Here is a 72,089-nt window from a genome sequence, read left to right on the forward strand (position 1 = left end):
ATGATAAAGTACGTTGGTCAACAAGGTGGCCGCTGCCAGCTTCCCCTGCGGGTTAGAACAGACTGCATGAAGCTCTTTGTATAAGTACTCTGCCCAGTCAACCGTTTGTCCTTGGTGCACCCGAGCTAGGGTAGTCATGCTGCACCTACTGAATCTTTCAGTCCAGCGTGTGGTGAGAAGAAACTGTAAGGCTTCGGCTGGAATAATCAAGTTTTCTTGGGTAATGTTCGCCTAGTCCACCCCATCTTTATTTGTGTTGCCCCTATATGTACCCCTGGTCAGCTTGGGGGAATTGGTGAGCCTAACATAGGGCTGGTCTAGGTTGGGGAGCTGTGTAAGGCATCTTGAATAAGTTCCACGCTGAGCTGTACCCTATGCGAATGGCCTTCATTGTCCAAGACTTCCTTGGTGTGCATGTTGGGATCATAAGTTTCAGTAAAATACAAACTGTTGTATAAGTTTGGCCCCAGTGGCTCCAAAGTGGGCAAGCCTCCCAGGCCTAGCTGCTCTAGCTTAGATACGACTGCAGGGTTGAATACGACTGCCCTGTAGCATGACCTTATGAAGTAGAGGAGCTTGTGCTCCCACCTTGTGGTTGTTCTTCATCAGAGAGTGTATGGTGTGGCCATTCACCTGTTTCATCAGGGCCTCCCCCAGATGTGACAACTGTGTGGGGTGGCAGGCATACTCCTCAAATCTGCCCCCTGCTAGGTGCTTTCTCTTGATGGCAATGTGGTACTGGACCTCCAAGGAGGAGTCCGATGTGTTAGCCATTGCAGAGAGAGTGTGTGAGAACATAGGAACTTGTGAGAAAAGATTGCAATAGTTTAGCTACACTAGAAGGTGAAAGTGAGGAAATGAGGGGGTGGGGCCTATATTTATACATTTCCAAAAGGACACGGTCGTGGCAGTTCCAGCAAATGGGTGTGGCATCTTGAGCAAACGGCCATGGCATCTCCGATTTAGAGTTGGTATGGGGGTGGCAGTTCTAGCGAATGGGCATGCCAGCTTGGTTGAGAAGGAAACGAGCGTGGAAAATGGAGAATTCTAATGGTACGAGCATGGTGGCAGATTTGGTTCGATGATGGAACGGTTGTGGAAAATTTAGAATAGCTGTGGCATGTCACTTTTTAGGTTGGTACAGCCGTGGGAAAATTCAAAACGGTTGGGGCAAATCTGAAATCCTTTAGGTTGGTACAACCGTGGAACCATTGTTCCGAATTTTCCACGGATGTACCATTCGAACCATTGTTTGCACCTTATCTTCTCAATGATCATGTTGTATACTACTAAAAGGTGTGTTTCATTAAGCTTTTTAAACTCAAAAAGGCAATAGCCTAAGACATTTTCGGTGAGCTTCTCTCGTACAACGATGCGTAAGCTGGGGACCAAGAACTCCATTGGCATGACCACTTCAGTACCATAGGTTAATAAACTGAAGGGGGTGGCTCCCTTGTAGGAGGTTCTATAAGCCCAAAGTGCGACTGGCAACTTTTGTTCCTAATTGTTGTTGTGGTTGGCCTCCACAGTTTTGGTCAGAGTGGCATACAAGATTTTGTTCATGCTTTTCGCTGGTCATTCACTGGTGGGTAATAGGGGGAGGACTTTTTGTGAGTGACAAGGAACTCTTGCAAGAGGAATTGGATTACCTCATTAATGAAATGTATCCCATTGTTGCTGATGAACCGAAGTGTGTGATGAGTGATTCATAAATGAGTTTGCCAGTTGATCGATCCCCCCTCCGAGGTTCGAACGACGGAAGCAGCGTGGGCCTCCCGCGCGGGGCGGGGATCCACACTCGGGGCCTTGCTTGCCGTGGATGTCTGGATGAGAGGCTAGCTCGACGGTTCCTCTGAAACCGAGCTCGGAAAAACTCCCCTCGCTCAAAAGGCACGGGCGATTCCACCATGGGAAAATCTTCTAACGGGGGAATTACTCTAACGAGTCAAAGTCTTAACTAGTTAAACTGATCTGACCACCAAACCTGAAGTCACATGGTCAGATCAAGAAGAGACTTGCACTTGGTCCATGGAATCACTGCTTTTTTCCTCCTTTAACAAGGCACAGTCGCTGTTGATCCCCTCCCACAGAACAAGGTCTTCTCAGGACTTAATCTAACTAACGTAACTAATCGCATCTTAATTGTTTTGCAGGAATCCTCCATCCAGCCCAACCGGCCCATGGGTTAGTCAACTTAATCTAACTAATCGCATCTTAATTGTTTTGCAGGAATCCTCCATCCAGCCCAACCGGCCCATGGGTTAGTCAACCACCTGGTGACCACTATATTGGTGGGATTTCTTTATAAAGATTTGGTTGTGTTTTTGCCCGGGTACCGATGAAAAGAGCTCCTAGGTCCCCTAGCCGATGATTCATGCAAAAATTAAGGTAGGCATACCACGTACACACCCAATATGAAATTGCCATTTATAACAGATTCGGCTGGCTTTAAAACAATCCTTCAATAGAAATCATAATATTACTGATCATCATCCTCCAAAATTCTGAGTCCTTTGTATTACAAAATGTGTGCTCTAGACTCTCCGTTGAAGACCAGCTGGCCAACCAATGAGATCCAGTATCGAAATTTGATTCACAAAGATCTTTCCTTTTAGTCCATCCAAATCTTCCTCGACGCACGCATGGGTGTCCTGGCAACCGCGAGCCTATGCACCACCTCCAAAACCCTCTAGGATCCTCCTTAGGTGTCCTAGCACTTCACTTAGGGACCGCTTCGTCGGTCCTCGCCCATCGTACTGGAAGCGCACCATTTTAACCGTATCGAGGTTGGTCAAGACCTCGACAGGCTTTGCTCAACGAGCGATGTCCCTTGACGACTCCCCGCCAGCTGTTGCACACGAACCTCCTCTTAGTAAAACATATGCCAAATGCTTCCTCCAGCATTCTGGCGTAAAACAGTACTTTAAATAAAAAACAAAGGTTCCAATACAAGTAAAATTCCCAGTTTGAGATTGGTTCCACAAAACCCCTTTTTTCCATAATTCCCAGTTTCATAATGAGGATCCTTGATCTCTCATCAGGGTAATCTACCCATAATTTGAGTGATTGTCCAACTAGATTCTTGGTGAGTTTGGTCAAAGGAAAACTAGTTTAGTTCAACGGTAGTCTATTATTTGTATTTAGGAACTGGAATAGGTCACGAAGTTTTGCTTGATTCAGATCGAGAGATGGACAAGTAGGTTTACTGTCCGTCCTTCTCGTAGTCTAACCAAATTCATTCGGTTTAGTTCTAACAAGGATTCCCTTCAGATAAACATTTAGTTTTATGTAAATACCAATTTAGTGATTTAACCAATTAAAATATCTAAAGATATTCTTTCTGCCACTTAATTTCACGACCTTAATTCTCTAGGTAGAATTATGGTGGAAATTCATCTTTTGACACTAAAGATTAATTCGAATCCTTCTTTTCTTAAATATCATAAAAATTCTTCTTTTAACTAAATACCAATATCTATTTTTTTTGAATAAACTTAAAATTTCCCTTTTTCTCATTTAATGAGTGCAATCCAAATATCATGGGAATTCCTATTTTACCAAATTAAATCTATCTAAAACTCCTCTTTAAATTAAATAAAAATATTCAATATTCCAATTATACCAAGAATTCTCTTTTTCCATTTAAATGTTTGAATTCCAAATATGTTGGGAATTCCTCTTTTATCCTTAAAATTTTTCCTATGCATAAAAATAAATTTAACTAAAATTTCTCTTAAAATTGAATAAAAATGTCCATTAATCCAAATATGACAAAAATTCTACTTTTTTCATTTAAATGATTGAATTCCAAATATGGTGGGAATTTCTCTTTCATCATTTAAATTTATTCATGCATAAAATAAATTTAACTAAATTTTATCTTAAAAATTAAATAGAAATATCCATTAATTCCATTATACTAGAAATTTCACTTTTCTCATTTAAATGATTTAATTCCAAATATGGTGGAAATTACTCTTTTATCATTTAAATTTATTTATGCATAAAAATAAATTTAACTAAAATTCTTCTTTAATTTTAAATAAAACATCCATTATTTTAGTATTCCAAATTTTTCTCTTTCTCCATTGGAATACATGGATTTCCATCATCGTGGGAATTTCTCTTTAATCATAAAAATGAAATTACTAAAAATTTCTCTTTTTTTTTAATTAACTATTTATACATAAACATTAAAAATCAAAATTTTCATGGTTATGATGAGAATTATTCAATTAACCTAGGATGACTAATCCTAGAATATGGTAGGAAGTTCTCTTTTCATATTATGCATGAAAATGATTTATGTGTTAATTTTCTAAATTTTTTTTTGCCATAGCTCCGCTACTATTACTGATAATTTTCAATAAATTTGAAAAGCATAAGGTTTAGTAATACAATATGATAGAATAAATATCATTTGGACCAATATCCAATTTATGTATTTAATCCCTAAGTTTATCATAATTTAAGTAACATAAAAACATTTAAAAGCCACTTCATTGGCCTCTAATTTGACTAGCATAGAGTTTACTTTTAGAATTAAGAATTGCTCCATGAGAAGCATCATTTGAATATAGAATTGGTCATAGGAATGACCATTCTTTGGGGGAAAGAGAGATATGCTTAAAAAATATTCTAAATTAAGCATAAATGTAAACTTTATGTGATTAATCATTAAAATTCATTAGAGAGCTTCATTTACATTGAAGAACCATTCAATTGAATACTTCTCAAGCTTGAGAGGGGTTGAGAAGTGAAAAACATTTAGAAGAAGAAGAAAAATCATAAAGTCACACTTTACCTCTTGTTTTGCTTGATTCTCTAGTCTTAGTAGAGGCCCCCAATCAATCAATTGGTTAGTATGTTGAGGAAAGCTCCAAAGAAGGTTGAAGAGAGAGAGAAGCTCCAATCTCTCCAATTTGTAGAGGATTTTTAGAGGATAATAGAAAATATGCTTAGTTTAGAGTAATACTGGCATGGTCTAGTTCACAGATGAGAATACAAAAGAATGAGGGTCTATTTATAGGTGAGGGAGGCCACTAACTGAGTCCAACTAATTTCTAGAATTTTTCAGCTTCAGTTTGGCTGATTTCTAAAATTTTCCAGCTTCAGTTTGGCTGAATTTGGACAAGATTTGGACCAGTTTGGCTCCCTTTTTGATTTGGTTTGATCCAGGAGAGAGGAGAGATAAAAATATCTTAATATTTTTGAGTTTAAAACTCCTTCATATGTGTGAAATAGGCACCTCCTTGAAGACTCTCCCTTTCCTTACCAAGGTGTTAAGATGGTATGATTACTCCAAAATATCTCATTTTTTTAAGTAATATTTCATAATTTTTAACTAATAAATCTTGTACTCAGTCAACTCTTCATCTTATGTGGACATTTACTCATTTTTGGGTATTTTCTTTTATTCATTGGATTTATCTCATTCCAACACTTGGATTAATCTTATTGGTCCATAGGAACCTTAATTGGACCATAATCCAAAAATTTCAGAAATGCTTGACCCTTAGGCTAAGGTCTTTTAAATCATTTTTAATTAATTCCAATTGCACCTTGAAAAATTTATTTTGATTTTTATTTCAGGGAAACATGTTTTTGATAGTTGTAGAATTTATATATCCAAAAATATCTCAATATTGAATTACCACTCTTTAGAAATTTTCATCTCACTAGGCAAAAACAAGGAAAAATATTATTTTCTTGTATTCAGAAACAGGGAATGATTACAGGGGATTGAGGTAAAGGCTTATTCATTATTCAGGCTAAGGAGGAATCTTACATCCTCTCCCACTTGAAAAACGCGAGATGTCCTTATCTCGCAAAGTGGGGTAATCTTTCGCTAACTCTTCTTCTTTCTCCCAGGTGGCATCTTCTAGAGGGAAGAACTTCCACTTTACTAGGACTCTGCTCTTGAGAATCTTCTTCCGAACATCAAGGATTTCCTCAGGTTGGAGTACCATCTGGCCTTGAGTCGGAGAGATCAATTGTTCATCATCAAGCATGTGACTCGGGCTGGGTACATATTTCTTAAGTAAACTGACATGGAATACATTATGTACCTTGAGATGGGGAGGCAGAAGAAGTTTGTAGGCTAGATCGCCCACTTTCTTTATAACAACATATGGCCCACATTATTTGGAAGAGAGCTTCTTGTACTTCCCTAAGGATAAGGAACTTCTTTTTGGTCGTACTCGAATGAAGACCATATTTGAATCTTCAAACTCTCTCTCTGATCTCTTTTTATATGCATATTGCTCTTGCGTATGTTGGACTGCCTTTATATCTTTAACGGATTGATTGCATTTGGTGGTCCATGTTGTCAAGCATTTGTCTGGACATTTCGACTCTGATCAATGGGTCAGACCAAGTCAAAGCTGTAAGGTAATCTTGTCCATACAAAGCTTTGAAAGGACTCATCCCAATGCTTCGATGATAAGAAGCATTGTAAGTAAATTCGACCAGATGCAAATGGGTTAACCACTTTTTGGGTTCCCTGTTGTCGTCAGCATGACCAAAGCATATCTTCTATTACTTGATTCTCTCTTTCAGTCTGGCCATCTGTTTTGGGGTGATAGGCTGTGCTCAGATCCAAGAAAGTTTCTACTGCTTCGAAGAATGTAGTCCAGAATTTCGATGTGAATTTGGGATCTCTATCACTTACTATCCTCCTGGGTAAGCCATGTAATCTGAAGATTTCTTTAAGAAAAACTGTGGCAACATCCACTGCAATGTATGTTTCTTTCACTGGAATCAGATGGGCAACTTTGGTTAGCCTGTCAACTACCACAAAAATGGAGTTGTAACCTGATTGCACTGAAGGTAATCCAGTGACAAAGTCCATACTAATACATTCCCACTTCATCTGAGGAATGTCTAGAGGCTGTAGTTTCCCTCGTATCTTGACTCTCTCTGCCTTGACTCTCAGACACATTAAGCATTTTCGCACATGATCAAGTACATCCTTTTTGAGTCCTGGCCCAGAAGAAGCTTTTCTTAACAGACATACAGGTTTTATAAACCCTGGATGTCCAGCTATCAGGCTATCATGGGCTTCTCTCAGAATTCTTCTCTTTATTTCCTCATCATTGGGGATACATAGCCGATTATTATAATACATGCATCCTTCATCCAGCTTGTACCCAAGAACTTGACTCATTTCCTGAGGAGTCTTGCTTTCCTGCATTAGAAGGGTAGCAATAGGAGCAAAGAATTTGTCTTGCATGATTTTCTCCTTTGCTTCACTGATCAATGGATTTGACACCATTGTAATTGCAAGCAAGGAGGCTTTTCTGCTGAGCGCATCTGCAACCACATTTTCTTTCCTCGGCCGATACTTAATTTCAAAATCAAATTTCTGCAAGGTCTGCATCCATCTCCTTTGACGCATGTTGAGATCCTTTTGGGTGAACATCCACTTCAGACTTTGATGATGTGTCATCAAGGTGAACCTTTGTCCCAAAAGATAATGTCTCCACAACTTCAAAGCATACACTATTGAGAGTAACTCCAAGTCATGGACGACATAATTTCTCTCATGTGTTTTGAGTTTTCTGGATTCATAGGCCACTGCACGACCTTCTTGCATAAGAGCATTGCCTAAGGCAAACTCACTGGCATCGGTAAACTGCCTCAAAGGGTTTGGTAAAATCTGGCAATTTAAGGACAGGGTTGGTTACTAAGGCTGTCTTCAATTTATCATCAAAGGCACTCTTACACATTGCAGTCCACTGAAAAAGTGTACTCTTCTTGAGAAGGTTAGTTAAAGGGGATGCTATTTGAGATCCTATACCATCCGGTTAGTCCTAGGAATCCTCTGACTTCTTTTACTGTCTTGGGTTCTGACCATTCTACGACTGCTTGGATCTTTGAGGGGTCAGGAGAAATCCCATCCTTTGACACTATGAATCCCAAGTATTCCACCTGGTCGACAGAGAAAGAACACTTGCTCTTCTTTGCAAAGAGTTGGTATTTCCTTAGGATTTCCAAGACCTTGCGTACATGATCTTCATGATCTGCAACATTCTTTGAGTATACCAAGATATTATCAAAGAAAACAAGAACAAAATCATCCAAGCATTCTCTGAGAATATCCTGCATAAGACGATTAAATGTCGCCAGGGCATTAGTCAATCCAAACGGCATGATTGTGAACTCATAATGCCCATAGTGAGTATTGAATGCTCACTTTGGGATGTTCTGCTCCTTGATTCTGATCTGGGAGTACCCGGATTTGAGATCTATCTTTATGAACATTTGGGTCCCACTTAACTGATCCAAAAGTTCATCAATCCTAGGAATAGGATACTTCTTTTTAATTGTGAATTGATTCAATCCTCTGTAGTCAATATAGAGTCTTAACGTTCCATCTTTTTTCTTTTGAAAGAGAATGGGTGCACCCCTGTGCGCTTTTGCCGCACAGGTCATAGCTGGGGACTTGCCGGACACCGTATGCGAGCCACGAATGGCTGCAAGCATACAACCAGGAAGGCAAGCTCAAAACAGAATGCAAAAGGTGTGTCACTCACCGCTTAACTGCCGCCTTGAAGGATTCCCGCGTCGCAGCCGTGAAGGAGGAGCCGCCGTCGCCGCTCTACCGCCTCTCCGCCGCCGCCGTGGCGCTACACAGTGCTCGATCGCTCTCTCACTCACTCTCTCTCTCTCTCACAAACGCAGGAGAAGGAAACCAAAGAGATAAGGCAAGAGCACTCTTGTATTCACAACACATGAGAATGAGGATTTTAGGGTTACATTTGACTCATATAGGTGACTTGGCCGTTCACACTTGGGCGCCCATACATGGCCGGCCGACCCTAACCCTTATCCTACTGATATCCAAGGTGCGCCTCTCATCGGCGATCACCCAATCCCTTCATCCTTAACATATGGTGCCGACAAGCCCGGCCCATGACTCAGAATATTTAAATTAATGACGTAAAATATAGTATGTCGCAATGTCCGCCATGGGTTAACATGCCCCCCTTCCTGATGTAGATTCCGTCCTCGGAAGCTATGGTATGGTAAGCTCGAGAGGGTTGTTGTGGTAGACCGTCTGCAAAACAGGGAAGTAGAGTGAAGGTATGCTGGAATTCAAAAGATATAAAGTGTATAAATTCAAGCGTGTGAGACCACAATGGATGTTGCTATTAGAACTTAGTTTAAGGGTACATGAGTGAGCTAGTGTAGCAAATTAATAGGAGTTTAAAATTATTGAAAGGAATTCAAGAGTTAGCAAGGTGTCAAAGGTTAATCAAGGTTTATAACTGGCCTAAGTCAAGGAAAATAACCAAGCTTAATAAATAAACAGATGACCATACTGTGTCTACTCTAAGAACAAGTAGTTACCACGAGCCTAGGGACACAAGAAACATCAGAGTTACAGGAGCCTTTTGCCTTTTTTTTTTTTTTTTGCACATGACAATTTTTATACACAATGGCGACCTTCCTAAGGCAAAACTAACATCGATCCTGGTACCATGTTTAACACAAGGCATTATCCAGGAATCTATTAGCTCACTTTAGGCAAGGCTACCCCCTACCAACCAAGGCATCGATCTGGAGTAGAATACTCCTCGCCTACCAAGTATCAATAAGGCGATAGGCCAACATTAAAGCACATCATAGACTTGTATTGCCATTTATTGTAGGCTTTTTTTTTTTAAAAAGTTTGTTTTGATCTTCGCTCCTGAACTAAAATGTGTTCTTACATCTTTTCGACAAGGGGTAAAATCTATGTCCTAGAGGTCAACACACACACAGCCAGGTGTTCAAACATTAAGATGGTTTGACCCTAGACCTAAGACAATCGTATTCCAAGGTTAACTAAAGACGTCATGCTGCCTAGGAATATTTCCAATAAAGTTAAGCTCATTAATGATTTACACTAGCATGCAAGCAACTTCAAAAACTAAGTAGTACATTGATAATTTCCATGTGGTCATGCATTATAGTTTATGCAATTGATTGAACAGTAAAAACGAAAGAGAGTGGGTATGGAAGAATTACACCTGTAATTGGAGATCTCCTTGATTTGACGAGACAGCTTGCAATTTGATGTAGATATATTTTGATGAACGTTGCGGTAGTCTCTGGACTTGGAAGCGAACCCACCTCAAACTTTTTAACCTGTACAATCAACTAACAAGCACTATACCTCGAGAGGCACATGAGTGTGAAAATTCAAGACTCGTTTAAAGAATCTAAACTAGAAAAAACTTGAAAACACTAACCTACCTACCAGTCACCACACTACTACTGAGGATACGGTAAGAGGATGTTGTAGAGTCCTGGCTCTAGCCCTAAGGCTAAGCCTCTATCCGCATCATCCAAATAAATAAAATCAACCTCAGTAGTGCCATGAGTTTCATTCGTCCATTCATCATTGTCAGATATTTCCTTTTCATTTTCCCATCCACATAGACTCATCAAGAATGTAACGATGCGAGGATAGTCATCTTGTGGAAAAGGAAAGCATTGGGGTATCGGGGATATGTCCTCTACGGAGTAGGGGTCAGTCATGGTTAATAGGCGAATTAGCCATTCTAATTCCTCAACATTTTCCTCTCTGGCTAATACATCTATATGATCCCATTCAGTTTCAATTACAGGATAGCACATGTGAAATATCTGAGAAAGGTACAGATGATACCTCTCATCAAAGGCGGGAGTGGATGAAGTGTATGATGATCGTGCATCTGCCATATCTGCAAACACAGATATAGCATCAGTAGGTTTGTGAGACAGGTCAATCTAGTTCTTGATTGTATACGGATATTTATCCTCTTTTTGTGCTCTTGCTCTTTTTACTATTTTTTGTTTTTCTTTTCTTTGTTTTGTTTTTTTTTTTGTTTTGTATAATGTATGAAGCTATATATATACATCCCCTTGAATTTGGCAATTACATGGTCAGGGGAGAAGGTTAAGGAGGAAGCATTAGAATGTCGAGCGTGAGTACATGCTCCCCCTTTCCTTGGGTAGATCATATTATTTGCAATGATGTTGCAGCCTCTTGGAACCAATTTGTCCAGCGGGTCATAGGTTGTGATGTGGGCAGATAGCTTTTTATGACCCTTGTGGCCACATCCAATTGCAGAGATGGTAGTGTACGCTCCCATTGACGAATGGAGGAAATGGTTTCCATCGATACTATTACAAGGGGAGATGTAGGCTCATCGGTTTTTTGTTGGGTGTTGACAAGAGTAGGTGTAGAGCATGTAGAAACTTCTATATGAGTTTGTGCCTGGCATGAGGAGCTAGAAGCTTCATGTGGCTCCCCCCTTCCTGAGCTAGGTGGTAATGATCGATATCGTTTGGGAATCCAAACTAACTCTGGAAGTGGTGCGGAGCACTCTGTTACCTTTCCCTTACCACGGTCTTGAATTGTCATTGGGGTGGCAACAATTGGTTTGCAAGGTTTTACAGGTGATGTAGAGGGATTCACCTTATGTTTAGGGACCCAAATCTGGTCATTCCCCTCGTAGTACCCTTGGGCTACTAATAATTTTTTAGGGATCCATCGCGATGTTACATTGCCCTTTCTCGGGTAGGTAGCTGCTTTCCTCTTACGAGGCTTCTTGGTGGCTGAACGAGATTGAGCAGGGGAAGTAGCTGTTAACGAAGCTTTGGGGACCCATTTGTATGTACTCTTTGGCATAGTAAGTAAAGCTTTAGGGACCACCTTGCCTGTTTCCACTCTTGGCATTGAAGCGTTAGAGGGGTGGCCAACAATCGAAGATGGTTTTGCCACTGGACTTTGTGATTTTTCGTTATCTAATATTTGAGTGGATGACTTAGGTGCGGGATTTTGAGCGGTCAGACCTAGTGTTGGTTCTTGCGTTGTGACTTGTCTGGTTGCCCAATCGATATTGCACTTGGTGGCCATCATCCATTTGCGTCCTAAGATTACAGTCCCTCCCATGGTACCAGTAGGCATAACCAAAAAGCTTTGAATTATGGTTCCCTTGTCATAGGCAACCGGAGTGTGCAGAATTCCTGATACAGGGGTTTTCTTCTTGTTGATTCCTTGAACTTGGATAGAACTCTTGGTTAAAGGTGGTTTTCCCAGTTGACACCACACGCCATATGATAGCAAATTATGTTGAGCTCCTGTATCCAATAATGCATTATACAGCACCTCCCCGTAAGGACTCTGTAACTCAATTGGGTATCTTAGAGGTGGGTCAGATTCTAGTGCATCCTCCTCTGCTTCCTCGAAAAATACTTGCGTAATTCCCAAGTTGGCTTCTCGTTGTCGCCTAGCACGCTGTTGACGTTCTTTGGCTTCGACTCTCGCTTGTATCTTTTTAAGCTCAGCTTGTTCTTTAGCTGCCTTCTTTTGATGGATTGCATGTAACTCCTCCTGGCTTAGGGGGTCATAGTATCTTTTGAATTTACTCCCATTAAGGAATCCAATGGTTTCAACTCCGTCGAGAGTCTCCACTCTGATGGTACCTTGCGGGGTAATTTCACATACTCTATATGGTCCCTTACCAGCATATTTGAGCTTCTTCTTTTCGTTTCGCACTCCATACATCAGGACTTTATCCCCAACCTTGATGTCCTTGTCCTTTAGATGGCGATCAAACCATTTTTTCCTCCTATCCTTCTCCACAAGGGCATTGTATACAGCCAATTGTCTTTCTTCATTTAGCCGCTCAAGGATATACAGACGTTCTGCTAAGGGATTACCATCCCAACCCTCTTGAGTAGCAACACGAAGACTTGGAATGACAAATTTCCACGGCATGACTGCTTCTTGGCCATATACCATTTTGAATGGTGTACAATTAATAGCCACTTTGTACGCAGTACAATAGGCCCATAAAGCTGTCGTAAGCTTTAGATCCCAATCCGTGCGATGAGCTTCAACTGTCTTTGTCAAAACAGAGATTAAAGTCTTGTTGGTACTCTCGGCTTGGCCATTCGCTTGCGGATAGTAAGGAGTAGATTTATGATGGGATATCATGAAATTTGTTGTGAGCTCCTTAATCACTTCATTTATAAAATGCGTACCATTGTCGCTCACAAGTTCAAAAGGACAACCGAATCGTGTGATTATATTTTCAAAGAGGAACTTGGCTGTTGTCCTTGCATCTGCCTTACGTGTCGCTTTCGCTTCAGCCCATTTGGTCATATAGTCAGTGGCCACAATAATATAGCGAGATTGTGTGTTTCGGGCCGCTGGACTAATTGGACCTACAAAGTCTAAACCCCACTTTTCAAATGGTTGGTTTACTTTGATCGGATGTAGGGGCATCTGATCTTTCCTCTGCGGTTTCTTGTATCGTTGGCATTCATCGCAACCCTTCACAAAGAGTGATGCATCTTGGAACATAGTGGGCCACCAATACCCTGATTGTAAGATCTTTCGCGCAGTTAAGTCTCCTGAGAAGTGACCACCGGCTACGCCCATATGTGCCTCTTGCAAAATGTATAGATACTCATCCTCTCGGGCACAACGCCTAAGAACGTCATCCTTTCCTCTTTTATAAAGAGTCCCGGCTATCAGGCAATAGGGTTCGCATTCTTTGGTCAGCTTCTGAGCTAGATCTTTACGAAGCTCCTTGGGTGGAAAGCCATTAACCAAAAAGTTAACAATCTTCTCACTCCATTCAGGCATTGTCTCCACCATGAACAGGGAAGTGTCAGGTAAGTCATCATCAACCCCTGTAGGAGCCTCACCATTGGGTATGCGAGACAAATGATCAGCCATAACATGTTTCTTGCCAGGTCTCACAACAACCGTGAAATCAAACTCAAGAAGAATCAATAGCCATCGTGTGATTCTTCTTGTGGAGCATGGTTTGTTTACCAGATACAACAATGCTTGATGATCCACATAGAAAACAAACTTGGTGGCAAGGAGGTAATAACGAAATTTCCTTACTGCATATATCATTGCCAACCCTTCTCGCTCCGTAGTGGTGTAGTTCATCTCAGCATCGTTCAACTGGCGACTGGCAAAGCTAATGGGGTAGTCTAGCTTGTGTTCTCCAGGTTGAGTTAACACACACCCAATAGCAAAGTTTGATGCATCAATATGCACATGGAAGAGTAAATCCCAGTTAGGCATTCTCAAGATTGGAGCACTCGCCAAGGCCTTCTTTAATAGCTCATAGGCACGGTCACATTCTTCGGTCCAAATAAACTCGATGAGAAGCTTATACAATGGTCGAGCTATCTCGGCGAAGAAGAGAATAAACCTTCGATAATAACCAACGTGGCCCATAAAGCGTTGGACTCCCTTGTAGTTGGTGGGTGGGGGTAATTCCAGAATGACCTTGATTTTACTCTCATCAGTGGAAATCCCATTTTTGGACACTATATGCCCTAAGATAACTCCGTGTTTAACCCAGAATTGGCATTTGAAAGGATTCAAGGAGATGCGATATAATCTACACCTTTCAAATATTTTTCGTAAACACATCAAGTGCTCATCCCAAGAGGAATGAACACAAAGATCATCTAAGAAAGCTTCACAGAAGTCCCTTAGATATTCCTTAAAGGCCGTGTTTATCAATCGTTGGAATGTTGCAGGTGCATTGGTCAGGCCAAAAGCCATGACGCGAAAGGCAAACACTCCAAACTCCGTGATAAATGCTGTTTTAGCTTGGTCCTCGTCTGCAATTGTGATCTGATTGTAACCCGAGTACCCATCTAAAAAGCTATATGCCTCCTTGCCTGCCACTCTTTCAAGCACATGTTCAGAATATGGCAAGGGGTAATGATCCCTTCTGGTGGCTGCATTAACCTTTTTGAGATCAACGCACACTCTGAGTTTCCCATTCTTCTTTGGCACGATGACTATCGGAGAAACCCATTCTGAGTGCTCAATTGGGTATATGAATCCACATTTTACCAGCTTTTCAATTTCCTCTTGTACAATCTTTGCGTACTTAGGATTCATTGGGTAGGGACGTTGCTGGACTGGTTTAGCAGTGCTAATCATTGGAATCGTGTGTTGCACCACCGAGGGTGGAACACCCTTCATATCATGATATGTCCAAGCAAATATGTCCTTGAATTCTTTAAGAAGCTTCGTAAGTGCAGCTTCTTCCGCCTTGGTGAGGTCTTGAGCAATATAAACTGGTTTAGACTCCTCACCCGGATCTGCTAGGTCTATCTCCTTAACTACCGCAGGGCCATCGTAGACACCGCTACTCCCATTGGTAGGCGTTCGTTGGGCTTTTGTGTAGACTACTTTACGTTCCCCTGTGGTGAATGATTTGAAATGCCCGGGTGCGGGGTGTAAGTCTACTGGTTCTTGTTGTGCCAGACTTTTTTCTTTCAATTCCGCTTCCTTTTGTTGTTGAGCCAACTCTTGGTTTTGTCGCCTTCTTGCAGTACGACTTAGTTTCGGCTTCTCTTCGATTTCTAATTGGGCGACGTCATGAGGTTGCGGAATACACCACATGACACTTTGGAGGTATTGTCCCCAATTATCCGCTATCTTCCGATGAGCATCAATGGCTCCTACATAACTAAGCCATTCTGCAGTGGATCTTTCCTTGTTTATTGCAGTTCGTACATTAGCTCGATAGCGTTGGCGCTTATGTCTCGTTTTCTTCTTACCAAGTTTTTGATTTTTGTTTCTATCCGATTCGGACTCACTTGGTCAATCTTCACTTTCGGATGAACTGCAGGAGGCCACTGTCCTAGGCCTTGAGCACCTTGCTTCCACATTTGGGTGAATATTTGATTCATTTTCTCCATCAGGCTCAGGGTCAGTTTCTTCTTGAGATTCATACTCAGAGTTGCATTGGTCAGAGTCTTCGCTACTTTCAGTGTCGGTGGAGTTTGCCACGTTCTCGCCATCAGGAGTCATGTGCATAACACCTATCATGTTTATTGGCACTAACGGTGGCATATCTTGCCCCTCAGGTGTTACCCAACTTGTGCCTCTATTTCCCCATGTGTCTATGGTTGCCGCTAGGTGTACCCAATCCACGTTATCCGACTCAGTCATACCCGGTAGGACATCCATGTAAGGAGAATCTTTTCCATCATCAGTCTCTTTTTTGCATGTATAGCAATACCTTAATGGGGCGGAGTGAATAGTGGTATCCGATCGATTATCAATGATAACCTTGCTTCCTAAAGGATGTGCACGACCATTCTCAAGATCAACTCGAATGACAGAGTCTTGGAATTGTAGGTAGACATGGTTTTTCGACCAGTCATGTACCATTTGTGCTTCCCTCATGAAAGGACGTCCTAAGATTATTTGATATGACATAGGATGCTTGGAGAAATCCATTACAATGAAGGTATGTTTTACCTTGTATCCCAGGACCTTGATCTTGAGGTCCCTTAACATTCCAATAGGTTTAGCTATGGTTCCGTTTGCCATCTTAACCACTATGTTTGTGACTTCGAGGTGAGGTCTTCCCATGGATTCCCAACAGTTTTTAGTCACAATGCTCACTCCAGCACCACCATCAAGGATTCCCTTTAGAGTTAATCCCTTGGTAGTAATGGGGAGGGTGGCATTAGATTCGTCCCCTTCAAAGTACTGTCCCAACTTGTTAACAGGTATTTCAACGACCGAATCTTCATCTAAGTTGGGTTGTAGATCCCAATGTTCCCCTTCATCTTGAAGCGTGTCGGGTCTATCCATATTTGCAAATTGTGGTAGCCCCGCCTTAAGTTCTCCATTGAGAAATGCCCAAAGAGCTAAGAATAGCTCAGGATCTCCGTATAATTTGGATATGATCGTGGTTCTGATCTCGGAGGACATAAAATCCATTAGCTTGGACACATTCAATGGTACTTTTCGAGATATCGCCCCTTGACTAGGGGCTGGTGAAGATGGAATCACTTCCTCTTCGACGGGGTCAGGCATTCCCTCACTAAACATTCTTTCCAGCAAGAAGGATGTTTGCCCACTTCCGGATGTTCTATCCTCACTTTCTTCTCGAATGATACTCGGTATAGCTAACGGTTTATGGTTCCTGTGAGGCTGAACTTGCGTAGGAAACACTGTGTCTGGAATTTTGATTTTTCTCGGGTTTGGCTCCAGTTCTCTTTGTGTTTCTTCCACCAAACCCCTTAAGTGTTGCACTTGTTCAATCTCCTCAACTGGGTTTGGGTAAGTTCCAATCTTTTTCTTGAGGGTTTTTGGCCCACGTGGCTTGTCTTGGGGAGTCTCAGTCAGTTTGGGTGGTCGAGAGGGCATTAACTGACTTGGTTGTGGGGCCGAGGAAGTTTCCTTCTGTTTCCCCTTATTTTTGTACTCGCTTGATCCTCCTTCATTGAGCTCCCGAGTGGGTTCCTCCCTTAAGGTAGTGGCTTTGGTCCCCATGGTTTCTATTGAATCGGAATCATCTTCACGATCATTCATATACACGGGGTCATCTCCTGTGCCTATGTTAGTCTTTGAACTAGGCTTGGAGCTCGTGGCATTAAGCGATCTCTTCCGCCGTGTTTTCTTTTTCTTTGCCTGAGTGATTGATGCAGTATCCCTTTCTTCAAGAATGTAGTTTTGATTTTGAAGCATTGACCGTGTAACTACATTCGCGGGTACAACGGGTGTGGTTCTTCGTGCTTGGTTGGTGACCTCAACCAAATTCAATGGCGTAATCTTGGGTGCATTAGGATTATGTGGACATTGAGCGATCAAATGATCTATGCCACAACGATTACATGTAAGTACCGGCATTCCCGATGTGCTCCCTTGATTTGGTTGCATCTGAGTAGCGATCTTTTGTAACCTATTAGGGCACTCCGCTACACGATGCGGTCCACCACACTCGTAACATTGAAGAGGTGGTCTCCTCGCCATGGTATTAAGGTTTTGCCCTCTTGTGGCAAGAGCAGCCGCTTGATATACAGGCTTGACTTGCCCGAAATGATCCTCCATGTAGTACTGGGGAATCATTTCAAACGTATCAATCCCGTATGGAGCAGTGGGGTCTATCTCCTCTTCATAATCCCCACATGCACTATGTGACTCACAACCCATCTGGTTTACAGGGGTAATCCTTGGATGTGGAGGTTGTGGTCCTAGCACTGGCAGTGGTAACGGCACAGACTGGACTACATTCGGATTCCTTGGAACTATGTGCTGTGACGGTTGCTCGATAGGTTGTGCAGGCATTAGCGCGGGTACTTGAGGTGTGTTTGACCAAGCTAGTGGTGCCTGGTTTGCCAACATTCGCTTAAGTGTTAGGCAATCTTTAGATTGATGGCCATACTTACCACATGCATTGCAATTCCCATTGAATTTGACTCTGAATGTGGGACATTCACTCGTGCTATGTGGTCCTAAGCACACCGAACACCATTGTTGCTCTCTTCTTGGGTACATATGGCTATTCTGAGGAGCTCGATTACCCCTAAAGTATTCTTGGAGAGCCTTAGTAAGGTCGGTCACAGACATTTCAGATATCTTGGGCTCCTTGGCAATAGGTTTCACCGTCATTGGCTCGTGCCCAGATACTTGCGAACTAACGGATTTTGTTTCTGAAGACACCTTTTTACCTGCAATCATCAAGTTGTCTTCTAACTGGATTGCATTGGCCGTGACTGCTTCCCACGTTGTAAGACCTCTAATGACTAGGCCATTGTAAATGTCCTCGTGGCGCAATCCTCGGATGAATCTATCGAGGAGTTGGTTGTTATTGAACCGTTCATCGGGAGTGCAGCGAGAATTTAGATGCTTCAATCGACTTATAAAGTCTCTCACTGACTCCCCTTCCTCGCGTTCAGCTTTTTGGAGTTGAGATGCTACTCCCCAAAGCACACCCTCACGTATGTATTCTTTCAAGAACAATCTCTTGAGAGTGGGGTAGTGAGTGCACTCTTCAACCCTTAAGGTTCGATACCAATCTCCGGCCTTCCCACTCAAGGTTAAGCCTAAGGCTTTACACTTGTGCAGCTCATTGTGCTCTTCCAAGGAATCACACACGTGTTCAAAGACTTCAATGTGCTTCCTAACATCCTCGTTACCACTGAAGTTTTGAGTGAGCTTAGCCACTTGTACTGCCTTGCTTCTAGGTTCTCTCTCAGGCATAACCCGCATGTTTTCTGCAATGGATCGTCCGATCGTCTGAGCAAATGCTGCGAGATCACCTAAGTGAGTAGGCATAGTTGGTGGAGGCACTTCTGGGATAGACTGGCTGATAGGAGTTGGCGTTGGTCTGAGTAAGTTGGCAAATGACGTAGGATATGATATGTGGCTAGGCCTAGCTCCCCTTGGATAATGGTTATGATAAGGCAGTCTTGGAGCATACGCCATCGGCATACTAGGAGGCGTAGGAGCTACCTGAGCATGAGTAGCGATAGGTACATAGGGTCGATAGGTACTGGCACGCACTGTTGTAGGTACTGTTCCACTAGGTAGCGGTGTCGTACTAACTACAGCGGTAACAGGTGCACTTTCAGCTATGCTCATCATTGGGGTAGGCATTGCGGATTCCTTAATGGAAAGTTGAGCCAAGGTTGGAAAACTAAAGTTACTGCTCGTGGGCTCAACCTGCATTGAGACTCCAGGCGAAACAACATACGAAGGGTCTATGGGACTCACCGAGGGAGTCTCCAATTGTGATAGGGTTGGTTGTTTGGCCTTGCCCGTATCCAAAAACCTCATAGGGCCAGTGGAAACTAGGTCTACTCCCCTATTTTGCCTCTCAATTTGGATAATTCTATGAATCACCTCACATATCATGTGTTGTTGCTCCTCTAGACTAGTGGCGCTAGATGTAGATCGTAGGACTTCTAACCAACCTACATGGTATGTGTAACCCGTGTATAGGTCCGTTAGAGTCTCTGTGTGTAGATCATATTCCCAATTTTCATTGAGAAATATCCCATCTAGACTTGGTGTGCCAAACGGTTCTCTTGAAGTGGACGCAATGTCACTTCTTATGGATTGGCTTCTAGGGACCTCTATTTTAGGAAGAGCATCGGAATGTGGTAGCTCAGTAGGGCCCTCATTAAACGAAGTGGGTAGAATATCCACATGGACACTCTTTGGGAGGGTAGGGTCCACATAAGATGTGAATGGCGAATCTACTACCCCTCCTTCCTCATTTACTTCGCTTGTCGCATGCTCAGAGCGTGTAGCTCTACTAAAGGTCTCTATTAAACGACTAAACATGCTAGATCCGGGCTGTGGGGCCCACACTGGCATGTTTTGGCTTGTCTCCTCAGGGTTCTTGGTAGGGTGCCCTTCCATGGCTTCTGAGTCGGAGGATGAGTCACTATCCACTATTCGTGGATCTTGGGTTGCACTCCCTTGGGTTCCAGCCGAAGGCCAAGATGCCAACGTGGAGGGATGGTGTGAGCCTGCGTAGACTGAAACGCTTTCTAGTGGCTCAGACTCCAGCACCCGACCAGAGCGTAGATGCATGTGACGTGGGTACCCTACGTGCGTTGGTAACTACCCTTGAAACTCACACAAGTGGTTTCTTAGGTGTTTCGCACCCCGTTTTTACTTGTTTTTGTGTTGTTTTTAACCCGTTTTTGACCCCCTTACCTACGGTCGAACTTGGACTAGGGTGTGTGATAGCTCGAAACGAGCGTATCGTTTAAAGGGTCCTAGTGTGCTTTACAGCACCGTGTTCGCCTATCTAGAGCTCCTGTAGTCCTCAAAACAGTCCGTTTCCTTTGGGGGAAAAGGGCAAAAGCCTATTTGCTTGTGGAGGAAAGGGTGAGGGCTTTATCCCACGTGCTCACTTTACTCCTTGGGGAGTGGGCTACATATAGGGCACAACTTCCCATAAGCTCTCACTTGAGAGAAAGCTATGGAGGCTCACTCTCCTATATATATATATCAAAAGATCGAGGCCGAGGCCGGGGTCGGGGATCGGGGGTCAATTGGGGTTCTTTCTTTTCAAAATTTTTTTCTCCAATTAGAAAATCTTTCCTCTCCACATGTTCGGTTCTTTCTTTGAAAATAAAATTTAATTTTTTGTTTTTTATTTTTTATAATTTTTTTATTTTTTATTTTCTGTTTTTTTTTGTGAGATAAGTTTTCTAGGGTTTCCTTAGGGTTCAGCCTTGGCCGCGGTGCAGTTCGCACACACAGCACAGATCTGGGGATTCAGAAATCCCTCTCACACGTGGAAACCAGATAACAGAATGCACGCCCACACGCGGAGCGGAAAAATAACAAAAAGAAACAGAAATGCAGAAGACAACTTGCAGAAACAGAGATTGAAAACCACAGAAACACCACAACAGCAACACAGACGCCTTTCCTACAGTAGTGTAAATGCCTTTCTCGCAGAACTTTTAGCTTGGGAGAATCAAGACTCAAAAGCTCACTCTGCACTTGTACGAGCCATCTCACCAGAGGTCTCCCCTGCCGTGCAAACATTGGATTGTGCTGCCTCTGTTTTGGAGAAAGCTAACAGATCTATATGCACGGGACTCTATAATGCGGTTTGTCAACCTATAGGGTTAGCTCTTTTCCCTGGAGTTTACAATAGGGACTTCTATGCAGTCATTTGTGATGAAGGTTAAGGTAATTCATGACCAATTAGTGGCAATGGGTACTGCCCTGACCTCTTCTCAGTTAGCTGCTCTCCTCCTCATCAGGCTTCCTGCAGATTATGACATGGTTTCCCGAGCTTTGCGGGTACAGATCACAACACGTTCCCTCGAGTTTGATGATCTGTGTACTCTCCTCTTGGAAGAGGAATCCATCCTAGTTTCACAAGGGAAATTGAAAGTTTCATCGTCTATTGGACCTAATCAGGCACTCTCGGCGACGGTGCATAAGAAAGTTCAGAGGAGTCGGTGTTACAAGTGTGGGAAGAAAGGCCACCTATCAAAGGATTGTCAGTCCAAGGACAAAGGCAACGCCAGGGACAAGGGCAAGTCTTCAAAGAAGGGCAAAGGCAAGTCACATGACACTGACACAGACTCGTCTAGTGATAACCCCAGCTCTCCCAAGGCCTTACAGTCTGGAGAGAACCTGATTCGTGTCGTGCTCTGATCCTAAGGGCATCCCCCGCGTGCTGTCTTCCAGAAACGGCTTGTGGGTGGGTGAGGGAGCTTTCAAAAGCTCTCTTATATTAAATCTCGAGCATGGGACCCATGTGTTGGAGTTCCAAGTATAAAGACAGGTAAGTTCACTTGATGGTCCGGATGAGTTCTAGGATCAACCAAGTTTCCTTCATGGTTCAGATCAGTTCTAGAACTATTGGTTAGCAGAGACTATGGACAGGATGTGTTCCATGTTCATTTGTTTGAGGTTATTCGATGTGATGTTCACAGTTCTACTTTGAGTTTGGAGCCAAGCAGATTTTCTTTTGCTCTTTATAGTGGCATTAGGTTTTCTGAAGACAACAAGCTGACATGTGCATTTTCCGAGGTATACTCAGTAGTACTGGCCATGCTGAGGTGTCCATGGTCGCACCTTCATCATCACTGTTAAAATTACAGCGATGTGATGAGCTATGGTGGATCAAATGCTAGAATCAACATCATTAACGAAGAGATTAGATGATAATTAAGATGTGATTATGTCATGTGCATCATAGATGCCATGGACATTCTCAGGGCTAGATCCAGAAAAGGCAACCAGATAAAGAGTATGAACCAGTAGAAGATAGGTAGAACCAGAATGTAGGAGCTTCAGGTATAGCATCTGAGGTGGACATGGAGCAGGACTTGGAGCAAGGCATGGAAGAAGCAGTCGGTTGGTTCCAGAAAGGACTGTTGGCTGACATCAGCAGGGCAAGAGATGTGTCGGCTGCTGCTTGCAGGAAAGGTGGTGTCGGCTGCCCATAGCCATGGTCGGCTAAACCAGCACATAGGGGCAGCAGGCGCATCAAGAACATGGATCAGATCCAGTCGAGCTGCATTAAAAGGACTTTAATGAACTTGTAACTGGCTGAGTCGGCCAGTTTCCCATGTATTCCAAGAGGCTATAAATAGCCCCCCTTGCTCAATGTTTTATTCATTCTCTCCCACTAGGGGATTGGATCATTAGAGGTCCCATAGGGGATAGATTTAGGTGTCATCACCTTTTATGTAAGGCAGCCCATGCCTGCAGATACAGATACCTTTTTGTATCATAGAAATATACTGAATTTCCAGCACTTCTCTCTCTCTCTACTCTCTCTCTCTATATCTGCGTTTTTGCATCAGATGGTGCGTTTTTGCATCAGATGGTTTTCCAAGAGTGTTTAGGGCTGAAAGAAGACTCCCAGAGCTTCCGTGTGTTACATTGGTATCAGAGCATCAAGCTCAGCAAAGCTAAACATTGATTCAGTCCCAGATGATGGTGTACAGGTCCAAGGTATAGGAAAGTACATGGCTTCGAAGCCCAAGGCGGGAACACAGATCGGGAAGAACTCCCAGGAGGTTCGTTGGTGGTGTTCCACAGTGCCAGATGGGGATGGCAGTGTCGTGAGCCAGATAGGTTCTTAGGCAATGGTCCCAAGGGAGGTTGATCCTCCAAGGGTGATGTGAGAGTGCCAGACTCAGTTCCAGGAAAGAAGACCAAGACGGTGTTTAGAGTCAAGGCAGGAATGGATTGTGGACTAGAGGAAGACCAGATGCATAGATCTTCATCAGAGAGACAGAGTGGGTTGGAGAATAGACCGGATTTTCAGAGAAAAAGGGCTGCCAGGAATGGATGATGACAGAGGGACTTCGGGACAGGAATGGGATGATGACAGTCATCCAAGAGCAGGTTGGATTCCCGTCATCAAGTTTAGCAGAGGGGGATGTCATGTGCATCATAGATGCCATGGGCATTCTTAGGGCTAGATCCATAAAAGGCAACCAGATAAAGAGTATAAACCAGTAGAAGATAGGTAGAACCAGAATGTAGGAGCTTGAGGTATAGCATCTGAGGTGGACATGGAGCAGGACTTGGAGCAAGGCATGGAAGAAGCAGTCGGCTGGTTCCAGAAAGGACTGTCGGCTGACATCAGCAGGGCAAGAGATGTGTCGGCTCTGCAGGAAAGGTGGTGTCGGCTGCCCATAGCCATGGTCGGCTGAACCAGCACATAGGGGCAGAGCAAGATCAAGAACATGGATCAGATCCAGTCGGGCTGCATTAAAAGGACTTTAATGAACTTGTAACTGGCCGACTAGCAGTCGGCCAGTTCCCCATGTATTCCAAGAGGCTATAAATAGCCCCCCTTGCTCAATGTTTTATTCATTCTCTCCCACTAGGGGATTGGATCATTAGAGGTCCCATAGGGGATAGATTTAGTCGTCATCACCTTTTATGTAAGGCAGTCCATGGCTGTAGATACAGATACCTTTTTGTATCATAGAAATATACTGAATTTCTAGCACTTCTCTAGAGGTCCCATAGGGGACAGATTTAGGTGTCATCACCTTTTATGTAAGGCAGTCCATGGCTGTAGATACAGATACCTTTTTGTATCATGGAAATATACTGAATTTCCAGCACTTCTCTCTCTCTCTCTCTCTCTCTCTCTCTCTACTCTCTCTCTATATTTGCGTTTTTGCATCAGATGGTGCGTTTTTGCATTAGATGGTTTTCCAAGAGTGTTTAGGGCTGAAAGAAGACTCCTAGAGCTTCCGTGTGTTATAGATTAGTAAGCAATTAACTGATAGCTTAATGTAGGCATGGATAATCAAAACCAACAAATTCTCATTAGGCCAATGCCTCAATTTATAGAGTTTACATCCAAGCATCTAATCCCATTGATTTCTCCTTGATTCACTCCACCTCTTTTGCTTGATTCTCTCCACCTCTCCCAGAATATCTCCACACTTCCTAAATCTTCTCATGCTACCCTTTATTCTCTCCCAATAGATTCTTCTCACCTTTTCATAGGTTCTCTCAAATTTACAGATTCTCTTTTACAGCCTCTTGCCAAGGGCTTGTTCCCGCACACAACCTATTCACTTGTATATTTCAACACCTCTTCTCAAGTGAATACTTCTAGCACACTTGGACCCTATACCAAGTTTACCTCTTACTTGATAGTCCGCGAGACCAGTGCCTAGCACACCTCCCCTCAAGTGAACAATCTTAGCACACCTGGACCCTATACCAAGTTTCTCTCTTACTTGATAGTCCGTGACCAGTGCCTCAAGTCCCTAAACTCATAGTCCTTGACACACTCTCTCTATGTGTCCAAGGCTACTACAAGTGCCCGTGACCTTGACTAAAGTGCTCACACATACATCTACCACATGGCCTACATCATCGGTGGCTCAGAGGTGGTTTTACTCTGTTGGGGCAGGTTACATTGGGTTGTGGGGTCTCTCTCTCTCTCTCTCTCTCTCTCTCTCTCTCTCTCTCTCTCTCTCTCTCTCAGAAAAGATGATCCGACTCCACTTCCTTAGGAGCCTCTATGAAGTTTGCCGATGTCGTTTCTTCTCCACTGGGTTTGCTGTAGCAGTCTCTTGCCATGTGTCCTGGCTTTCCATAGTGGTGGCAAGTGAAGGTCCTTCCTCCTACTTTGCCTCTTCCTCGTCCTCGTCCTCGAGAGAATCCTCCTCGGGTGAAGAATGCTTTTTCTTCTCCTGTTGTTGAGTCGAGCCATTTCTTCTCTTTTCCTCTGCTCTCCTGCTCTAGTAGAGCTCCTTCTATCTCGTGTAGCTTCAATTCAGGTACATTCTTTAGTGTTGCTACAATATTTTCATATTCACCTTTGTCCACACTCTTCAAAAGCATTGCTAGTGCCTCATCATCTTCTACTTTTTGCCAATAGCTGCCAGTTGTTGCTTAATGCTTTTATATCTCTTCAAGTGTGTGATTAAAGGTTCACTTTCCTTCATATCCAATTTGTAGAATTGCATTAACAGATTTATCTTTGAATTTTTAGCTTGTGTGCCAAATAATTTATTGAGTTCATCCCATGCATCTTTTGCCCATTGTATCCGTGTGATGTGATGAATGATTTCATCATTTAAACTGAGTGCAATAAGTCCCAATGCTTTTTCATTCCTGCTCTTCCACTTATTTTTCCCTCTCACCTCTGGGCATTCATCTCTTCCTCAACTAGCCCCCACAGATTTTTCCTCATGAGCAGATACATGGTTTTTGTCTACCATGTGTAAAACTGCTCCCCATTAAATTTGGCTATTTCTATGCTGTACTCATGATAATGTGAAGGGGGTCTTACCTCTTGATCCAATTTCAAGATTCAAGGGCAGTGGCTACCCTTTTACAACTCAATATGGTGTTTAGGAGGTGATTATTACAATAGATTTATCAGCATAAAATCACTAGAAATTGGGATTTGTTAGGTCAACCAACACTTACGACTCATCCTTGAAAGAATTTCATTTACACAAGACTTGAACATGCCATGTCCGGGGTACTTTGAACATACAATGTATATTGAAACTAATCCCCTTGCAAGTTTTTTGTGGTTGAGTATGTGTTGGAAGAAGATGTGATCTTGGGGCATAAATGGACTATTGTTGCCCAAACACCACTGTGCTTTGCTAGCGATAGGGTCATCATGATGGTCAACGACACAAATTTGACAATACAATAATGCACGGAAGAGGATCCAACCCTAATGGACTTCTATGATGCTGAACGCAAAAGGTTACAAGCCTCTTTCACAGAATCCCCTCTACACAATGACCTGCCATCTGCCTCAATAATCGACTCTGACGACAAAGCATCTACCCCTTCCACTCCATCCTCACCAACAAAGTCTAATGCCAAAACCATGCAATCAACTGCTATTCCTGAAGAAGTTCCCCAAGTGCAACCATCTAAGAAGGAACTCGAGGGAAAAGCCCCGAAGCAAATGCCTCTTCATCAACCAACCTCGCCAAAAGATGGGGCTGCATGCTCAAAAGCCTTCACATCAGTAACCACTACTCTGCAAGACACTCAAATCTCATCGTCAACAACACCCATGAGTCGTTCTCAAACCTGCAGCCTCAGTGCCAACCAATGTGAAGGAGGGCCTAAAACCTTCCACTTCCACCAAAAAGAAAAATCCACCAAGACAACACAAATCAAGGTATCTTAATGGTATCGAAAGGTGGGTGGAGAAGAAGCTACTTGTACCCTAAGGCTACTACGAAGGCACCAACCCAATTTGGGTGCCTCGATCATCAAAGCCTCTTCCTCAACGCAGCACTCAGAGAGGCCAAGGAAAAATAAAAGTACTCCACAACACCGTCCACAAAAGCCTATGCGAGTTCCTCAAGGAACTCCACCAAGTCAAGAAGTGTGGGAACCAAAGCATTACTGCAAGCACAAGGGTACTACCAAAGCTTGGCGCATCAAAAAGTCCCCTAAGCCTATTCAAAGAAACAAACCTCAGCACCAAAGGCATCAGCCACCCACCAATTTGTAATGTTCATCAAAGATGGGTGCCTATGCACGTGCTTCAACAAAAAAGGATACTATGATGGTAATCCCATCATATGGTTGCCAAAATCAAACAAAGTGAAGACAGCCTCACTATCAACTTTAACCCCAATAGCTTTACCTAAAGTTCGATAAGAATGGAGGTCCAAGCAACACCAAGCAAGTCACTCAACCACTCTCGTGCATTCCAGCATTTACAAAAGAGCTTGTGTGTTCATGCAACCCCAATGGTAACCAGTAGTCTTACCTACCACCTCGACAACATTTGAGCCAAAAATTCAAGAATCAATTCCCGCATCTGCACACGGAGACTTATGAGCGCATCGAAGACAAACTCACAATCTCTTTTCACCCCTCTGGATGTGAAGTGTAAGTGCAAAAGCTACGCGACAGACATAAGAACCTATTCTCTCAAAAAGGAGAGTAGCCACAAGAACTTGTTGCTCGCAAGGTGGGAACTCTAAAAAAAAAACAAACAAACACAAAGGAGTCACACATATGGCCTACCTATAAGTGGTAGAATATCACAAACAACTCCTAAGGATCTTAAATAGCCATTCCATTTTCGTTAAGCTTATAGCTTACTATTATTTTGGCTAAGTTAATGTAGCAAGCTGATCCATGAGTACATATTCATACTCATGCGTTGGAGGACATTTGCACCAAAGGCTCACCATCGATAACTTCCAGGTACATCTCTGGATGGGGGGCCATGGTGGGCGAAAGCCTGGTCAATGGTACAACCCATTGCTTGGAACTTTCCTTCAAATACAAACCTCTCCAAACGATGCTACCATCTTCACAAATCAATGATCTCTGATTCTTAGTGAAGATATCTATATTAGCCTTGCAAGTCGACGTAATTCTTTCAATCCTTGCCAACAAGTGGCTACTTCAACACAAAGCAACAGCTGAATAAGAGTCTATTTGACTCAATTCTTATACTTCATATATAGCTGCTTCATTAGAGCACTTAAATATACATAAAAGCATAGCACATGGAAAGAAGTATGCAGGAACATGTCCTACTCAACAGCATTTGACAAGAATCCTGCCATACAGAAGGCCAATATATTCAAATGATGAATGTCGCTTCAATAAATCAAATGAGGAACTGAGAAACACACTATCGTTCTGATGATTATGTCTACGTTCCTCTGTATCCTTCCTCTCTTCTCTCCCATTCTTAACATATCTTAGCTTTCCCACTAACACAAATCACATGTAACCTAGCTTATGATTGCCAAAAACAAAGTGAGCAAAAAAAAATCATACTCATAAAAATATAAAAATGCAATCATTCGCAAAACCCCACCCCTCAAACCCGTTAGGACTTCCCAATAAACCATTAACCTTTTCATTTCCGGACTAGCCCTTCTTATTCCTTTCGGAGGTACAAAAGACCATTGAACGTCAATCAACATCAAAGCCATCTACAAGCATGTAAATTCTCCCCACAAAGGTCTTCAACGCGATCATGAGGACGCGATCACCATCAGAAAGGGGGGAATGTTAACCCATTCCTAGGGTTAACAAGAGTTACTACCATTATCTTATATTAAGGAGTCAAGGTAGATACACCAAAAGGTCATACATTCAAGATATGAAGCAATGGCGTTCGAATCTACAACTTGGACGGGCGCCTATAATGGTTTGATGGAATACTTATGGCGATTTTCGCTTCAAGAACGCGTGGTGGCAAGTTAGGATGAAGTCCCAAGTGATGCACTTCATGGATATATTATGAGAGTAGTAGTCATTGTAATAGCATTAGGCCTCTTATGAGCCTAAAGTGCCCGGTCGACCACAATTTAAGTGAGTGTGAACACTTATGACCATGTATATAAGTGAATATCTCTCATAATACAATATACTCTCCCATTGTGCAATAGATTCTTGCTCTTGCTAATCTCTCTCTCTCTAATGCATGCTAGTGAGTGTGTGTGAGTGATGTGAGGTGAGAGGAGGGACGAGTACACGTAGTGCAATGCGACGGTGTGACAACGCCCGCGCGGGAGGTGCGGTGGAATTGCTTCTCAAAGAGTTGTAGAACTTGGAGACCTCATGGGTTACGAGCTCGGCCATTGGAAAGATTCTCACGACAGTTGCAGTTCACTAGGTAATCTGTTGTTGTTGGATGTGTTTCAAGGGGGATTAGGGTGAGCCATAACATTGAGGAAAATAAATCATGATGAGAAGTAATGGTGCTTGCTAGCACCATTATCAAAGTACCATACACGTTGATCTGTCATTGATAAGCGTACCATCATAGATAAAAGAATCATAACTACAGTGCACAATGAATGCCCCAATCATCCTATGCATGACTCTTTCTCCTTCTCCTTCTCCTTCTCTAGACTTTTTCTATATTCATTGATGTAATGGCCTGGATTCTAATAGTAGTTGCATTTTTCTTAGTTTTGTCACCCCCCTTTTCAGCATCCTTTCTAGAAGACTAGGCTAATTCTGGCTTTGGCTTATAGTTGCTCTATGAGAAAAGGCTGTCTTTATCTTTTTGACTGGCAGCAAATGTCTGATCTCCCACATGCACACTAGATCAGTTTTTCCAAGAGCAAGAGCACTGCAACCAACTCATCAAAGGAAGGGAATTGGGGTTACCTTTCATCACGAGCTGAAGTGTAGATGCAAAACCCTAGTAGGAATCTGGTAAAGCTATGAGAATAGTAGACACCAAAGAACTCTTCGAATTGTCCTTATTAATATACGCCAGTTGCTCCCTGAGATATTTAATCCTTGCGAGGAACTCATTCATTGAATCTCCCTCATTCATATGCTTGGACCCTAATTGCTTCTTGTGCAAAAGTAGGCCACTCGTGCCTTACCACGCACCTGTTAAGGTGCAACAAGTGCATCCCAAGCATGCTTAATAGTTTTACATGAGTGAATATGAGGAATAATGCTCCTTTTCAGTAAAATTGCTACTAATGTATGTGTTTGTGCATCACTACCATCCCACCACCTGGTTTGTTCTATTGTGGGAGGTGCGGAGGCGGATGTCATAGTTATATCAAAACTTGTATCACCATCCAAAGTACCTGTACTATGTTGTTGTATTGGTGAGACAGGGCATGCCTCAATGCCTATAAAAAAATTATAATGCCCTTTGATGACCAATATAGGACCACGATAAGTAGTTGGTCTTGTCAAGCTTATCCTTAGCAGAAAGCACATACCAAATACATCATTGCTTGCCATTCTACCTACAAATAACTAATCTCTGACATAGAATACAAATATCCCAACTACCTATAGGTATTGTCAATGCTCACTGAATGCAATTGAAATGGCTGCCAATAGATCACTGGAAACTTGCAAAGTGTATGAAAAGTTACAGTGTAAAACTGTGGAAATGATACTTAGCAAGATAATGTTGACTATTAAAGCTATTTGAAGATGAGCTCAAAGGTGTGATGTCGAAGATGACGACAACCCTATCTACACATTAAATCCTACAATAAAGAATCCAAAAATAAATAAAATAATAATTTCAATTGACACTTCCGTGAGATGCCTACGAAAACCATAAAGCATACAAACGAGCCTCGAAATATGCGTGAAATGCTTTGAAACGCGTAAAAAAATTGTTAACATAGTTAACATAGTTAACAACACACTATAGCGTATGTTAACATAGTTAACAATACACTATAGGGTATACCTTGTCTACGTAAGAGGATAGCGAGATAATCAAAGAAGCAACTCTAGGAGAAGATAACAAGGGGGTGACAGCCAAGAGAACCTTCTCTAATACCAATTGTTGGAGTGGAGATCACAGTAGCAACACACACATAGATGCAACAAGTAAGGAGAGATAGATGGAAGCACAACACTGAGAATGAGTGAAGTTCAAGTGAAATGACATGATAAGGTCACTTACACACCTTACACACACTCATAACAGTGCGTACATATGCTCGAGGAAAAAAACCTCCTATAATAAAGAGGGAAAAAGTGCCCCATCCTATTATTAGCCTACAACCACACATCATTACCATATAAATGGTTACATCTCCATCAAGTTTCGACTAAGGGGGAGACAAAGGCAAATTTACAAATGCATCCCAACATGAAGAAAAGATGCATGAGAAAGGCATTAGAAACTATGTCTGAAGAAGTAGGGACCAATCCGAGGAGACAATGAGCGAAGGAGCATAGTCAAAGTCGTGGCACTTCGGTACGAGCGAAGGAGCATAGCCAAAGCTGGGGCACTTCGAAGAAGAGGTATTTTAGGACCTAAAAGGATCAATAAAATGAACTTGGAAGGGGGTGGCCGCCGCCGACATAAGTGTGCTTCCAATGGGTCAATCACAAGTTGGATAAGGATCAAACTCCATAGATTTTAACCATCAAAACCATAAATATTGATAATTACTCCTTTGATCATAACTCAACTACATCAATATTGGTGTTAACTACAATAGTGAGATGATTATATGGCTTCATTGGATAGGGATAATCATGTTTATGGTCTATGGTTAAGGAAGGCCACTTGGTAAACAGCTTTTGCGATTATTCAAGTATGCAACTATATAGATATTGGCCAACCATAATAGTGGGGCGAATAGCTGTTGCAATTATTCAAGCATACATGTAGTGCAACTATATAGATATTGGCCAAGCAATAAGGGCCTACAATGAGTGAATAATATGTAAATCATTGATTACTATGAGTAGGTTGTTCTTTCTGGAGAACAATCAACACTAATTTATCAACTAAGCACCATAATCTCATGTGAGTTGTGAGTGTGTCTTGCGTTTTTTTTTTTTTCACAACTTCTCCTTTACGTAAACACACACAGTGAAAGAGAGAGACGATCTCATGAAATATAGGGAACTACATACACCTTTACCACAATTAAGATGATATGAGCTTAATTAAGATTGCCTTAAGTACTTACGCGTTAAATATTTAAATGGGGCCTTTTTGGGGCTTAAGGTGTATCGAGGAAGAAGCGCATGCAATTTTTTTAAATCTGGAGGTGTAGCAAACTAATGAAACCATTGCTGAGGTGGCAAATGCTCATGGCGGACCTTGCTGGCGTGCCAGGTCGAATTTCTTTACCGCCTTCTTCCACACGTGCGAGAGAGAGGCACGCAGGCCCTCGTTGGCGTCCCAATCCTGGAAGAAGCTGGCCTTGCGCCGAAGGCTTGCCACCTCACCTGTGGGCGGCCCTTCCCCTTCCCCGCCCCTACGCCCGCTGCTGCTGCTTCTTGCTGGTGAATCCCCGCTGCCAGACGACGACGCTGTCCGACTGCCGCTTCCTGTGCCTCTCGTGCTGGCGCTCTTCATTAGCATGTTGGCTTTCCTGGCCGCCCCACCGCTTCCGACTGTCGCTCCGCCCGCAAGTCCTGCTGTCTGCAGCCGTGACAGCTGCTGGCGGATCTGGTTTTGCTTGAGCTGTAAAGAAGATTGCCTCTGCTGCTTTAGAAGCTCTTCCGTCGACGGCGGCTGCGCCCTCCGGAACTGAGGTGGCGGGGTTTTGACCGGGAACTCTCCCGTCGACGGAAGAAATGGCATTTGACGGGACTGCGCCGGCGGAGTCGACGAGCTGCGCTCGGGTTGCCGTTGTTGCGGGGGAGTCGGGCGGCGTTGGGAAGTCGTTTCACGGTGGTTGTGTTGGAGCTCCGATTTCTTGACAACTGGCAACAACGACGGAGAGATTTGGCCCCGAGTCGGCGTCGCCGCCTTCGATTGACGGTGCTGTCCGTCGATCTTGGCTTTCGTGGGCGACGGAGATAGCAGAGATGCCGACGGAGATCCGTTGGAAGAATCGCCCATCAAATCCTGCAGTTGAGGCGGCACTCCGGCACTCTGCTGCCGTTTGCGGCGCTTCTCCCGCTCTCTTGCGGCTCTCATCTTTTCAACGAACTCCGCCTCACAGGCGATTTGAAGCGCCACTTCCGCCGAATTATTTGGCCCATCTGCCGGAACAGTTCGTCCGTTCGCCCCCAAATTTAGATGGGTGAAGCTTTCAATTACCTCCGCCTTCAAATCGTTATCGTTACAAGGCCCTTTAGATTTCCGTCGCCAGGGGGCACCAGAGCTGCCGGCGCCGTTAGCACTAGCGGCGCGTTTGAACGACGGGCTACCCGCGCGGCGCCAAGGGCTGAAGTGCCGCCCATTTTCATTATCTTTCACCTCTTTTACCATCTCCCTTTTCTTGGGCAGCGCCAAAGTTGGCTCCTCTACGGCTAAATCTATCGTCTCCGCCTGTTTGAAGTTCAGTTTCTCCAGAAAACCGCCAATCCTGCCACCTCTGGCCGCCGCCTCCGCCTCAGGATCGCCATTTTTTCCATGTGGGCGATTGCCGAGAAGCTCTTGAGCCTCCGGAACATGATTGTCATTCTGCAATGGGATTTCTGGGGTGGTTTTTTGTCCTTTGTCGCCACTATCACAAGGGTTATTAAGCAAAAGCATTTGCAACCATTTGTCCAGATTGAATTTGCCCACGCGCTTGACTCTGTCCTCTTCATCTTCTTCGTCTTCAATGGCATCTGCCATGGCGGCATTGACCTTCCCCTGCATCTCCAACACCTCCTGCAACAGCTCATCCATCTGCTCATCATCTCTGACCTTCCCAGCAACAACACTGCATTTTCTCCCCTGTTCCAGCAGCAGCTTTGGCTTCTCATCCTCCCTGTTCAGCCCATCGTCATCATCACAGGCCAATTCACTGTTGTGGGTTGCATTGTCTCGCACTGATTCTTCCTTTTCACCCTTGCCATCATCGTCTGGCTCCCCATACTCATACCCAAGCAGAACCACATCCATGTCACTCTCATCCAATGCTTTTCTCTTCACACCACTACTCCCACTTGAACCTGTTGGTGATGCAGTTTTTGTCTGCATGTGCTGATTTTCCAAGTTTGCTTGACCAGCTTCATCATTGCGAACTTTTGTTTGTCTTGGGTCTTTCTCTCTGATGGGAACTTTAGATTTAGAACCTTTGACCTCAAGCTCCTGGGCATTGAGGGTTACTTTTGATTGTATTAAGCCTCGCTTTCTGATGGGCACTTTGAAATCTTTGAATCTAAGCGCAGGTTTGTCCAATTCAGCAGTTCTTTGCTTATCTTCCACCTCATTTGAATCACTGTAGTATTGCGTGGATGATTTAAAAATTTCCTTCTCTTTGCCTGTTTCATTAGAGTCTTGAGAGTCTTGTTCTGGAGTGTGGGGCTCTTCAAGCCTTCTGAAACTGTACTTATGGTGGTCCCCTTCACCCAACAATTGGACTCTCTGAAGATCACCTTGGGCTTTGCCACCTTTGTGATGTATCTTTGCACAGGCACTCGGCTTTATGAAGCTGCCAACATCGGTATGCCCTTCATTGCGAGTCCTTTTGGTGATTTTGGGCCTCGCCAAGGCCTCTAGACTCTCCCTCTGCTTTACCCTTTTCACAAGGTCCATTTCAGCTGCATCACATGTTGACTTCTGTGACTCAAATCTTGCTAGCAATGCATTGCAGGCAGCTTGGTTTAGTCTGGCTTGTTCCTTGTATACAACACATCTGAATGCACAAAAATCCAACACTTCGACTGAAACCCAATGCTTTTCAAGCACCTCAACTACATCAAAATATTATGGACACACTAAAAAGAGCATGGTTAGCTTGTAGACACACACACACACACACACATGCAGATGGAAACAAGAAACTCACTGGTGCATTGTGTCTCTAATCATCTTCTCAAGACATAACCTGTACTGTGATTGTGTTTCTGCCCATCTTCTTTGCTTCTCAACCCGCTTTCTTTGTTTTGCAAGTGTTTGCTCAAGCTCCTCGAGGACTGACTTTTCCTTATCATTGTGGTCTTTCATCTGTCTAAGCTCCTCCTCCAACTGAATCAGGTCTTCCTCTCTTTGCTTCCTTTCTTCCCCCTGCGTTTGTTTGAGCAGTTCTTCTCTTTGTATTCCTGCAGTGGCAGCAGGATATCCATCTGTAGGTTCTTCTTTGTTCTCCTTATCCAGCTTCCATTCTCCTTTCATCAACCGGTACTGAAGGTGAAAAGGGAAAGTGCACATAATTCCCTCTTAGAAAACACATAGATACATTACAATGTTGGGTTTTAGAGAGATGCATAATCTGTAAGTACCAACCTTGTCTTTGATTTGCACAGTGGACCTGTTGACAAGAATAGGTTCAAACTCTTTGATCTCTTTCCAACTTCCAGGCCCAAACTTTTGCAATGCTCTCCTAAGAGCCTCCTCTTCATCCAGAGTCCATCGCCTTCGTGCAGGAGTCCCTAATACACATCATTCAATACATGGGAAGGGATTGGTGTTTATAATCTGTACTTAAGGTTACCGGCTTACTAGCATTCTAGCATCTAATAATAGGTAAGCTTCTATAGAAGCTCACCTGTGTTGCCAACTTGTTGATAACCTTGTTTTACTGCTCTGTTGCTGTTAAGAACTCTCAAAGTGTCATCCATGTCTTTCTGCACTCTCACAATGGCAGCGGCTGCAAGTCCGACCTGATGCTTTCTTTCACGAAAGGGTTGAGGCCAAGAATGGCACTCCACTACTAGCTTGTCATCAAGCTGCTCATTTTCTCCACCTAGGAAGAACAAGGAAAATGCTCTTTGCCTGCAAGTATAGCAAAAGATAGTTGTTAGCAAACTACCATGTCTTATAAGGGAAACCATGAGTCATGACTGTTACAACCCAAGGTTAACTATTCCTCAACATTGTGTGAGTGTGAGACAGGGGAGTAAGCACATGCAGCCTTCTTAAGCCATGGAAGGATTCACCAGAAGGGTGGTTCATAGAATCCCACATGCTTTGGGAGCAAATAGGAGGTGAGAAATGGCATCTTACTGAGCCCACTAAGGAGCAACATACCTGAAATCCGCATTTTTGGAAGAAAAAACAGAGAGAAACTGATTGACTGAAACCCCAATTTGCAGATCCCACCAAGGCACCAGAAACTCCAGCTTTCTGCTCTTCCTCTGGTTAACTTGCCATTGAACTATGCGAAGATTGCTTAGAACTGTTTTCCCTCCTCCTGGTACCCACATTGCCTTATGATCAGGATGGCATAAAGCATGTGAAACCCATCTTAACAATGCAAGGTCCATACCTATTATGCCATGCATGCTCCATACCTATAGCGTTACAGTGTTGAACAACACCATGGATAGTCCTAAGATTTTGGCTTTTAAAATGCTTACTTGAATGAGGGAACCAGTGATCAACCTCCCAAGCAAGTGGAGATCCAGGGTCAGCATTCCAATAAACTACATTCCCATATGTATCCACCCGAAATTTTGCAGGATCAAACCCTGCATTTCTGCATAAGAACAGTGAAGTCTTTAAACTTTATTTTATCCCTGCCATCTCACAGAGCCTCCAGATGCGACGAAATCTTACCCTAAGTGATCCAGTTGTTGCCACAAAAAATCTGCATGCCGCCTTGCATTGGATGGATCTCTCTCCTCCTCGTCAAGGATTGGGAATAAGGTGTCAAACTCTTTGATTTTATTTAGCTGTATTAACATAATAAAGTACTATGTTAGGACATCCAATCATCTAGCTAACCCACAAAGCAGTAACTATGCTATATAAAAATACTAACAGCTTGGTTGAATTGTTGGCTCCATTAATATCTTAGGAATTAAGGGTCGCACAAACATGAAAGTTAAGCATACAAAAATCTATGATGAGCAACTGTATTGACCAGTTTGGTGCTATATTTGACATGTAAAGTCAACTAACCTCTTCTTCTAGAGGTGCATAAGGATGAAATCTCTGTGGAGGTCCTTCTGTGAAAGGTGTGATAAGCCCCTGCATCTGTATGTAAGCGTGCCTACATAGCTTAGCATAGCCTCTGGGGTACCCCAGCTGCCTGTCAACTGCCCTTTCTTCATCTGTCAGCACGTTCTTGACAAACATGGCTTGCTAGAAGCTCAAAGTCTCCTAAACTCAACAGGAGAAAAAAGCAGGTTTTAAACAGAAATCTGCAAAATGCTCACACAGAAGAGAGATGTTACACGAAAATCAGAGAAAAACGAAGCAGGCTTTGGGCAAAATTCCGAGATTAGAAAGCAAATTTTATGTCACAGAAGCTCGCCCAGAAAAGGGGTTTTGGGCCAAAACCCGGGAAAAAGCTTGCCCAATAAGGCAGAGCAGAGAAAAAAGTATCCCCAGAAATGCAGAATTTGTTTAGGGCGAAAAGCCCGCCGAGAAAGCAGATTTCTCACGAAAAACAGAAAGTAGATGGAAAGCGGAAAGCAGATTGTGCTCGAACAAGAGCTCGCCCAGAAAGCAGAAACCCAGAAAACAGACTTTGCTCAAAACTTAGAGCAAATAGCTCACCCAAAAAGCAGTTTTAGCTCAAAAATCAAATCGAAAAGCCCGCCCAAAGGAGAAGCAGATTAAGATCGGTCGGAATTCTAGCTGAACTGTTGACAAAGATCGGAGAGAATCAGGAGAGATGCGTTTGTCTGTTCGTAAGAATTTAGAAATGTTTGAAAAATCGGAAGGGATGCGCCTGCAAGTTGGAGCAGAAAATGCTAACCGGAAGCGTGTGGCGAATTCAATAGCCCCCTCTCTCTCTCTCTCTAACAACGGCTCGCCGCTCAAGCGAGGGTCCCAACGGCTAGAATATAGAATCCCCCATTTATACGCCCCCACGCACACACGCACACCGCCCGGGTCCCCCACACTCTTTTTTGGTCCACACACACACACACTATACACATTTCTAAACATTTATTAATAATCTTTTACATGATCCACCACGTGGGACTTTTTCTTTGAATCCATGATCAAAATCATGGATGATGGGATGCTCTTAATGTTAGAAGTCATCTCCTCTCTTTATGTTGACACCAGGGCTTTTGTTGTGGGTGTGCCCGCCCTTGTAGGTGTTTTCTCATTTTTCCTCACTCCCCGTATATTTTCCCATTTTTTCCCTATTTTTCTTGGCATGGGAGGCTGCCCTCTAATGGCAGGAGGACCCAATTGCTGGCCGACTGCATCAGTACACTTGTGTTCACATTATGGAGCTGGTCGACTGGTCTGGACAGGTCGTGGACCTTTTATGCTGGCCGATTGCTGTGTGCAGGTCGTGGGCTCCTTTGGTGTCCAGTCGGTTGTCCTTGATGCAGGCCGACTTCATGCAGGCCGACTGCATGCTTGGGGCCATATAAAATGGCCCCACAGCCCCTTGCCATTATTGTATCACTTCGGGATCTTCTTTGTGTATATAGAGCAGAGTTACACGCGTCTATCTCTCTCTCTCTCTCTCTTGTGCTGTTGTTTTCTGCATTGCGTTTGCTCCTGTGTTCCCAGATTTGGTCATCATCTCCACTGCACATTCTGACTTGGTATCAGAGCCCTAGGCTCTAGATAGTTCTTGGGATTTGTGTGAGCAAGAGGGGGACTGTTGTGTTGCTGATTGGTGGACTGTACGGGACTGTTTGGGAAGAGGAGAAGCAAGACGACGGTGGGCTGATTTGCTGGACAGCCACTTGCAGGTGTAAGTTCTTCTTTGTTCCCACAACCACCCTTTTTCAGAGTACATCCCCGCAATGGCAGATCTATTAGAGATGGCCGAGAGGCATGGAAGATCCCTACACTCCCCATGTTCCTTGTGGACCGTCAGTTGGACGAGAACAACTACGGCATATGGAAGGTAATGATGGAATCTGTTCTGGAGTCTTACGACCTCGCTGATTTCATCGTTGTTGGGGTTCCACGGCCGGAAGTAGAGGAAGGGGAGTTACCGGAGATCCGAAAGGACCGGGAGGCACACGTATAGATGTGGGATCGTGTCAACGCTAGGGTCCGTTCAATTATCTTCCTCAACTGCACACCGCAGGTAATCAATCATGTAAAGCATATGACGTTGGCCAGAGGTATATGGCCTTCTCTTTACAACAGGGTATCGCCCATGAAGAGGATTTCCTTGGAAGTACAAATGCGGGTTATGAGCCCTACAAAGTCGTTGACGATGCGGGAGCATATTAACAAGCTACAAGCTCTTCAGCAGGAAGTTCTTCAGGCTGGGAAGGAGATATCGTCAGAGGACATGGCCATAACGTTGCTATCGCATTTGCCCTCTCAGTACTCAGCATTTTACTCGTCTTTGATTACAAGTGGCAGGCTCAGCACCATCACGTGGGAGGAGCTTGTGCCCATGGTCTTGGACCAAGAGAAACGATTCACGAACCTTCCTCGGGGTGGAGGTTCGGAGGCCTTAACTGGCCAACAGTCGAAAGGCGTAACATGAGCAAAGGGAAGGCTTCATCGAAGAAGTCTTCTGAGAAGAAGTCCGTCGCCTCGCTGACCGCGAGAAACTAAAGGCAGAGAGGACCTGTAATGATTGTGGCGAGAAAGGCCACTATTGGAGGCAGTGTCCCAAGCGGAAGATCGAGAAGAGTGAAGATTCCTAAGCAACAATCATGAAGACTCCGGCTTTTGTGCACCTGGAGGTGATGGACACCGATGCTTCATTTTCTTCAGGCAGGGAGGAGGTTGGAGGACTTGCCGCCGCCGCTACGGATACTCGGGAGTGGATTCTAGACAGTGGTGCTTCCAGGCACATGACTCCTTCTCGTTTACATTTACAGGACCTCTGTAGTATTCTGGTCACATTCTTATTGGGGATACATCCGCTATTCCAGTTCACAGTGAGAGCAGGTTGGAGATAGTTCCCGATGGCAGAGGGGGGAAGCATTCCTCCCAGGTGTTGTATGTTCCGTCACTTGGTTTTCATCTATTGTCAGTGCATTAGGTTTGCAAGATTGGCGTACGGATGGAGTTTGATGAGCATTTTGTTGCTCTCTAGGACAAAGCAACATGCCAGGGTGGTTTGGGAAGGCGGAGTGGAGAATGGAGTTTACAAGCTTTCAGTACTCTCTCTCCCATGTCCTCAGGTTTGTGATGAGTGGTAGTCTGGTAATGGCCACTTAAGTGTGGATACGCTGCAGGTGCACGCTCTCCGGGACCAGATGGAGGATAGCTTGCTAGTTGATGGCAGCAGTTGGCAGGAACTTTCCAGTACTGATGGTGGCTCTTGTGTTCGTCAGTCAGAGGAAACTGAACAGGTAACTTATGCTCTGATGTCTTGCAGTATTCGGGACAAAGAAACTCCTGTAGATGAGGATGTTCTTTCCACGGGGACCTTTCGGAAGCCAGCAGGTGGCAGTTGATTACTTGCAGAAGGAGGTGGATTCTCCAGGCTTTGTGGTTTCGGATTCAGAGGGGGTGGTTGACAGGTTTCAGAAGGCTTTGCGTGGTCTTGAGCAAGTTTCCAGGACTTGGCTTTGCACCGTAAACAGGGTTTGATCCTTGTGAGCAGTGTGATGACTCTTTGACTCGGAAGCAGAATGGTTCATTGATTTGGTTGTTGGACACTAGATTGGACGGGAGCTTCCTGATGAGGCAGTTGAGCTCATGGTTGCAGATGAGTCTTTGGGAGGCAGGATTGCGTATCCTGTGGTTTCTGCGGCATGCGAAGGATCATGGACTCTTTTACTCGGGAGGGGGATTGATGGATGGAGTCCGACTCCACGGTTGGAGTGACTCAGATTGGGGAGGAGATCCAGACACGAGGAGATCTACTTCAGGCCCAGGAGCAGTTTTATGGAGCAGTAAGAGGCAGTCATCTTTTGCCTTGTCGTCGAGATAGAGGCAGAGTACCGGGCTGCTTGTGATACTGCTTGTGAGGTGGTGAGGATGCAGAGGTTGCATTGCAGGATTGGGATTCCACTGGAGGAACCCATGGTCATCGAGAGGCACTTTGTTCATGAACAGATCGTTTTGCTAATGACATCTTGCTGTTCGACGGAGGACAGTACGGTGGACCGCTTCACGAAGTCGCTATCTCAGGATTTGCTCAGGCGGCACCCCAGCTCCCTGTGGTTGGTTTCACAGCCAAGAGCTGAGAGGGGGTGTTAGTCATCTCCTGTCTTTATGTTGACACCAGGGCCTTTGTTGTGGGTGTGCCCGCCCTTGTAGGTGTTTTCTCATTTCTCCTCACTCCCCGTATTTTTCCCCATTTTTTCCCTATTTTTCTTAGCATGGGAGGTTGCCCTGTGATGGCAGGAGGACCCAGTTGTTGTTGGCCGATTGCATCAGTACACTTGTGCTCACATTATGGAGCTGGCCGACTGGTCTGGACAGCAGGTCGTGGACCTTTTATGCTGGCCGACTGCTGTGTGCAGGTCGTGGGCTCCTTTGGTGTCCAATCGGCTGTCCCTGATGTAGGCCGACTGCATGCTTGGGGCCATATAAAATGGCCCCACAGCCCCTTGCCATTATTGTATCACTTCGGGATCTTCTTTGTGTATATAGAGCAGAGTTACACGCCTCTATCTCTCTCTCTCTTGTGCTGTTGTTGTTTTCTGCATTGTGTTTTCTCCTGTGTTCCCATATTTGGTCATTATCTCCACTGCACATTCTGACACTTAAACCATGTTTTTTTTAATATGAAGAGAAGGTCCTCGTCGTCGTGGGATAACATGTCATCACTTTCCACTATAGGAGTGGGTAGATTCGAACATGCACACAGGGTATATTCGAACATGCACCTATGACCTCTTTTTCGAGAGGTAAGGGTCGTACCACTCGAATAAACCTCTCTTAAAAGCATGTTGGGATAGCATTTAACTCTCACAAGCTAGGGGTTGGTACACAATGGCCTTTATTTGCAAGGTTCTTTTTAGTGGTAGCCTTTATTTGCAAGCACCCATTTGGCATCCTTGTGCCTACTTTTGACCTCCACATGGGCTGGCCATTCCACAAATTCCTCAACCTTTGGGCCCCTTTGAGCTTTATTGGGCTTTATTTGCTTTTTATGGCCTTTATTGTGCAAGCTTCTTTTAAGTGGTTGCCTTCACTTGAAGGCTAAAATGGATTTGATGCCCGTTGTAGCCTTCAAGTTTCAAGCCTACTACACATCATTGCTCCAAACAAACCTTTTTGCAACTAGATAAGGCTAGGGACACATAACCATCCTAGAGTCTCCCCCATAGCATGAGCAATGAGCATGTATACTGAACTCTTTGTGAACTTGTTCCTTGACCATGTATCCTTTGCATTCAACAAATGCCCTCATGAAAAAGTTGACACTAGGATTGGATCCTAATGTTGATTGATTTTTCTTTGCTTCCTCATCCCATGTCCATCCTCCTATGGTTGCCTATAAACTCAGCCTCACCCCACCCAAATCAAAAAGTTGCATTGTTTGACAAATCCAGCCATGCGTGGGCAGGGAGTTCTCTTTGTCCATGCTCTAACACTCCACACCTAGAGTTAGGTCACGTGCCTTGCAACGCCAAAGAAACCTCATAAATCCATTGACCTAGCATGACTTGTTTTTGTAAGCTTTCCCTTTTTATGGGCACTAGGTCACATCCTCATCAACAAGAGGATAGTGTATATCTCTTTGTGTATGTAAGGGGAGAGTACCCAAGTTTTGATTGGCTATTGAATTTCAATAAGTTGGGGAGACCTAATTGTGTGTAACCAGCCCTAGAGACAATCCTTGATGGTAATTGATTTTTTGTCTTAAAAATGGTGCTTCTGGGCTAAGATTATAAACCATGTATCTCAAACCCAGGTGGCTGTACCACATAAACCTCCTCCTTGACATGGCCATTCAGAAATGCCGACTTCACATCATTTGCAATACCGGCCACTTACCATGAGCAGCCAAGGCTAGTACTGCGGTTAATCTAGCTATGGGGTCAAATGTCTTTTAAAAGTCAAACCCTTTGACCTGTTCAAAACCCTTCCCTAGGAGCCTTTCCTTGTACTTATCCAATGTACCATCAGATTGAGCTTTGTTACTCTTACACTCCCACACTGTGACATCTCCACCATAACTTTTGCAACCTTGTCATCCCTCTCATAAGTTATATGTTTCACCAACAAGAGCTAGTAGAAGTAGCATAAGAAGCAAGCCAAGGCGCACCTGCAATGCAAGAAAAAGGCCATGGACAAGGCAACCAAGATTGTTTCAATTATCATCGTCAAATCTCTCATCCTAACATCAATGCTGATATGCAACAAATTTCAACACAAAAAGAATTAAGTACCCATAAACCTTGGTTATTACTGTTGAGATGGGGGTGGTTCTTATGCAGAGAGTAAGTGGTTATTTATGTAAGATATTGGGCAATCAAAGGCAGGTCTCTTGACCTAAATTAGCCTCCACTAGATTGTTGAATTCTAGGAAGCTTTCTATTCCTATCCCTTTACGTAAGATATTGGGCAATCAAAGGCAAGTCTCTTGACTTGAATTAGCCTCCACCAGATTGTTGAATTCTAGGAAGCTTCTATTCCTATCCCTTTAAGTAAGATATTTGGCAATCAAAGGCAAGTCTCTTGACCTGAATTAGCCTCCACCAGATTGTTGAATTCTAGGAAGCTTTCTATTTCTATTCCATTTCACATACGCGCCATAGTTTCAAGGATTTGTGGGGATTTATGGTGTACAAGGCAATTAACTAAAATAGTACACTATTGATATGTTAATTATCTATTAATTGCTCCACTATTTAATTATTTGCTTGTTATGGAGGTGATATCATGAAACAATTGCTCGATATTTAGTTAATTGCTCATTATAGGGGCATGCTTCTTAATAGCATAGAATAATATGTACACAATATGAAAATGCAATATGCTATGTACTCAATATGAAAGTGCATGATGTATGTACTCAATATTAGAGTGTGATAAATTTAGTGTCATGATGCTTAGAGCTTTAAGATGTTACACATTGTTAAACACTTTCATGTTGCTATATACACTCAAAATAAAGAAGCTTAGAACGTTAATATGGTGTTTTCTCAAGAAAGGGAACATTTCTTACTCTTGTAAATTTTGTGGAGATAAAGTGTGCTAGCTCCCCAACCACATGAAAACATTGTGTTATATGTGTGTGTGTGTGTGTGTGTATGTATATGTATATTTATGTATTTGCACAATAGTGCAAGATGCTATATATTCACAATACGAAAGTGCAAGATGCTATGTACTCAATATGCACGTGCTATGAATATCAATATAAGTCCATATTAGGGAATTTGGAAAAATCCCAATTTTCATTTTCATATGTTTAGGACAAATTAGCCAATAATAGGTCAATAAAATGTATCAACTTCTTTTCTCCAAATTGCATATTTGTGATATTGAGGCTTACAATACTCAAAGCATACTATATTTAAGGACAATCTTATGGGAATGCTTTATTCAAATTCACATTATATACTATGAATTTTGTGATCACACTCATCACGTTACATCAACCATACATCAAAAAATATAAAAAACTGCTTTTGATCAATTCAAATTCATTAATTAACGATAAACCCTTTACAACGATAACATGTCCTACTCCAAACTCAAAGTTCTCATATATCTTCACCTCCATGAACTCAACGAGCATTACTCATCATTGAGAGTGTCAACTTGATGACATCCTTATGTCCATTTATATAACTACCAATATGGCATCAATTAAAATTTTGTTTGTAAGTAAGCCAAAGATAATAATCGAGATAGAAAAAATGATGTTTGCAAATTCAAGAAAAATACAGTTGTAGATAGATCGATCATTAAAGATAAGGCCTTAACAATGATACGTACAAATTACCATGACTATAAAGAACCAATGCTTATTTTACAAAACAGATTGAATGAAACATAATGACAAATGATGGAAACTTAATATTGATAACACATTGCAATCAAAACTCATAGTTGGCAAAGAGCTCATCTCCTGTCTTGAGGTTACATGTAGATTTAACATAAACATATCCATATTCAAGGTTATTAATTGATGTGTGATTTTGTTTATGCCAAGGTGGCAAAGATGGAATAAACACATATCTCACATTCCCTTTCTCACTGAAAACCCTACAACTATTTATGTAGCCTACCACATTTCCATCTCGAACATCAGCCATAATATATACTCGATCCTCTTCGTCGTTGCGTCAACTATTGGGTCCTTAAGAATGGAGTACCTTCTTGATGTGGGATGCATGGAACACAACAAACTCCAGTCATCATGAAGAAATTTAGATCCACAATAGTGCAACAAAGCTCGACCAAGAGGAATTAGTGTTTGCACATTGTGCTTGTGGTATGCTTGGAGTTGTGATATGAAACCCTTCGCTGTAGCTCCTATGATTTACATAGCATTGTGCATTACATTAGTGCCAAAGATTTCTAAGTGGTTTGAACTTGGCCTCCACACCCATCTTTTTTGGCCTAAATATCTTCTCACGATTATACAAATTACACTCCTCCTATCCCCACACAATACAAATTACACTCCTCCTATCCCCACAAATCACAAATTACACTCCTCCTATCCCCACACAATACAAATTACACTCCTCCTATCCCCACACAATAAAAATTGGTAATTGTCACCCTATATGCAATTCCAAAGTTTCCACCATATGCATGACATTTTTGTGCAAAGCTGTGGACCATATCCCAAGATGGAACTTTATGAATAGATTGGCTAAAAACTCTATCCAAATCTATGTTTAGGTTGGGTAATGCAAGTCAAATCTTATAGATGGATGTGAATTTCTAGATTTGGTCACTCATTCAAATCCATGTAATGGGTGTTAATGTTATGGATTTGGCCAATTATCCAAATCTTATGTATGACTATAAACTTTATGTGCCCTTATTGACATACCCAAATGACTATATGTGAGGATTAAATTTGAACAAGTGTCCAAATCTTTGTTTGGGGTGTCAATAACTAAATCACAAACACATGGTCTAATTGATCTAATGAACATGGCATGTGTTTCACTTTATAACAATGAACAAATTATGATGTAGTCATTTTTTGGCCATTATGAACAAATTATGATGCAGTCAAGTAACAATACCATCTTTGAATTTGATAAAATGAGATAAAAGTTCTTCTACTAAGTCAAGATTATAAGTAATATACATAAGCCATTAATCATGGCCCATAAGTCACAATACTTTCTTTGAATTTGACAAAATGAAATAAAAGTTCTTCTACTCAAGATTATAAGTAATATACATAAGCCATTAATCATGGCCCATAAGCTTTCTTAAGCATCCCCTAATCTTTTCTAGATTTGAGCACCATCTCCTTTTAAGTGAGCACTAATTTGGCATCCTTGCGCCTACTTTTGGCCTCCACATGGGTTGGCCATTCAATAAATTCCTCAACCTTTGGGCTCCCTTTGACCTTTTAAACCATAGTCCATGACTTATGCAATTCTCATAAATGTTTGAGGATCACATACTACTCCCCCTCATTGCAAATATTTACCCCATATCACTTGCTATTTCAACAAAAAGAACACTTCAAAGATCACACCTCTCTGAATTCTATTTTTTGTTATTTTGTTAACGATAGTAGGAGGACTCTTGGGAGGGCTCACCTATGTTTATGGGTCAAATATGTATGCATATTACATTCATATTTATTAGAAGGGTCTGAATGTACATTGCAAGACAATCTTGATGGAGCACCCATGGCACAAAGTGTTTTAATGAATTAAACCATTTGAGGTAGAGATGCTTGCTCTCTAGGAAAAAAGAGATTCCTTTTGAACATAAAGACAAGACATGTATCAGAGGAAGTGACTTGCACCCCCCTCACATGAATGCATGGGTGGGATCTAACAAATTCAAAACCTCATTAAAAAATTCAAGAATATGACAAGTTCCCAAGTAAGGGATATAAAGCTACATTTTTATTCAACACACATGAAAAGGAAGAGAAAAATTAAAGTATATACTTACATTTTTCTTGTGACACTGACCTTGATTGGTTTAGTGGGACTATTTTCCCAACACAATGAGTGGGGGTAAAGAATCACACTTAATTTTTTGGGTGCATATGATGGTGACTTTGTATCTAATTGAATTTGGGAAACATAAGTAAGTGTCATGGTGTTTTAGCTAGCAAGAATGTTTTTTCATGGTAACTTTAACTAGTTAAAAAACGCACCCCAACTCTGAGTATCTTGAATCTCATTGGCCAATATTCTTGAAGTACTTATAGTTTATGAACCTCTTAGTTGTGTAGCTTTCTCATATATATGTAGCTTTAAGTCCATATAATTGTATTTATCCAACCACATCATGTAGCATTAAATAGTATACAACAAAGAAATATGCAACCAATGCAATGTTATGTTTTTGTGAGTGTGTATGTGATAGAGAGAGATAGAGCATACAACAAAAAATGGTAAGTGTATAAAAAATATAAGCTACCACAAGTTTGACATGCAAGCCACGTGCAAGAATATATTCCTATCTACATAGTTATATTTAAATGTTTTCTATATATTTATATGAACCCTAGGGTTACCTTTGTATATGATATAGATATATTTAAATGTTTTCTATACAAACCCAAGGGTTACCCATATTATATACATTTGTATACATGAATGGTGATAATAGTTGTGTTTGGTGCACCAAAAAGTTGGCCATCTCATTGAAATTACTAAACTAGTTGCTTAGGCTTGAGGAAATTATAAACATTACTAGATGACACAAAAAAATGGAGGAGTACAACAAGAAAGATTTTAGCATGATTGCATGTAAAATATTGAGCAACCACCACCATCTTGATACATGGAACATGAAAAGAGAATGAAGCTTTAGTTTAAGTTTAAAGAATTTTAAAACAATCTTTTAGGTTAGTGTTGACACCAACCCTAAATCTTTACGATGAGCACTATGTGAGAAAATAAAATCTTTATAGATATATTAATAAAATTTCAAGTAGTATTTCACCTCTAGTTAAAATATGAATACCTCGTTTTGGTATTCTCAATGGGTCTACCTAAAGAATACCTCATTTTCAAGTAGTATGTCACCTTTGGCTAAAATATGAATACCTTATTTTGGTATTCTCAATTAATCTAGTTGAAGAACTTGAAACTCTTGAAATCAACTAACAAACCATTCCTTAAAGCTTTGAAACTCTTGAAATGAACTAGCAAACCGTTCCTTAAAGATTTGTTTGAGGGTCAAGCTTGTAATATTATGAGAAAGCTACAAGAAATCAAGCTTAGGTAAGACTTACAATTTTATGAGGGTGTTGTAGAATAAAAAATGTCCCACACGTAAGTGAAGCTATTCTCTAAGTGAAAATTCCCAAACTAAGTGATGTTATTTTCTATTGTAACCTCAAGACATAGAAGAAACTCTACCAAAGATTTTTTTTTTCTCAATGAATGTATAGTGCTAAACATTAAAAAAATCATGATCCTTTAGACAAAATGGAAGTGAATTAATGCTTTTTAATTTTACATCTTCCTTTTTAAAAGGAATTAACCTTGAGACATAGTGTTTTTCAAAAGTAATTAATGTTTTCATCGTCCTTTTCAATCCATCTTCCTTCTCAATGTTGTAAACTTATGAGGTTATTAATGGAATTTCCAACCAATCCCTTAATTTGTAACTTAATATTTGGCTTCAAAATACCTTATGCAACTTACCATCTTGGAGGGGTTTCCATTTTCATGTTTACCTTCAAAGTGGGCATCATTATTACTAGATTTTCCTCTTACTAAAGGAAATGCTAAGAACTTGTACCATGCACCATTTTTAGTCAACAAATTTTGAGGAGGAATCAATGGAACAAGAAAAAATTCAAGATACCTAAGTTTTGAGTTTACAAATCTTGAGGAGGAATCAATGGATAAGTAAAAATTCAAGATACGAGTCTTAGTTTATGACCAAAAAGCCAAACATTTTATCCCATAAAGTCTGTAAATGTTCACATATAAACTAATCACACAAGGTGAAAAGAAGGGATCTCTAGAGTGGGTCTCTAACTTACAAGAAATGGACACCATTTTAAAAATTGATCTCTCCCTCTCCCTCTCTCTCTCTCTCTCTCTCTCTCTCTCTCTCTCAACATACATACATTTAAAAAAATCATATATGAGCACCTAGAAAGTCAGCATAAAAGACATATCTATTTAAAAATTTTATTTGTGCACCTTGAAATTCAACATAGAAGACCTAGATCTATTTGGAACTTTTGTGCTCTTCCTTTGGTGTATGGCATGCTTGTTTATTTTAATAGTTCTTGGCATTTGCACTATTGTGAAATTATACAATACATGCATACATACATGTGCATGTATGCATTTTTGTATATATAAATATGGTTACTTTTCATGTGGTCATATGTATACATACATATGACCACTTTTCATGTGGTTGTAGAGCTAGCACACTTCGTACCAAAAAAATTCAAGGCTATGCTCTTCCTTGAGTTTCATACATGTCTTCTTGGTGATATAGATTTAAGAAATCACAACTTTGGTTTTTTAGTACTTCAACAATGTGTGACAGGTTAAAGCTATAAGCATCTTGAGCACTTTCATCTTCAGTACATAGCATCTTGCAATTTCATCTTCAGTACATAGCATCTTGCAGTTTCATCTTCAGTACATAGCATCTTGCAGTTTCATCTTCTTGGTGACACATATTTAAGAAATCATAACTTTAGTTTTAGTACTTCAGCACTGTGTGACATGTGAAAGTTCAAAGCATATAAGTCCATATTAGGGAATTTGGAAAAATCCATGCATATTGGAAAAAATAAAATTGACATATTTAAATTAATTTTGGTAATTTTGATGACGTTAGTAATTTCAATAAATTTGAAAGAAAAAGTGTTGCTACTCAAGGTTGATAATAACACATATGAGGTGTTTACAAACATGGTTTAAGCTACAATGTAGCTAAGAAAATATCCATAAAATTTGAAAGAAAAGTATAAAAAATAATCAAATTCTAAATAGTAGGGGACTAACATGCAGTAACTCATAAACAAAAAGTGACCAACATAGATCCAATTAGTACTTTAATAATCTAAACTCATTGGCCTTTATCACACTTCTTGGATGTTGACAAACTCTCCTTTGCCTTAGCACATATATTTTCTAGAATCTTAATCTTTTGTGGCACGTTTCCCCCCTTAGTGAGCCACGCAAAAACTATCATGTCTGATAGCTCCCAATGCACATGATCCTTCTTGTTACATATCCAAAAAAATTTCCAACAATCTCTATAAACCTCAACATCCTAATATTTCTCTTTTTGCATATACAGGTGCCCAATATTGTATTAAAATCCTCTTGTAGTTTTTAGATGATCTATTGACATATAGAATATATTGGTTCCGATGATCGAATAAGAACAAAGTCTCCCTTTCTAACATTAAACATGGGCTAAAAAAATCTCTTCGTCCTTTTACTTTATGGTCTGCAATCATCAAATTCCTCCAATCCCAAGAATTCATCGTCAATATCAATAGTTATACCATCCATGTGTGTACCTAGAGTTCTTGGCCAAAGTTATGATGCCTCCATCTTGGACACTTGATCTCTGCATCAGATCCTTAAACATTAGCCCATATCGTATGTAATATTTAAATCCTTTTACCACATTTAAGTGATCTTTAATGTACTCAAACATTGGAACAACACATGGAACCCCCTGTTGAAGTATTATATTACAATCACTATCCTTCTTCCATAATTCAATATCACCATCCTTTGGCAACCATTCAATGGATTTAGGATGCACTTCATATTGCATTAATGGAATCTTTTACTGCATGAAGAATCTAAATTGTAATGGTCTTGAGTGCACCCCACTAGCACATCTTGTCTATTAGACAAGTACCCACCATCAATGAATCACTTGAGGTTTGGGATAGTTGTCATCATCAAGAATGGGATTGGAGTAGATATTTGGGGCTATCCTTGAATATTTTTATTAAATGTGGGAAGATGAATCTCTAGCTAGTCCTTAGTTTCTTAGAGAACCTACTAAACATTGCATCAATATCCTCATGTGTATGACCAACCATTAAGAATCCTAACTGAATCATCTTAAATACTCCTTTGGCAACAACCAACAATAATAGATAGGTGAACAAATGCTGATTCTTGTTCTTTGAGGCACAATTGTCCAAATTCTCTCGTAACTTCTTGAATTTTGAACTAGGATCTATGTTCAACACTTCTGCCCAATATCATTAAACGTAGTCGAACAAGCACCCATGTATCCATCATGTAAGTAATATTGATCAAGAGCCTTTCTGGAGTTTAAAGCATGCAACAATGTGCTAGTAGATCTGGGCATACCATCATGCAACAATGTGCTAGTAGATATGGGCATACCATCATTGATAAGATCTCCATACTCATGTCTGTCACACCTCTCAAGTTTTCTTAGACACAAGGTCTCCATACTCATGTCTGTCACACCTCTCAAGGTTTCTTAGACACAAGGCAAGAGAACATATTGTGAAATTTGGATCAGATGGCCCCATAAGTCGATAGAAAAATCTCCATAGTTCCCTTGTCCATGTCCATGGGTTAGCATTTCCATTAGTAACATTAAAATTCCCTCCTTGTAGTCTAGATTTGTGGGTAAAAATCTATCAAATTTTTTGTTCCAAAGCCTGCTTCCTCCTGGCAAGCAGACACACTAATGAAATGCCCTTCTTGTAGTCCATACTTGTGGGTAAAAAGCCAATAAAATATATGTTGAGAACTTGGCTCCAAGCTTTGGGAAGGATTAAAAAAGGTAATTAACACAAGATTATGCCAAAAAACTACACACACAACTAAGCTATGGTGCTTCCTCTATTTCTCACAGTCTCTCCATCACTAAAAGGAGACATTATTGCACACAAAAAAGATAGAGAAGAAATGCAAGAAACAAGAAAGTGGATGAGGGGGAGAAAAGAAAGACACAATTGGGAAAGGATTAAGGGGAAAGTGGAAGAGGGGGAGAAAAGAAAGACACAATTGGGAAAGGATTAAGGAAGGTAATTAACACAAGATTATGCACAAAAATCACACACACAACTAAGCTATGGTGCGTCCTTGATTTCTCACACTCTCTCCACCATCACTAAAAGGAGACATTGTTACACATAAACAAGATAGAGAAGAAAAGCAAGAAGCAAGAACGTGGAAGAGAGGGAAAAAGAGAAAGACACAACTCCTTTTCATGAGTCGTGCATTCCTCCAACCACCCAAACTACCTTTTCTTGATATTTTATCCAAATTTAAAAAGTAAACAACTTTTACTTCTCCTAAGGTTCTAAATTGAGGCTTTAATTTTCTAGTTGATTAAGGTTCTCATACTACCAACAACAAGAAAGGAGCAGATTGAAATGTGCATTGGCTTTTACAAATTTGCGAACCTCCTATTAAAGACAATCACTTACAAAGTTCTCATAAAATATTGCAATGAAATTTTACAAAGGTATAAATGCCATCAAAGGTTGATAAAATAATTAATTTTGCCAATGTAAAATATTTTGTCAATACTAAATTTGGTACCAAAAATAAGGGTTATCAAACATTGGCAATTGTGTTGACTTGTTAGTCTCCTTGGTACACACCTTCAATCTCGGGATCATTGTTTTCTTCTAGTCCCCATCTTATCATGTATTATGCATAAGTACTAATTAGGATTTAATTGTGAGGTCAATCTCCAAGCATAGTAGAGGTTTGTATAACTAAGTTGTTGCAACATTTGGGCTTTTCTTTGACGCATCAATATATTACGTTCATCCACGCACTTTGTGGCTCCCAATTGATCCTTTATGCCACTGCATATAGTGCACTTTGAAAACTCAATTGTTTTGGTGGTAAGGCTAACATGCTTGAATTCTGTATTTCAAATCCTACCAAATGTGGATGTTGACATTTCTTTGTGATTTAGATGCTTCAACATCATATTAACCTCATTCAAAATGTCCTTCTACTTGTAGACATATGGGATAACTAGTTGCATTTCCCTAGAACCATCTATCATTGTCCTACTCTTGTCAGGCATCTGCTCGTAATTGTTTTGTATAAATTCTTGAATTATTTCCCTTCCTAGTTCAATTGATCCCATGCTTTCTTATAATCCTCTTGTTTTCGTACATTGACCTTGGTATACTATTCTCAAACTGACCTGTTTGCAGTAGGCTAGCTTGAGCCGCGGGTCGGCGCCATAGCAGCAGTTGGAGTGCGGCATGTTAGCACCATCAACTGTTAGGGTCACCTACTTTACTACAGGAAATGACGCTTCCTTAATACCCAGCCGGTGCATCTTATCAAAGTACTAATGAAGATTATAAGCAAGCAGTATTAAAGGATGAATCTTGAACATTGTAAGGGCTGGCTGCCGATTGTATCATTTTCCTTTTTGGGTTGATATAAGTAAGACCGTTATTTTCGTTCTCCCTCTCTCTCTCTCTCTCTCTCTCTCTCTCTCTCTCTCTCTCTCTCTCTCTCTCTCTCTCTCTCTCTCGTATATTCATCTTCTTGTTACGTCTTCGTGTATTCATTTACACTTTCTATGTTATAATCATTAGTTATCTCTTAAGTTATTGCGCTCTTGCATTGTTTATAAAGCAGTCAATCCAGTAGTTTTCAGTGATCTGCGTGCTACATTTGTCTCTATGTTAGATCCGTATTTGTCTGGTGTATGCTGCGTGCATAACCAATGACTCTCAATAGGTTGTATGAGGGAATAAGCGGTCATATTTTCCCATCAACACTTTGGCAACCACGATGCTTTTTGCTATTTCTCGCTGTTGCCATTTCACTTGCTGCCTGATTGCCGTTGTGTTTGAATCTCCTTGCCTTTTTTTCAAACATGTCCTTCATGTCAGCACATTAAAGGCACTACTGGGCACAACCAAGCTCGGCCATTCTTGTTCACCAACCCTGAAGACCAACCCACTGTATATCTGACCCAGATCAACCCGCATCCAACTCAGAAGAAGAACCACTCACCCCTACTACTCTGACCTCACCGCCACTGTTCATACCACCACCACCACCACCACCCTTGCAACCTCGCCCCCTCCGCTACTATGACAACATGCAGCAACTAGCTGCCAACGCAAAGTACCCCAAATTTTTTGGGAAGTCCTCAAATGATGCCAATGCTCACATCCTGATGTTCGACACTGCTACTTGGCGTGTCAATGTACCTGGCCCGGTTGATCACAGCAACTCAAAAAGGCTGCCTTTATTCCCACACTCCAGAAGAGCGCTGCTCTTTGGGTTGCTCAATATGAGTATGCCCATTTCCTAACTTATGATGCCATCCGGGATGCCATCCTTTAATGCTTTAGAGAAGACAAGACATCCGTGTCCTGGATAAGATGTGCAGAATGAACCAGAGGAGAATGATAGTGGAAGATTATGCTGCTGCAAAGTTCCAGAAACTTGTCCGTAGGTTAGATGTAGCTAACTGGAGTGCAGAGAAAATTCTCAATTCTTATTTTATGAAGGGCCTCAGCAAGGAATTCAAACACTCTGTGCTGGTGCCGACTTAACTACCCTCACCATGGAGCAACTTGTAGACTTAGCTCTCAGAGCAGAGCGGGTGCTGGTAGGCCCTGGCAAAAGCTGTTATCCATGCCTACATTATAGCAATGTGATGAGCTATGGTGGATCAAATACTAGAATCAACATCACTAACAAAGTGATTAGATGATAATTAAGATGAATAGCTTAATGTAGGCATGGATAATCAAAAACCAGTAAATTCTCATTAGGCCAATGCCTCAATTTATAGAGTTTACATCCAAGCATCTAATCCCACTGATTTCTCCTTGATTCACTCCACCTCTTTTGCTTGATTCTCTCCACCTCTCCCAGAATATCTCCACACTTCCTAAATCTTCTCATGCTACCCTTTATTCTCTGCCAGTAGATTCTTCTCACCTTTTCACAGGTTCTCTCACATTTACAAGTTCTCTTTTACAGCATGTAGCCAAGGGCTTGTTCCCGCACACACCCTATTCACTTGTATATTTCAACACCTCCCCTCAAGTGAATACTCCTAGCACACCTGGACCCTATACCAAGTTTCCCTCTTACTTGATAGTCCGCGAAACGACCAGTGCCTAGCACACCTCCCCTCAAGTGAACTTAGCACACCTAGACCCTGTACCAAGTTTCTCTCTTACTTGATAGTCCGCGACCAGTGCCTCAAGTCCCTAAACTCATAGTCCTTGACACACTCTCTCTCTATGTGTCCAAGGCTACTACAAGTGCCCGCGACCTTGACTAAAGTGCTCACACATAATCTATCTACCACGTGGCCTACATCATCATCGGTGGCTCAGAGGTGGTTTTACTTTGTTGGGACAGGTTACATTGGGTTGTGGGGTTTCTCTCTCTCTCTCTCTCAGAAAAGATGATCCGACTCCACTTCCTTAGGAGCCTCAATGAAGTTTGCCGATGTCGTTCCTTCTCCACTGGGTTTGCTGTAGCAGTCTCTTGCCATGTGTCTTGGCTTTCCACAATTGTGGCAACAAGTGAAGGTCCTTCCTCCTACTCTGCCTCTTCCTCGTCCTCGTCCTCGAGAGAATGCTTTTTCTTCTCTTGTTGTTGAGTCGAGCCATTTCTTCTCTTTGCCTCTGCTCTCTTGCTCTAGTAGAGCTCCTTCTATCACGTGTAGCTTCAATTCAGGTACATTTTTTAGTGTTGCTACATATTTTCATATTCACCTTTGTCCACACTCTTCAGAAGCACTGCTAGTGCCTCATCATCTTCTACCTTTTTGCCAATAGCTTCCAGTTGTTGCTTAATGCTTTTATATTTGTTCAAGTGTGTGATTAAAGGTTCACTTTCCTTTATGTCCAATTTGTAGAATTGCATTAACAGATTTATCTTTGAATTTTTAGCTTGTGTGCCAAATAATTTATTGAGTTCATCCCATGCATCTTTTGCCCATTGTATCCCTGTGATGTGATGAATGATTATTTCATCATTTAAACTGAGTGCAATAAGTCCCAATGCTTTTTCATTCATGCTGTTCCACTCATTTTTCCCTCTCACCTCTGGGCATTCATCTCTTCCCTTAACTAGCCCCCACAAATTTTTCCTCATGGAGCAAATACATGGTTTTTGTTTGCCATGTGTAAAACTGCTCCCTATTAAATTTGGCTATTTCTTGTGCTCTGTACTCATGATGATGTGAAGGGGGTCTTACCTTGATCCAATTTCAAGATTCAAGGGTAGTGTCTACCCTTTTAGAACTCAATCTGGTGTTTAAGAGATGATTACAACAAATTTATCAGCATAAAATCACGAGAAATTACATTAAATCAAGGGTAACCAATTTGTACGGAATGGTTGGAGTATCAAACCATCTCCGAATTGCAATCTGAAGTTATGGGGATCTGTATCAGATACCTAATGGTTATTTTGAACCCTCAATTGCACCAAAATATAGTGATTAGCATTGATTAATCATTGATTAGCAAATTAATCCTATGTTTTGTGTGCAAAAAACAGAGTATGCGGGGAGCCCAGATCTGGGGCCTTAGACTTCAAATGAGCTCAAATCCTTTCAAGGCCATCAATAGCAATTAGTCTAGTAGAGGATTAAGCCAAGAAACACAAGATTTGACCAAATATTGAATGCTTAACTCTATTTTACCAGTCACCTAACAGATTTGATGAAGAGCTTGGATCTCACTGTAGACTTGATCAAATCAAATTCTGACTTCACCAGCTTGTAGAGCATGCTTGAAAACACCTAGGGCTAAGAGGAATTAGACCCATTTGATCTGTGGAAGAGAAGATCTCAGTTTTTCTCCTAGAAATAGGTGCTTGATAAATCACGAATTTCTGCAGCAACCGCGACGGCGGTTTGTGCTTCTAATTCGATGGGCTGGATCGTGGTGGGAGAGGCTGGCTATGTTGGGCTAGAAGGGTTTGGGCTAATTTTGAGTGTGCAAGGAGAGGGAGCTCCTCCACTGGCTGGGGGTACAGAGGTTAGTTGAAAATAACTAAAATTTTTGATTATTTTTTAATTATCTACTAATCCTAATTAACTAGATAATGGGCTCATAAACTTGATGAATTCTAGGCTTGGTTCTGATACCATGTTAAAATTACAGCAATGTGATGAGCTATGGTGGATCAAATACTAGAATCAACATCATCAACAAAGTGATTAGATGATAACTAATAGCTTAATGTAGGCATGGATAATTAAAAACCAGCAAATTCTCATTAGGCCAATGCCTCAATTTATAGAGTTTACATCCAAGCATCTAATCCCACTGATTTCTCCTTGATTCACTCCACCTCTTTTGCTTGATTCTCTCCACCTCTCCTAGAATATCTCCACACTTCCTAAATCTTCTCATGCTACCCTTTATTCTCTGCCAGTAGATTCTTCTCACCTTTTCACAGGTTCTCTCACATTTACAGATTTACAGATTCTCTCACCTTTTCACAGGTTCTCTCACATTTTCAGATTCTCTTTTACAGCCTCTAGCCAAGGGCTTGTTCCCGCACACACCCTATTCACTTGTATATTTCAACAAAAGCAAAGAAAAGTCAAAGAGTAAAAGGAAGTCCAAGAAATCCTCATCCGGATCTTCTGAGGAAGAGGATGATTCCGATGATTCCATGGCCACACTGAGGAATTGGAGGAGGAGGAGGAAGATCACAACTCTAGGTCCAAGAGGATGATTCTGATGATTCCATGGCCACTGAGGAATTGGAGGAGGAGGAGGAGGAAGATCAAAACTCTAGGTCCAAGAGCAAGAAGGCAAGGAAGACAGCCAAGGAATTGGCTAGCCAGAGCTTAGTTGGCCAATGAAGGTGCGAAGCCCACTCCTACCGTTTGGTCAGACATTTGGTGTGTGAAGTGTCGCCAATTATGGACATGGAGCCAATGAATGTGGCTTGAATGAACTATGGTATCTATCTGCAAGACGACCACACATACAAGTGAATCCTGTTGGTACAATGGCAGGAGAGCCCCTCCACAACCGCTGGTATCCCAATCTCCCCTGGTGGCTGCAGTCCAAACACACCCAGCCAATGGCTACGCCTGACCAGTATCGTAGACCCCAATTTCACCCACGCAGAAACTTTCCACCCAGGGAAGTGGCTGGTGCCCCAAGGCTTGTCCTCACTTGCTTCTATTACCATGCCGCCCAAGGCCACCGGAAGTCGGAGTGTGAAATATGCAGAAAGCACAAAGCATAAATAGAGGGAGACCAGGCTTCCGCAATCAGTCAACCCGCAGCAAACTTTGGTGGAAATCCAAGCCGTAGATGAGCAAGCAATACCTGGGTCGACCACACAGGTGGCCAAACCATCAGTTATGGCGCGGTGACCAGATCCATGCAACTCAAGACTCCAGAGGCGGCGCAAGAACCGACCTCGGATAAGAAGGGGAAGCAGAAAGGGGTCACCTGGCAAGAACAACACAAAGTTCAGACGAAATTATCTGCTTGGGTGGAGGAGAAGCAGGCCAAAGAGGCGTTGCGGAAAAAGAACTTGAAAAAGCAAAGGCCAATATCTCGGCCAGAATCACAACTCAGTTTTTCGGAGATGATCTCGAAAGAAGAAGGCAAAGTGTCCTCATCGCCAATCAAAATGTAAAGGCCAATGAAAGGTGCATAGACACCAGGGCGGCCGGAAGAATGTGTGGAAGCACAGAAGCTGGTGGATTACCCAAGAAAGCTCACAGAAGCATAGTACCAGCCATACGATCTATGGGTAGATCTGAAGCGTCAGTCAATACACATGTCGGTGGAGCAGTTACTCACATTGGTGCCGAATTTCAGTGAGCAGCTAATAGGTCGCTTGAAACCTCAAGGAGAGGAAACACCACCCTTGCAGCCCGCTGCTGGAAGCCCTGAATATTGAGAAGGCAGACACCCCACCAAGGAAACACCACCCTTGCAGCCCGCTGCTGGAAGCCCTGAATATTGAGAAGGCAGACACCCCACCAAGGGAATCCCCCATTTATGATGAAGCCATCCCAAGATCCAGGTCAAGTTGGCTGAGTGGATACAGTAGAAGTTCTGCTAGATGGCAGTTATGGGGTCAATATCCTATCAGATGCAACATGCCACATGCACGGATTGAGTAGATGGGAGCCCGTGCCATTTGTTGTCAAAATGGCAGATCAGTGGTGGCAAGTGTAGCCACTTGGATTAATCTGCGAGCTCACACTGGAGGTATTCGGCTATAATTGGGTGCTTTGGATGGAGGATATCAAAGGCGCTTATCGAATGTTGCTCGGTAGACCCTAGCTCCACCAAGCACATATCAAGCAAGATTGGGACGTGGACATGATTACTATCTGGCATGGAAAGAAGAAAATAAAGATCTCTGTCGGTAGACCCTAGCTCAACCAAGCACATATCAAGCAAGATTGGGACGTGGACATGATTACTATCTGGCATGGAAAGAAGAAAATAAAGATCTCTGTCGGCAGTAAGCGGAAGGTTGAGAAACCAGCCCACCAGCCGAAAATAGCCGAAGGAGTCAACATGCTAGAAGAGGGCTAGATCTCGATGAGGAGGAGGAGTATCTCCAATAGAATGCTAATTTGATAAGCCTGTTTGAGGTTGATGTAGTTCGGATAATGGATAGATATCAACCAAGCAGTTTGCGCACAAGGATAAGTTTCCCAAGGATCAGTCCACTCCACTGATGAAAGGACAGAGTCCAAATAAAGCAGAAGATTTTTATGAGGCTCTAGCTGAGGAAGGCACTACTCTGAGCCTGCAGCAACTCATTGCAGCAGAAAAGGCTTTTGACAAAGATCTCAAGCACTCCAAGAGGGTCAAAGAGGATGAATTTATGGAAATGAACCTCGGAATTGATAATGACCCCAAGATGGTTCGGGTCAGTGCCAAGCTAGACACTGAGTTCCGAGAGGAAGTTGGGGTGTTGCTCACTTCCTTCAAAGATGTGTTTGCATGGAGCTACACTGAGATGAAAGGGATTGATCCTAGCTTCTACCAACACCAAATAAATCTAAAGGAAGATGCCATCCCCATCCGACAACAAAGATACCAAATGAACCCGAGCTATGCCAAAAGGGTGAAGGAAGAAATAGATAAGCTTCTACAAGTCGGATTCATATAACCAATCGATCGAGCGACATGGTTGTCCCCAATTATGATTGTGCCCAAGAAAAAACCAAAAGTTGAGGGTCTGTATAGATTACCAGAAGCTGAATGCAACAACCATCTCAGATCTTTTTCCCTTGCCGTTCTCACAGATTCCATGCTTGATGTTGTGGCAGGAGGCCATGAGATGTACTCAAGCATGCAACTATATAGATATTGGCCAACCATAATAGTGGGGCAAATAGCTATTGCAATTATATTCAAGCATACCTGTACTGCAACTATATAGATATTGGCCAACCAATAAGGGCCTACAATGAGTGAATAATGTAAATCATTGATTACTATGAGTAGGTTCATATAGGTTAATATAAAACCTTTGCGAGGGGCAATTGATCATATAGTTCCATCGCGTTTCTTGCTTTGTCTCAATAGAAATAATCATTCGGTAGTGTATGAAGAAAGAAATGGCAAATAGTCTCACCAAAGAGCTTCATCTAATGGTCCCCTTTTTATTAAATTTTATGGCCTCACCACAATTCCTAATATAATGGTTTTTAGAGTAATGGTCTCACACAAACTTAAATCCAATCATCCGATAATTGACAGTTTCTCTCTATATGGTCACACTTTTCTTATATATGATATACTTAGATAAATACGTGTGTGATAGTATCTTATACTAAGATAAATGTGTGTATATTAGAGATAAATAAGTGTGTATTAGAGATAAATGTGTGTAGTAGTATCTATCTATATATAATGGGGGAACCCTCCATGCACCACGTGTCACAATTTTTAGTTGCATGGAGGGTCCTTGGCACCTGCACAACCACATTCTCCTGCACCGCCGCCCTCTGTAGACCTCCATCTCCATGCGTTGCAGTTGCCACGCCTAGGTAAGCGGCGCTAGGTATTTACACTCCACAACCACATTCTCCTGCACCGCCGCCCTCTGTAGACCTCCATCTCCATGCGTTGCAGTTGCCACGCCCAGGTAAGCGGCGCCAGGTATTTACACTCCACAACTCTTGTACGTAAATTCCATGCAGGGTTTTACAGTCGCCGCCCTCTGCATGAAAATTATATGCAATCCGCCAGAGCTTCGTCCTCCTCACATGCACCCATCCTCACGTTTGTTGAGAACCTCCACTGCTGGTAAACCTCCTCACTCTCAGACGTTGCCCTCGTGTTTATTGGGAAGTGCTGCACACCGGATGGTAAATGTCCTCACTCTTAGACGTTGCACACTATCTAGGTTCTCTATCTCTCTCTCTTCTAACTCTATTTTTTTGTTGTTGTTGCAGGCGAGTAGTGGCGCTATATAGGCTTAATACTTCCCGCACTCATCATGTAAGCTCCATGACTCTGGCCTTTTTTTCTTCTTTTTTTTTGGTTCACTGTGAAGCAGACACATCCTCTAGCTCACCGGCCGCAGTTCAGCAACACTCCATTAAGCCCTCCATCTCACCTCGTAGGAGAGCTTCTTAAGAGGGCCACAGCCTTGGAGAACTGTTCAAGGCTTGCATCAGTCAGGGCTCTACAGCCTTTGAGCTTGAGCCTTTGCAGTTGCCGTGACAGTTTGCCTATTAATTCTAGGGTTTTATCATCTATGCTGGGGAACCTACGCGTACGTGAGAGGCACATGCGTGCGAGAGAGGCGCATGCAATAGTAGACATCGTGCATGCATGTGTGAGAGGCACATGTAATAGCCGTATATTTCAAACTTTTTTTTTCTTTGTTATAAAGTATAGATCGTGTGTGTGTGTGTGTGTTTGGGGTTTGATTGTGTGCGTGTGTGTGTGTGTGTGTATGACAGAGAAAGTATTGTGTATGTGTGTGTGTGTGTGTGTGTGTGAGAGAGAGAGAGAGAGAGAGAGAGAGAGAGAGAGAGTATTATCGTGTTACGAGTATGAGTGGACCACTTGAGTCATCCAATGATAATGTGAGTCCATGGTCAGGAAGGTTGAGACATGATGTGAGCACTGTGAGTAGTGCTGTGTGTTGAGATTCAAGCTCGATGTCAACGTGTGCCAGCTGTGCTATGTGCTAGCATGTTAGGTAGCAACATGTGTGAGACATAAATGACCGCATCCAACTGGTCATAGTGTGTAGACATTAGCTAGGGTTAGCTATGTGTGGACACAACACAATAGTGTGTGTTGTGTATTATGGATTATGGCTTTATGCATTGTGTGAGAAGGGAGATGGCTTCCCTCTATGGTTAGGGTTTGCAATATACATTAGGATTTGCTCCTGTGTGTGTGTCTCCTCTCCCTCTACCTGTTTTTCATCATGGTATCAGAGCCTGGTTCTCTCTATTAGGGTTTATGAGTGAGTGAGAGAAGAGGGAGAAGAAGCTGTGAAGAAAAGCTATGAAGCTCGCCATTGATGCTGTGAAGCTTGGAGCACACCAACAATTTCTATTAGATCTGAGAGCTTGGCCTATCGGGTAAGGACTACTAAACACCCTTGAGCGGATTGCAGGTGATTCAAGCACAAACAAGACAAATCAGGGTTGCCCAAAGCAAAAGGTTATGCACAAATTCTCTAGATTCATTTAATTTATGAGAATTATAGTCACAATCTTGACTAACATGCCTACCTCAAAGCTTGTGGACATTGACACTTCTCTTCTTGAGGAAGAGAGAAAGCTAAAGACCAAGCAAATGGAGTCCTCATCATCTACTTTGCCTACTACTGAACATGCTCTTTATGCAAGATCTAACAAGAAAGGCAAATACAAAGGCAACTCTCACAAGGGCTACAACAACACTCTTGTTTGTGACTTTTGTCACAAGCCTGACCATGAAGAGAAGAACTATTTTGTTAAGAAGAAGATGCAATGCCTATCTCATGGAAGAGATGCAGCTAAATGAAGACCAAGAGGGAAACAAGGATGAAGACAATCATGAGGCCCTATCTATGACGTCTACCATTCCATGAAAGATCCGTCTCGAGATTCACCTAGGTACTTCAAAATGCCCATTTATCGTGCGCTCTCTTTCTCTCCCCCCCCCCATCAATTAACGAAGGTTTGGGTGCTAGTTAAATCAGGTTTTTTGATAAATTTTCATAGGTTAATAAGTTTTCCCAGTCGCTTTTTCCAAAAGCAATCTTTATGGCATGTTTTGTTTTGTCTTCATCATATATTTTCAGTAACACTTTTACAATAAAATAATAATCTTTTATGCATACCTCTATGTATGAACATCAATTATGATAAAAGTAACACTTTTACAATAAAATAATAATCTTTTATATGCATACCTCTATGCATGAAAATCAATTATGATAAAAGTAACGGTGTGCAAAGATTTATGGGCCATGTTGGGTATTATCGCTGCTTCATAATTTTCACCCTTGTACAATCTCCTTGTTGTCTTTGAATGGACTGAGGAGTGTCAGGAAGCATATTATCAACTGAAGCAAGCATTGGCTAGCACACCAATTCTATAACCCCCCAGGATCTCATATTTCACGTTCATATTGATTCATCAATCTTTGCTTCTATTGGTTGCGTAGCCCAAGTCTAGCTCAACACCCTCTGATAGGTTGGCTCTATAGTAAGCAACTACATCAGCAGTACACTTTAAGGTACCACCATCTGTCCTGCATAGAAAGATTCACATCCTCATTTGCATCTATGTCATCAACTATGACATGCTCACTTTCTTTGTACCAAGTTCCCATCTCATCAAAGATCACATCTCTACTAATGACAACCTGCTTTGTCCTTGGATTATAGCATTTGTAAGCTTTTCTCTCTTGCACATACCTAATGAAGACACATTTTTCAGCCTTTGGATCCAATTTCCTTCTTCTCTGATCCGGTACATGAACATATGCAACACATCCAAATACTTTCAAGTGACCAATATTCGGCCTAAATCCTGTTATCCTCATAATAGGTGTACTCTCATGTATAGCTATGGTAGGAGTCATGTTCAACAAGTACACTGCAGTTTGTGTGTGTGTGTGTGTGTGTGAGAGAGAGAGAGAGAGAGAGAGAGAGAGAGAGAGAGAGAGTATTGTGTGTGTGTGTGTGTGTGTGTGTGAGAGAGAGAGAGAGAGAGAGAGAGAGAGAGAGAGTATTGTGTGTGTGTGTGTGTGTGTGTGTGTGTGAGAGAGAGAGAGAGAGAGAGAGAGAGAGAGAAGAAGAAGAAGAAGAAGAAGAAGAAGAAGAAGAAGCTCTTTTAACGTCGTAGGAACAATCCCAAGAGACCAAACATGATCTATCCGACGGGAGTGAGATTCGAACACAAGACGTGTTGAATAACAACTCCATGAGAGAGAGAGAGAGAGAGAGAGAGAGAGAGAGAGAGTGAAAGTATCGTGTGTGTGTGTGTGTGTGTGTGTGTGTGTGAGAGAGAGAGAGAGAGAGAGAGAGAGAGAGAGAGAGAGAGAGAGAGAGAGAGTGAGTGAGTGAAAGTATCATGTGTGTGTGTGTGTGTGAGAGAGAGAGAGTTATTGCATTATCTTGCCATGTGTGTGGTTATTTACACCGATGTGCATGCATAGATTAGTTAGAATTAAAATTTACACTCATGCACATAGTAGTCATGGCTCTACTTATACGTATGTATGTATGTATGATTGACAGAGATGGAAGAGGTTACTTGCATATTTTTGAGCACATGTGATGAGTACTCTTTTCTTTGAGGAGAGGGTGAATTTGGCTGCTCTGCTGAATTTGAGCATCATCTTTCCATAGTCCAACTTGGTTTGGACCATGGCCGGTTGAAGCTGTTGGATGGAACGATGGCCGGTTGAAGCTGTTGGATGGAACGATGTTTATCAAATTAAAATACGTTTAGATTTAGACAAATTAGATGAAAATATTACGCTTATTATTTTTAGTGAAAGCCTGGGCTTGATTGATCGTTATGAAATAGACTCTATTGTCCATGTTAAAAGAGAACAACTACGACAAGTGTTTGATAAAGTTATTAAATGTATCCCAAAGCATAAGCTCCTCCGAAAATAAATTTGGTTGTGTTCTTCTTGAATGGTTTCGGTTCTAGACTGCTTTTTGTATTTGAATGGTTTCGGTTCTAGATTCCTTTTTGTATTTGAATGGATTTTATTTTTTCATTCTTTTCTTATAATCTTTCTTTGCTAAATATAAAAAAGATCATGATTGTTGTTAATGTATAGTTTGATTACGTTTTATGCAGACATGTCATTAAATATCTTAAAATTGACTTATGACAATAATAAATTGTCAAATACTATGTTCTTTGAGGAGATGCCACAATTGGGCTTTTTTGGATGCCAGCCTAGCCCAAAATGGGAAGTCCTTGGATTTGATGGGTGGGATGATGTTAATCCTCGGTATATTTATATAGTCTTGGACCCTTATAGGCTAGATGACAATCTCAAGCACCTCTTAATCAAAGAGGCATTGGGATTACTAGATGGCTTTTACATTGTGGGTAATAGATGTAGGAGCTCTAAGAAAAAGCGTTTAATTTTTAGTGAAATTTTGAAGTGCATTCCATTAAGGAAGTCGGTAAAGATAATGTAATAAGCTTTTAGATTATTGATGGATGTCTCTATCTCTCTCCCTCTCTATTTGTTTGTCTTTCTCTCTCTCTTTCTCTTATACAATCATGTAATAGACAAATAGTTACTCTTACGTTTCATTGTGTATTTGGATTAGAAAAATAGAGAGATCATAAGTTTATGTTATTTTTTTGGTTTTTCCATGTGATTGTGTAGAAGGAAGCACAAGGACGATAGCATCAAAGCTGGTGATTTCGAATCCAATTCTCTGTTCAACTTGAGGTTGGTTTCTTTGTTGGCCTTTTTGTCTTTATCTATTTGTGTGTTTATTGTATGGTTGGCTAGACATAGAGCGAGAGCTAGAGAGAGAGAGAGAGAGAGAGAGAGAGAGAGAGAGCATTAAAACATTCTCTATTTCTCTTTCAATCATTGAGTGTGTTACCACGTTTAAACAATTTACAATATTGGTGTGCTTGGCTACATAAGGTAGAAACATTCCATTTATTATACTATTGCCTTTGAGATTGAAGAGAGAGTATAATGGGTCTTAGAGAATTTACAAACTATAGTAGCCTAGAGAATAGTTCTTTTAACTTTAGAAACGTTTTAAAAAACTTTAAAAAATTTATGATTTTGCCAATACATAAAATATAGAGAGACACTTATATGTATCTCTATGATGGTTTTCTAGGAGAAATCTACATGTGTATAGGTAGGTTTCTAGGGTTCGTTATATGTTGGAAAAGATATGAAGAGATATTTGTAGAGCCTTAAGATATTAAGTTTTAATTTCAGCAAATGGAGATTCAGAATGATAACAACCACACTCAAGAGTTGTACTGGCTGGCGAAGGATTCTTCCAATGAAGAAGTAGCTTTGTCTATCCACCGGAGTTGATGAATGTTCGAGCTACAAAACACCTTGCTAGGTCAAGGTCTCCATTCGGACAACCAAACTCTAAACGTCTACAAAATATTGCAGACATATGCGAGCGAACTGAGAAAAATTAGGTTGCTTGCAACAAGGAGTACTTAGAAGCTCTTTGGGATGAGATCCGTGGAAGTGGCAGCCATAGGGGAGATATGCTAAGAGACGAGTTGTCTCATCATCTCCACTGCATCCTTGACAATAATGGTCAGATGGAGGTTAACCAACTAGACATGATTTCTTTCATGGAGAATATGCATGTTGAAATTGGGGAACGTCAAGGCGGATGTAATGGGCAATGTAAAGAACAAGTGGATTCTTTAAAGAGCAAGTACGTACTTTAGGCTTGGAGGTATTGAGTCTTAAGATATCTGTTAATCGACTCAAGTGGTTTTTGTGAGAGTAATGATGTTTTTACTCAAGGCACAAATTGTATTGTAGCTTGCAGATTTGGCTCTCTCTTTTGGCTATATGTATGAATTTTCCATTTTCTCAAATTCAATACTTCTCTCCTATTTTGTTCTCTCACACTTTTTTATTATGTCTCAACTTCTATTTCCTCTCTCTCTCTCTCTCTCTCTCTCTCTCTCTCTCTCTCTGTATCTATCTATCTCTGTGATTGTATATGTTATTACCCTCTATCTTTGTAAGAGATGGATTGTATATGTTATGCTCACTTATTCATCTAAGAAATGGTTTGTATACGTTATACTCATGTATGTATTAAAAACTTCTCTAAGAATTACATTCTTATTGAGCTGAGTCTATTTGGAGCAGGGTCACATGTGTGATAATGGCTGTTGAAGTAGAATATTATGTTGGTGTTTGAAGTTAAGAATGTTCAAAAAAGAAGTTAGTTTTCCATAATTTATGTTTTGAAGGAGATTTGAAGATGGTTAGGAGCTGTTTATACTTGAGTTTAAACCAAGTTCATCAGCTTCGAGTTTTGGACGCAACACGTGTGTCTCACTGTCGTAACCGTTCAAGGACAAGGGCTTGCATTCGAAAACAAAATGTTGCTAATTTAATTGAATACATTAATGAACATGAAGAGGCACATAGAGGAATCCATGGTGGAATCCACTTACTCACAAGAAACAAAGCAATTGCCAATGCTATGGTACTTCAAGAACCTATCAACAATGAACGTCGAAATGCATAGCCATAGAGAGATATTGAACAAGGCTCTTTTTCATTTGATTTAAATGAGCCGCTGTGAGGTGAAAAAAAGAAACAAACACCAGGCCTCTATAGCCTTCCACCTCGCAACTTTGGAATACACTAACACAATGGGGGCACCAGAGACGATATCACACACGTCTCACTACACTCAACTCACTCTCAACCTATGGGAATGGCCAGGTCATCGAGGCCGGAGCTCGGCGGCTCAACGTATCCTCTCCTGCAGCCGAAACCATAGACAATGGGGGACCACAATCCCCAACACAACACACTCTTTCTTCACACTTCACCCTTCCCAAACCACCCACAAAATCACTCTTTCCATTTAACACATAGACAAGAGCCCACACAAGTTGCCATCCAAAATTGAACTCACACACATACCCACTCTTTTGATTCACCAATCCACTCTCTTCACTGCACTCTTCTACAGACTTTCCCGAGTACACATCAATGCACACACCCGGCTCACTGATGCCCAGCTTGTCCAGTCATGGCACACACTCATGCTTACCCGCCACCAGCGACCTCCAGAACAAGGCGGCCACCCTTACACGTCTACACCTCCGCACACCTGGTGCTTCACACACGGGAGAACCCACAGTTCCTTCGCCTCTACACTTCGTTTGTCGAGGCAACCACTTCTCTTCACCAGGCTGCTCCCATGCGACGCACTGCAGACTCTGTAGAATCATCCGCCCGCTCCTCACGTACAAGGCCGCAACACTTTAACCTAAGGCGGCTACTTTCACGAAACCGACTCGCCAGCCCGTCCATCTTCTAGAGGCGGCACACTGGCAGAAAGGTTAGTCTTCCACGTGGTCTCCAAACTGGCCACATGTATTATATTTTTTTTTAAATTTTTCTCAAGCCTCAATAATGCCACACACTAAGAGGGCTCCTTCTTCTCCTTGCTTTTTTCCTGAACAAACGGCGCCCACACTTCCAAAAATGATAAGAGCTGCCCACAGCGTTCGTCATCTACATCATTATTACCAAACATGACCATTCCAGTCGGTGCCTTGCATTGCCGGCCATCATCACACGCACACCATATGTTGCAATAAAACTTCCAGATCTCCAGCATTTGCTCCCAAAAAAACGACACGCATATACCAGCTCATTGCAAAGCCACCCGCTCTGTACATTTGCCAGGGCATTCAAGGCAAAGCTTATTCACAAACCACGCACACCATATGTACACAGACCCAAAACATTTCTCAGATTTTCACCTGACACCGCCTATGGATGATAATTTCCATTCTATTTGTTGTGTCATTGGTGATGTGAAAGATATTAAATCTGAATGTCACTCTATAAGCATGCGTTTTCATTTCCTCGGAATGCTAAGCACCCAGCAACTATGGTCGTGTATTCCGGAGATTGCACTCTTCACTCATTAGGATCCCTTACTGATAAGTGCTATTTTTGTAATGCAATAATTTGGAAATGTGAGGCATCAAGAAAACTGAGACAATATGTAGGCAAACACTATTGTGGAAGTTTCTTTGCTACCTTTGGAAAACCCACCCCCTGCATTGGCTGAGTTGCTACTTGTTGGTAATGATAATACAAGTGAGAAATACAAAAAGAATATCCGCTCTCTTACAATAATGCCTTGGCATTTGTTTCACTTGGTGCTCACTTGGATAATCAATTCACTTGGTGCTCACTTGGCATTTGTTTCACTTGGTGCTCACTTGGATAATCAATTCACTAGGGAGGGAGAAGTATTTAATTTCCAAATCCATGGTACTACCTATCATCATCTTGGTTCTGTAATACCGGATGAAACACGAGATGCGACTCCTCGATTTGCCTGACTATATGTGTATGATACAGAGCATGAATTAGAGAATAGACTTCATGGGATGCCTTCTTTAAATCATAATGTACTTGAGAGGTTGCAAACAATGATGTATGGATATAATCCGTATGCATGTGCTCTTTATACAATGAGAGAAATGTTGCAGTCAAGTCCACATGCAAATCTGAGAATGGTCATCACACTGAAGCGCGATCAACTTCAAGGCAATACTTGGTTCCTACACATGAAGTGAGGTAGCAGCTATCGTGCTGTGGGTGGTCAAGGGGATGATTTACATATGGGGCATAGAGATATCCAAATAGTGTCGCGCATAGGTGCTATAAAAAAAATATCTAACCTGCACCGTTCATATATGCCTCTATTATATGTTCTTCTATTTCCTCGAGGCGAGGATGGTTGGCATGTTGGAATTCCACTCAATGGTAGGAATAGACAAGGTTCAAATGAGGAGACAAAGACTATAATTCAACAGCAATATTATGCATATAGACTACAAATAAGGGAAGATACAAATGCCTGCCTTTTGCGCAGTGGTCGGCTATTGCAACAGTACATTGTTGATGCATATAGTAGCATGGAAGAATTTAGATTAGTATGGATATGCAACTGTACATTGTTGATGCATATAGTAGCATGGAAGAATTTAGATTAATATGGATACGCAATAATCAGAAAGCATTGCATGCCAAGGTCTTGCAGATATGGTTAATTCAAGTGATGGGGTCAATAGAGTCTCTAGGGGCATTGTTGGACGCAGGGTAGTTCTACCATCTTCATATACCGGGGGGCCTAGATATATGCATCAATTGTACCAAGATTCAATGGCAATTATTAGGAAGATGGGTAAACCTGACCTATTTATTAGGAAGATGGGCAAACCTGACCTATTTATTACCTTCACTTGCAATCCTAAGTGGGATGAAATAACCAATGCCTTACTGCCTGGTCAGGTTCCCCAAGATCGACTTGATTTGATAACTTGGGTCTTTTATGAGAAACATAAGGACATGATGCACTTATTGGTGAAAAAAGCAATATTTGGAAAGGTGTTGGGATTTTTTTCTATTATTGAATTGAAAAAAAAAGAGGCTTGCCACATGCACATATATTATTGATATTTGAAAGTGTAAGTAAACCGGTTGAGATTGCATACTATGATATGTTGGTATGTGCTGAACTTCCTGATAAGGTGATGTATCCTGGGTTGTTGCACACCATAATTAGTCATTGTAATATCCATGGACCATGTGGGGAACTAAATATGCACTCTCCTTGCATGGTTAACAGGAGGTGCAAACATCGGTATCGGAATTTTTTCGAGACTACTAGCTTGATGATAATGGATATCCAACTTACATGCGGAGAGACGATGGTAGTTTCATACAGGTAAAGGGTGGATAGTCGATGGGTTGTTCCATATAACCCTTTTCTGTCTATGAGGTACAAAGCCCATATTAACATTGAAGTATGCTTTACTATTACTGCCGTAAAGTATTTGTATATGTATACAAAGGACATGATAGAGCTACTATAGAGATGCAAGACTCACATGGGGTTATTGAATAAGGTTAGTTAATATTTGGATGCGCATTATGTGTCTCCGTTAGAGGCATGTTGGCGCATATACCAATATGATTTGTATGATGTGAAAAGCCTGATATACAAAGGTTGCATGTACATCTCCCAATGCACAATAATGTGATATTAATGATCAAGATAATTTACGTGATGTGATTAGTTGACAGAAACCAAAGAACATCTTTGACTAAATGGTTCAAAGCTAATCAATTGTATTCGGATGCAAGTAGCCTGCTATATGTTGATTTCCCTTGCAAGTGGGTGTGGAATTTAGCTTTGCGATCATGGACTAAAAGGAAAAGGGGAAATGTGATTGGACATATGTATAATGTTACTCCGAGTGCAGGTGAGAAATATTGCTTACGCATGTTACTTATTACTGTGTGCAAAGGTTGTAAATCTTTTGAGGATTTACGAACAGTGAATGGCCATTTGTATCCTAGTTTTAAGGCTGCACATGTGAGGCCAGAGGAATGCTAGAGAGCGATGAGGAGTGGTATATGTGTCTCCAAGAAGCTACATTTCAGAAAATAGGATTCTAATTGCGTCAATTGTTTGTCATTATAATGGTTTTTTGTGAGCCTATATCCCCTGGACACCTTTGGAATAAATTCTCCACTGAGCTTTCACGTGATTTTTTTCATTCCTTGCAAACAAAGAGGGTGTACAAATGTTGGTGTTTGTCATTCTATAGCAAAGAATCAAGCTCTGTTGTAAATGCAAGACCTCTTACAACAGTATGGAAAGCGGTTGCATGATTTTGAAGGGTTGCCTGTTCCCAATAGATCAAGTGTTACCGGTGTCAACAATGGTTTGCTGATGGAAGAGATGATGTTTGATTCTGTTCAGTAGGCTGATTTTCTTGTTTCC

The 72,089-nt window shown here is 41.8% G+C and overlaps 1 protein-coding gene across 1 annotated transcript; it reads right to left on the reverse strand.

The window, feature by feature from the left end:
* Positions 1-31,235: 31,235 nt before the first annotated feature.
* Positions 31,236-37,802, reverse strand: LOC147639718 (uncharacterized). The gene is made up of 9 exons (XM_086773138.1): positions 37,614-37,802; positions 37,014-37,219; positions 36,669-36,784; positions 36,470-36,588; positions 36,141-36,303; positions 35,659-35,885; positions 35,397-35,542; positions 34,960-35,294; positions 31,236-34,806 (listed from the first exon to the last, which is right to left on the reverse strand). The coding sequence occupies exons 2-9, from the start codon at positions 37,188-37,190 to the stop codon at positions 32,319-32,321; spliced, it is 3,771 nt and encodes a 1,256-aa protein (XP_086629264.1). The 5' UTR covers positions 37,191-37,219; positions 37,614-37,802; the 3' UTR covers positions 31,236-32,318.
* Positions 37,803-72,089: the final 34,287 nt, after the last annotated feature.

The sequence above is a fragment of the Cibotium barometz genome, chromosome 3, assembly GCF_041138505.1.
Source record: "Cibotium barometz isolate CiBa-2024 chromosome 3, ASM4113850v1, whole genome shotgun sequence".
NCBI lineage: Eukaryota > Viridiplantae > Streptophyta > Polypodiopsida > Cyatheales > Cibotiaceae > Cibotium > Cibotium barometz.

What these genes read in the sequence shown, in the direction of transcription:
- LOC147639718 (XM_086773138.1), bottom strand. Translation starts at nt 37,190, where the DNA reads ATGTTTGTCAAGAACGTGCTGACAGATGAAGAAAGGGCAGTTGACAGG. An exon ending in ATGCACCTCTAGAAGAAGAG is followed by an intron (nt 36,785 to 37,013) that starts GTTAGTTGACTT and finishes ATGTTAATACAG; the next exon opens with CTAAATAAAATCAAAGAGTT. An exon ending in TCACTGGTTCCCTCATTCAA is followed by an intron (nt 36,304 to 36,469) that starts GTAAGCATTTTA and finishes TGTGGGTACCAG; the next exon opens with GAGGAGGGAAAACAGTTCTA.